Source organism: Silene latifolia, chromosome 3 (genome assembly GCF_048544455.1).
Source record: "Silene latifolia isolate original U9 population chromosome 3, ASM4854445v1, whole genome shotgun sequence".
NCBI lineage: Eukaryota > Viridiplantae > Streptophyta > Magnoliopsida > Caryophyllales > Caryophyllaceae > Silene > Silene latifolia.
Window position 1 is genome coordinate 64,189,387 of NC_133528.1, and position 72,089 is coordinate 64,261,475.

Genomic DNA, 72,089 nt, shown 5'->3' on the forward strand with positions numbered 1-72,089 from the left:
TATGATAGTTTAGGATGTATTTGTGATAGTATCGTGTGGTTTTTATAGGATAAGACAGTTTCATGAGACGGAATTGGGTCGGATTCGGGTAGCTTATGAATATTGCTAAAAGGTAGGTTTACCCTACTCGGTTTCAATACTTAGTGTACATATTTGTGTGTTTTTCATCGTAATTGCATGTGTGAGTCGATTTGTACATCATGTTGATATTTGAGGAATTGTTCTTCATAACATGTTGGGATTGAGTTCATGATGAGTCACATATTTGGTGTTGTATTTCATATTACATGTGTGGTTATTGTTGTGTTGTATTGGAGGTCGTTGGTAGTGGTACTTAGTTGTTGAGGAGACGTAAGACGGTTGGGAGACCGTCTTGCGCTTGAGTCGCCTCTTGGAGCTTCCCACTCCAAAAGGGATGTGCACATTAATGTCTTAAGTACAGAGAGACTCGCTGGCTGAGGCACGGCGTCTGGCAGGGGATCTGGTTGGCTTCCAGACCCGGTACATCTTGGTGTGTCTCAGTACCTTTGTGTGAGGAGTGGTGTCGTGGGCGTGTTCTTGGCACTGGTGGTTATGAGTACGTCTGGGCGTGTCCTGGTACCGACATGGTAAATATGATTTTATAATTGTATCTCATTCATATCATTGGCATGTTGCATATTTAATAATCGTGTTGTGTCTTCTATTTATTTTTTTGAAACTGATGTGTTGTGTGTATGTGTAATTGTCACCTATTTCCGGGGTGGCCCGTGTCGATCCATATGATATTTCTGATCATATGGGGAGCAAGTTAAGTACAGTTTATTTTGATGTCATGCGGGAGACGGGACCAGCAATGGACTTGCAGTCGAGTAGCATAGATAGATGGCTTAGATGGTAGACAAGTTGTAAAATGTCTAGTTTATATTTATTATTCATTTATTTGTAAATCACTAAACTTATTATTTATTTAAGTTGTTTTCTTAATTGCTACTCCGATTTCTCCATCTCGGAAAACCGAGATGGTAACATCCTCCCATTACCTTGGCCGGGTAAGAAGGGGGTGTTACACCATGACCTTGACCAAACCAAACCTCATACATACTCTTTGTATTTACCATTTGATCCATCCCCCCCCCCCCAATGACACCCTAGTGTTTTTGTCATATTGATTTCATCCTTATTTACTTTACTTGCTCTTGTTTTCATTAGTTTACATTTTATTTCAATTGTTTTAGTTGTAGTTGTTAAATCAATTTGTGACACTCTTGACACTATTACAAGCACCTAACTAAACATTGCAATTTACTTGAATTTAGATTTAACCGTCTTTTGGGTTCGGCCTCTACTTACTACTTGCTATGTTGTTTGTCGAGTTACAAATATTGTTTGATAGAATTTAACGACCTATCAGCCGCCCAGTTAAAATTATTCGAAATCAAATTGGTCCCGCGCGCGATCCGCATACAATAAGGTCGACACCTTTCAGATTACAAAAAAGATTCTATGAAACTATTTTTTTTCCCGTAAAAGTATTGTTTGATTATCAATCTAACCAAAAAAATATTTTGTAAAATTTCGAAATATACATATTTTTTTGTGAAATTTGAGTAGTATATATAATATATGATCAATAAATTACAAGTCAAGTTTATCAACAATCAGGGCTTATACTTAGGATCATACAAACCAAAGCCTTAGCAAATAAACTCGAGACTTAATCAACAGGGACTATGCATCCCCATTTCTTAAGCCAATCTCTATCACTATGTCTCACCAACATTTCCTATTTTAAACCTTATTCTTCACTTAACCTCTTCCTTAATTTGTTCGGCAACTATTCAAGGCCTTGACAGGACAATATTTATCCTATCATTGTTTCTCTTAAACCAAATGTAGTAGTAACAGGCAGTCCATATAAGGGAATGAACATGCTGCTTCAGAGCTGTTCCTGCAGTGCTTGTAACGACAACAATAAAAGGATTATAAACTCATCTCCTCAAATTCTGAATCTATGCTCTATCACGAGCATGGATGACTTGCTTGTTCTTCCTTCAAAATCTTTCCAATATAGTGCACACAATTACCTTCACAATATATTCATGTCTCACAAAGACAAATTGGATTCTTGCCTTGTCCCTAGCCTTCCAGACTTCATATGTCAAGCTTACATAAACATATGAACTTTCTTTGAAGCTTCGATCGTCCATGAGAAAAACCATGACACCACATTATGCCCCTACAAAGTCACACAAAGATGTTGTTGAAGACTTCGTACACACTTGTTACTCTATGGACATTCATAAACATATGTGTGTGGGTTTTATCAGCCCCATCACATAAATAGCAAGAGAGTTGTTGTAAATCTCATCCTTTGCATTCAATCTAGTGTGAGGAGCTTTTTGTGCTGAATTAGCCAAAAACTGAAGGCACATTTAGAAATATTTAGTGTGTTCCAGCACACAAATCTCCAATTTACTTTTGATTTGGTGATCCCTAGTAAGTCATAACCAGCAGCAATAGTGTAATAAGAAGTGCTGCCCTGCCACAAATTATCAACATAAGCTTGTTTGAAGAGATTCATAATTTGAGCTATCTTCTTCCCTGACCAACTGCAATCAATAGAAATTGTATAGTAAGTCTATGAAGTACCTTTCATATAGACATGATTAATCCATCGCACCCACAAATGATCCTTTTTTGCAGCTATCCACCAGATATATTCCCCTAATAGAGCTTTGTTCCAGAGCTTGACATCTTTTATACCCCCATGTCGCCTTCCTCCTTTCGATAGTAACAAGAATCTCAACCAACATTAGGTGCTTTCAGGTACTTGTCATTGCTCCCACCCCTCAAATAATTCCTACAAATTTATGTTATCTTGTTTATGATGCTTTTTGGGATGGGAAAAATTGTAGACTAGTAAGAGTACAAAGAAGTCAATATTGAATTAACCAATTACAGCCAGACAGCATAAGAAAGATGTCCCACACCCCACTTTCTAGTTCTGGTCACTATTTTGTTAGTAAGCTTAAGTCCCTAATTTTTAGTGAGTTTCTTGGAGTAAATAGGTACTCCCAAATATTTGAAAGGCAATGATCCTTTCTTTTCCGATCAATGAATAGCTTAAATTATCTCTATTTTTCGAATGGGTAATGCTTTAAAAAAAATAACGTATAATAATACATAAAAAAATGTAAAATGATATATAAAATGAAAATTTTAATTTTCCTAAAAACGATTTATATTATGAAACGGAAAGAGTAAAAATAGGAGTAAAGGGTAAGAGAAGGACCTCAACTATCACTTTTTTTCCAGTTAAGGACCCCAACTATCAAATTTTCCAGTTAAGGGCCTCCAACCTACATGTGATACGTTTTCTGTTAACTTTTGCAAAAATTTATGTGATTTTTATTCTTTCAAAAAAAAATTATGGGATTTTTATTTTTATTATCATTTCAATAAACCCATGACAATTTCCTCAATTCTCTTTGTTGCATGAAGTTAATTTTATTGTAGGACTGTAGGAGCAAGCACCCATCTCTATTTCTGCACAACTATTTACCGTCATCATAGTATCATACCACCATTACAAGATTTACAATTAAAGGAAAGCTTACAGAACTCTTATTCTTTATGTTGTAATTATAATTAAATCCAACCCTTTTTTTCCCAACTCAACGAATATTATGGGGTGAGCAAAAATATCTATACGGTTATAATATACGAATACAATTCAACATACGGTCTAAATTACCCAAATTCCGTATACAAAATACGTATATTTTTAAAATCGTATTGGATCAGGTCAGAGAAAATGAAACAGGGTGAAGAAGAGAATGAGATGGAACCATTGAGGAAAAGATGACGGGAAAGCAAGCAAGTAAATTTTGATTTTATAAGCCAAAAATACGGGAAAAGAAGTTCAATCAATATATTTCATTTTTTTTTTTAAATATCCATGTTAACACTTAACGGAAAAAGTAACGGTGTTAGAGTGGAGTCCCTTAACGGTAAAGTTTCATAGTTAAGGTCCTTATTTAGAAAAAAAATGATAGTATAGGTCCTTATCTTTGGGTTAACTCGTACAAATAGACGAGAATGACAAGTTGGAATTGAACATTGTTGAGGTGATTGAATCGAGAAAGTTCTGGCTTGTTTCCCAAGACAAGGAATCAGTTTCCTTTTTATGTTAAAAGTCCACCCAAGAAACACCGTATTGAACTCCCAAATACTACTAGTTGATTGATGTTATTAAGGTGCTTCAAAGTATAACAGCATTAACAAACCCTACCCCTTTTATTTCTTCAAAGTTTTTCTCATTAAATTTACATGTCCACCCGTTCTGCCGCCCACGCTTACAAATCTTCCGACATGGTAATTTCTTCCTTCTCTCTTTTTTTTTTTTCCTTTCTTTTAGTAACCTTTTTTTTTATTTTCGTTTATGATTTCTGCATAAAATACTTGTCTTTCGAATATCTGCTTTGATAGGAATGAAAATTGAAGAATGGTTGAAAGGGTATATATTATAATAATATAAATTCCGTTGTTTGATTTGCAACTAGGGTTTTTTCCTTGAAAATTTGGCAACATAGAAAATATTTGGAGGGAAAATTTCATTGTTTTCTGACAGATTTCCTCTATGTAGCAAGAGAGTTTTTCCTTGAAACTTATCGGTGGTGGGATTTTTGTCGAGTTTTTAGGGGAGAAGATGAATCTCATTTTGCCGCCGTTTCCAAATCGATTTGTTATCGCTAAGGAAGCACTCCTGAATCGCTTTGTCTAAAAGTAACACTAATTAAAACATATATAAATATAAAGTAGCTTTTGAAATTGAGGGAGTATCATTTTTCTCTTCCAATGTCATGTTGTACTACTCTAGGATTTAGATAGATGAGTTGATAAATGTAGTTTACTTCTTGGTAGATATATATAGTTCAATACAGTCAGGTTCAAAGTTATAAGAAATCTGAGACTACTCCCTCCGTTCCAATCGTTTTTTTACCTACTATTAAAATTCCTCCGTTCCAATCGGATTTGGACAGAGAGAATATAATCAATCCAGTTATTGTGTAATCCTTTTCAGTTTGTCATTCTGTTGCAGCTGTGTACTCTTTTGACTATTAGTGCCACAATGTTGAAAAATCTGTTAAATACTACTCCGTATTACTACTATTGTGGCAAGGAGATACCATCCTCTTTATACATTCTGGGGTTGAGGACGAGGGAGTTTGATGTATTCTTGCATATCTAAGCAAATGTAAATGGCCGACTTCAAGCTTTTTACCTGTATGGATGTAATTGATTTGAAGCTCGATGAGCTGATATGTTTATCGGTAAAACTAAATGTTAGCCCTAAACTCGTAGAGATTACTTCTCATGCTTGGAACCTCAGTATAATTGTGTCTTCCCTCTCAACAGGCGGCTCCATTGGTAGCAGGACTTTGTGTAGCTGCAACTGCTTTGGCTGGTAGATATGGAATTCAAGCTTGGCAGGCATTCAAGGCACGTCCTCCTACAACAAGGATGCGCAGATTTTATGATGGTGGGTTCCAGCCTACCATGACAAGACGTGAAGCAGCTCTAATTCTTGGTGTCAGGTAATTTGCGTATTATTGCTAGTTCGATTTTTAGGGTGTAACACTCAATGATTCAATAATTTTGGAGCTAATCCTGTGTCATTCTGCAACGTTTACGCTTGTGTCCTTTACCTACATTGGGTAGGTGATTAGGAATCTTAGGATATTGAACCGGGTGGCTCGGAGTAACATGACCTCACTGGATATATATGATGCAACTAATATGTGTGCTTGAAAAGTTGTACACTCGGTACTTGAATAATCGTGGTATGGGGTTTGTACAAAATTGTAATGATGTTCAGGATTGGACATTTATTCTGGGGTTTTGTTAAGGCGTGTGATATGGCGATTTTTTCATGCAAATCAGTAATCCTGTTAGTGAGGAGCACTTAAATCACCTAACCATTTAGGCGTGGGTCTGCAATATTTGAATTTTGAACAATATGATTGTTGTATTTACTCGAACTATAATCAAGGCCTCAATAAGACAATGGCGGGAATTTGCAGCCAAGAATGTATAAATTTTGCAACGGCCTCCTGAGACCAAAGGATAACCGGGGTAGTAAACACATCATTGTTTCAGGCTATCAGCGCATTTTTTTGTTTGTTCTGTAACTGATGTGTTCAATAAGCACTGTAGTGTTTGTGATACTCAACATTTCTAATGTGTCAATTTGCGAGTCAAATTATGTATATGATGTGTCTTTGTGAGAACACTGCTCCTAGGTAACAATTTTATTTGTTTTGATTCTTTATAATATTGTCCATGTTGCCATCTGCAAAAACACAGAATTACTGGCATAAATATCAGTTTTTTAATCGTATCTGGTATGCATGATATAAAAATGTGGTACCATAATATTGCAGATGTAATATTTATGTGTTGTGGTCAACACAACCGTAATTGAAAAACGTCCTGAAATGGCTTGCATGTTTGTTTTGTCTTGTGAGGCTAATTTTTTTCATCATTTACCAACACACTTAGTTCCTAGTCCTTTACTCTCGTCATTACAAGGGTTTTGACCATCAAATTCAACTGAAATTGACAGGGAAAGTGCAGCCATCGAAAAGGTAAAGGAAGCGCATAGAAAGGTAATGATAGCAAACCATCCTGACGCAGGAGGTAGCCATTACTTGGCTTCAAAAATCAATGAAGCTAAAGATATCATGGCAGGCAAGCCTAAGGATACTGGGTCTGTGTTTTAATTCTCGTGCTCCATTTCTTTCAGCGTGGTTCAAATTTTAAAAGACGGCTAACTTATGTCATTCCAACTGAGATATACTCGATTCAAGACCCATCATTGAGAGAGTAGAGCATTATTCTACTGGTGATTTGTAGTTGTATGAGGATTTTATACTTGTTGAGCAGCTGATGTACAACCATTCATTTAAGATTTTATAGCTGATTTACATGTTACAGAAGTACGTACTTCTGATACCATGGTTGGTTCCTGCACTTTGTGTATTTTACTTTTTGGTTGGTATAGTTATTTGTGGCGATGATCGGTCTCATTGAAGCAATAAATGAGAAACCTTAACATGGGTATATTCTCCTCTTTGGTTGTTTTCTGCAGTTATAGTGTACAAGACCTAGTTTATTTGCGCCTTGCTTTTTGGCCAAAGTTCTTTGAAGAAAAAGGAAAAGATTAGTGGTTACTCGTAGTAGTGAAGGGTGAAAATTACCCCTCTCATAAATAGGTCTATTTTTGGCTTCCACCCTTCTAGTTTTCCACTTTCATCTCTCATTCTCTCCATTTTCTAGTTCATTTGAGACCTATTACTTGCCTGATAATTGCCCTCATTTCAAGCAATCCAATTTATAGACTATACATCTAAGGTAGTACCTTTTATTGTTTATTTTCTGAGTTTTATTTTAAAGTTTTTGAGTTCTGCTTTAGTATAAAGTTTTTGAGCACATTTACTAAAATATTACACTAAAAAAATATAATATTGCTCAAAAACTATATTTATAAATGGTAATATGCTCAGAAAAAATGTGTATATGCTCAAAAACTACAACGTCTGAGGTACTACCTCAGATGCGTAATCCTTTTTCTCAAGCAATCCCCTAGTAATACTCGTGAAAAAGGTTCTTAACCTATTTTATCTTGTACGGAGTGCTTTGGTGAGTAATATGGGCATGAAACACTTCGTTCTTGCTTAGGTAGCACACACTCCTAATCGGCCTACTCGTGTTGGACACCCGTGTCAGACATGACACTCGTCGGACACGCGTTAAAACATGTCGGACAACTATAAAGCTGTGTCTAACTTCCTTCTTTTATTTAGGAACGTCTTGGACACGTGCCCATGGTATTTGGATACACCTTCAAACGAAATCAAGTTAAATTAAGGTGAATGGTGTGGGTTATATTATGGTGGAATTTGATAGGGAAATAAGTTGAATTGAGGGCAAATGCTATTCATTAGACGGGTAATGAGATGTGGAAAGAGATTAATTATAAGTTGAGTTTTGGTTTTGAAAACGAGTTATAATCAATATCATGTTTTATATTCACTTGTTTATATTTAACATCAAATATTTTCTTCAAAAATAAAATTGCACACATGACTGTAAATATACTCCCTCCTATCCAATCCAATATACCCATGGAATAGTGGGTCCATGGGTACATTGGATTGAATAGGAGGAGTCTATATTAATATATTTAAATAACGTGTCCGTGTTCTAATTTCATGTGTTGTTGTGTCACGTATCCGTTTTGGTGCTACTTAGTTCTCAAGTCACCGGAAGTTTTCAATGTTTCGATAGCTCCCTCTTTCTGACGAAGAATCATAATAAATTTTACAGGATTACAGGAGGATGATTTCTCTAAACGACATTGCAGGAAATGCGGTTTTCAATTGAATGATTTTCATCGCCGTGCAAAGAAACTGTAACAGAACAATTGAACCCAAAAAAAAAAAAAAAAAAAAAAAAACCAACTTCATAACTTGAAAAAACTCTTGGATATTCGTGTCAATCTAACATTACGAACCAGACATGTTTAATGTTTAATCAATGAGAAATGATACTCTCATTCTCTGCAAAAATAAGTCACTTGGAACCTACACTTGGCACATCTCTAAAGTGGATCCAAGTCACCAACTGTAGCTTTTAACTCTTATTTACAACTTACTGTAAACTCTGTTGTAACTGTAAATTCCTGTAGTTAAAACAAGGATAAATTACAAATAACCACCACGTATTTACGGTATTTTACAAATTACCACCTTGTATTTTCGTTTTTACAAATAACCCCCAACCTTTAGCGTATACTCCCCAATCACCACCGTATTTTTGTCCCGAATATCGTTTTTCTTATTTTCCGTCTCATTAAGTGACGACTTAAGTGAAATACCCAGATTACCCTTCATTACTCATTACAACCCATATTCCCCACATATATTTCATTTTGTTTCCACTGTTCAGTAATAATCTTAAATACCCAAATTCTATATCTTTTCCCCAATTCAATTGATTGTTTGGGGGATTCATTATCTCTTCCTATATCACTCAATCCCTAACCCTAATTCCCTTGAAAAATTGTTCGGTTGGCGATGTCAAGTGTAACTAGGCCAAGTATTCTACCGTCGAAATTTCTATTGCTAGCAGAATGCATCTGTATGTGCGCCTCGATATCACTGTATTCCCTTGCACTTTTGCAGCTATAGCTAATTCAATCCAAGAACGCAATTCTAGCCATGCTCATCGTCGTGTACCTACCTCAAAAGAAATAACCCGAGAGCCCTGAGAGCTGTTACATAGCATCGGAAAAGAGAGTTTCTGTTACCCTCGCTCTCGTTCCAGACGTTCTATTAGTGCCCTTGTACTCGTCCCCTTGTGTCTTTGACTCTAATGTCTAGGTAGGCAAGGTAGAGCGATGTAGCAATTAGCATCATACGGAATAATTAGGATGTGAGCATTATTATTTGGCAGCCTCTTAAGGTATAGCGATGTAGCAATTAGCATTATTATTAGGGACTGAGGGATTGAGGGGTTTAGGGAGAGAGAATGAATATCCCAAATAATTGATTGAATTGGGGAAGAGATAAAAGAATTTGGGGATTTAGGGTTATTGGATTGTGAAAACAAAATAAAATGTATTTGGGAGAATATGGGTTGTAATGAGTAATGAAGGGCAATCTGGGTATTTCACTTAATTCGTCACTTAACGAGACGGAAAATAAGAAAAACGATATTCGGGACAAAAATACGGTGGTGATTGGAGAGTATACACTAAAGGTTGGGGGTTATTTGTAAAAACGAAAATACAAGGTGGTAATTTGTAAAATACCGTAAATACGTGGTGGTTATTTGTAATTTATCCTTAAAACAAAAGAGAGTTTTGATGAAACGAGATGAACCATCATTCTAGAGTATCGGTTAAGGATGTATCGTCTTCGTGCGCATTTGGTGAAGATTCTTCTGTATCCTCCATATGGATCGTATCATTAGTATTATGTAGTGGACCGAGTGGGTTCCCAAAAAGCGTGGAAAATATCTCTCTGTGGCATTCATCACAGAAGTAGAAATAAGAGAAATGCCCTTGACTTGGAAGCTGAAGCAAGTTTGCACCTGGTAAAATCCGGCTGACATATTCCGCCATTGATGGGGGTACGACATGGTCATTCAGCCCCTATTTGTCAATCAAGCATTTTGAGAACATATACAGCTGACTTCCCTCTTTCAAATAAACTGAATCAAGTATCTAAAATAATTGCACAAGATAATATTTTGGATTATTCCCACTTTGGTGTCCAAATTTGATGTAATTCTTACTTGGAAAAATTACAAATAACCACCTTATATTTACGTATTTTTACAAATAACCACCACGTATTTCTATTTTTACAAATAACCCCCAAACTTTCATGTATTTCTATTTACGTATTTTTACAAATAACCACCACGTATTTCTATTTTTACAAATAACCCCCAAACTTTCATGTATACTCCCCCCAATCACCACCGTATATTTGACCCGAGACTCGTTTTTTGATATTTTACGACTCCCCAATCACCACTGTATATTTTTACAAATAACCCCCAAACTTTCATGTAAAAATACGTAAATATAAGGTGGTTATTTGAACCCCCAAAGGTTGTTGGAGTCCTTAAATAAGAAAACCATAATTGTACAACTCTAGACCAGCGTATTGAATAGCATCATGCATGGCTTCAATTGTTGCGCCATGAGTGCAATACATACCACCTTAAGATATGACAAAGCTATGGGCCCTATGGCAATGCGGAGTCACGTAGACTTGTATGAACCATTCCGGTTATTGGGGTCATGATTTTCATTAATCCATGATTCTTGAGCAATAATAACGTGAGATGACCATAACCAAATGAGTCCTAAATTTTTGGATAGGGTCAGAGTCAAACTCAATCAAGCCCGTTTAGTCAAAAACCAAATAGAATTCTGGAAAATGTGTGTGTCAGGGTCTAAAGGACTTCGAATTAATAAATACTCATATTTAAGGCATGTATAGAACCTAAGCTAATCCAAAGCTTGTGTGATCTGACCAGTTTTTCGACCCAGAATATCAAACCATATAGACCCCACTCATATTGACCCAGTACCAACCTTACCAGTCCGACGCTTTTCGCAGGTCTAGGCCAGAATTACTATCATGCCAGGGTACACATTCTATAACGGGACTTGCGAGTGAAAACTACAAAGAGACTTACAAAGAGTTGTGGTATGAAGAAATTCTAATTAAGCATGAGGGCAATGACATAACATACCTGCCATATGTAAATTGGTCCAGTAAATCCAGTTAATTTGCACTCAGCTATACTGTAAATGGACTTGAGCCAAGAAAGGATGCCTTTTCCTGGGCATCTCCTCCGAGCCTGCAAATCCGCCAGACTGAATCCCCATTCTGATACTTGTAACACGGCTTCCTTGATGACAGATTTCATCTGCCCTTGTCTAACTGACTCTTCCACATCCCTTTGCCAAAATTCTTCAAAACTGGTAGTTTCGACCAGGACTTTATCCTGCAAGGAAAGACCGTAAAAAGAAAAGACAAATAAATAACCCCGTGCATCATGCAAAGTTTTAACGGCTATCACAAGGATTCCCAGCCAAAGGATTATCTAACAAGAAAATGAGAATCAGGATTCTCTAGTTCCCTCCATGAATAAAGAAACCCAATAAGTTGACTGTCCTACCATTGGCCATTTCCTATGTGTCCTAGACTCCTAGCTGACTAGCTCTACATGATTTTCTCTCAGGAGAAAGTTCTCCAGATTTTAAACAACTCATTTAGATATGGCAGGAATTCTCTTAACATGCCCAGTCAATCGTGTTCTCGGAATCCAAATTCATGCAATTCCAGATTTCAACATTCTGATTGAATCCCAATGTAGTATTAAGCATCTTCATTACATGGTTGACTCCTCTAGTAAATGCAGGCATTTGCGAGCATTTACGGTCAATAATTGGAATCATTATATATTTCTGATCCACCAAAAATGTGACTGAACAAGTAGAACAAGAAAACACAAGCACAAAGATATTTATGAAACTACAGCTGAATCAAGGTGAACATATGCAGATCATGGAAATATGATCACGACGTAAATCTTTTTATTTTTTCTGAAATATACATATTATCCAGTCATTAACATCAGAGTTGGCACCATAAGTTCAATATACTGCTTCTACCACCACTGATCCGCGGTTGCAACAGGTTAAATGCAGACAAGTTACTGATTTTTCCTCCTCAGAGAATCTGCTGAGAACTTTAAACTAAGCCTTCTAACCAAGAAATCAAGAAATATCAATGCGCTATTTAGAAAACAACCACAAAACCAAAACAATTTGATGTACTACGTTTTTCATGCATTTAATTTTTGTTTGCAAGGGGGTTTGGAGGGTAAGGGGCTGTGGTAAAGGGAGCAAAGCAAAATCTATTATTTGAATAGTATGTTGGGTTGGAGGGAAATGGATGGACGGACGGAGCAGCCTACAAGCCAAATCAAAATCCTTCCAACATAGGCAAGGCTTGGAAGGAAAATACCCCTACTTAACCCCCTAACGGCTCCACCTCTTTCCCTCCTCTTCCCCCCTACTATTGTATCCAAACAAACCCATAGGACAGACCAACTTAAAAGCAAGCACGGGGATGAAACTGCTGTCTATCTAGTAGAAGTTTGTGGTAACCACAAATGCTTTTGTTCATGACTAGCAAAGATGTAGAGAGTTCTTTTGTTATAATGCTAGAAAGTAGCAAATCCAGGATTACTTAACAAACACATAAACACCAGAGCGTTTGATGAGGACATTTGGAGTTTCGCTTAAAATACAATATTGTGAAATGATGAAGGATGATTGAATCTGAGACGCCATTGATGGAGCTCGAAGGATTAAAGATGATGAATGATTTGAACTGATTAGAGAGAGAAACTAGAGAGAAGCAAGAGTAAATAGAATGTTCTAGATCTTATTAAGTTAGAATGAAATATGTACAAATATCCTTATTTATAGTCTATTTACATGTGTGTACTAAGAATATGTACATTGACTAAAGATGTTGACTTGAGCTATTCTTCATAAATATCTACAAGCTGGTTCAAGATTTTTCATTAAGCAATGCAATGCTTAGCCAAAAACCTATTTTGAAGCAATTTAGAAAGCTTAGGGACCATGATAGTAAAAATGTCAACAGCATTCCCTAAAGATCATTTAAACAGCTTTTTTTTTCGACTAATCGTTTAAACAGCATATAGCCCTTCACAGCAGTAGAAAAAAATCATGGTAGATTATCATGCCAACAAGAATTCTGAGGGAAATCAACAGAGTGTAAGAAAGGACGCATATTTTAGGAATCTAGAGTCCTTCCCCTTGCCATACCACAACTCCACAAGGCTGCTATTGTTCCTAAACCGTGTGAATTTCTCCTGTATATGTTTGGTCCATCCTCTATTATTGGTTTCGTTACTTGTAAGGCAGAGGTAAATGCCTACTTAATTTACTTACTTTCTCACTGAGTGACACGGAGAACCATTCCTTGATATTTCCATGCTTTCCAGAAAAGAAGCTTCGGCGGTAAAAATAGGAAAGAAAACGAGGGAATCTCCTCGCGACAGTGTACATCAGTTTCCTCCTTGGCTCCCATCTTTCCCATGTCTTACTCGCTTCTTCCTTAGTCATGCCCGAATCATAAGGATTGACCATAGGAGCAACAAATGCAGCACCTGCAATAAAGTGAAAATAAGACAAACATTAGCCTAACTTAGAAGACCTTAAGTAATCCCTCGATCCCATTTATATTGTTCCCATTTGATTTTGGTTGTCAAACAATGTCGACTTTGACCAATATTTTCTCAAAAATTACAGTTGCTACAAATTTTAAAAATAGCAATATGAAAATTTTTGTTTTGATCAAATCAAACATGACAAATGCCACATTGTATCTTCATTTTTGGAAATTAATTTGTCCAAGTTGACATAGCTTGATCACTAATCAAATGGGGATGATACATTTAGAATGGATGTAGCTACCAACGTCCGTATGCTTACCTGCAATTCTATCTGGAATGTATTTGAGTGTAGCCCATGCATGCATGGCAGCACTTGAGTATCCAAGCACCCAGAACTTGTCATCAACACCCAAACCATATGCCAGGTTAAGCACATCCAGAGCTGATGTATTGAGATCCCTAGATGGGTGAGGATCACTCTCTCCAAAACCGGGGAGATCATATGTCACCAACCGGACACCAAATTCTTTCAGTAGGGAGGCTTTAATTCCAGGTATACCTTCAAAGATTAAAATAAAACCAATTACATGTGGATACAAAAATAAGAACAAGTTCAACCAATTGAGCAGTATTCTCAATCGATTCGGACCTTACCTGCAAGTCTAGAAGAAAGAAAAGCATGTGGAGCAATCAGCGTGTATCTAGCTCTGTCGCGCACCACACCTTGCTCATGGTATGCTATATGCCTACCATCTGGAAGTAGTATTGTGCTAGCACTAGGTGGATGTATAACCATCTTTTTTACGACTGGTGGAGGCAGAGTATCGTGTCCGCTATTTACATTCAGTACTGCAGAAAATATCGGAAATATGTCAGAGACACCCACAGTTAACCAGAAACCTCTTACAAGCTGTGAACACTAGTAGCAGCATCACAGATATTAAAACACTTAAAGGGTAAGGCCACAGCCTTAGACGTTGGAGCAGAGAATAAAAAATTATCTAGCAGGCACGAGTCATTAAAATTAGACCAGCATCATTGGAAGTTATACCGCAAAAGAAAATTGAAATGACTTCCTTGCAGTCCTCTGAAAGTCTGAAAGGCAAATTATATGTACCCGGGGATGGATCATGGCGTTTTTCATTCCAAATCTTTCCTATGTTAGAGTGATTTTGTTTTGGCTTGGAGGGACAAAAAAACCTCTTCATTTCCCTCAAACCCAGCTGACAATACAAACAAGGGAAAAAGTCACCCTCCCTTTCCTTCCAAATCATTCCTCGTGCCAAAAGCGTTTATTTTACAAAATACCCGGAATCCCAGCTCGTTTTTTGGGACAATTGCAGCCAAGTCTAACTATCATAGCCAACAATTACAGCATTGCATAATTTGCTAGTACCAAAGACAACACGGAACAGATACAAGGAACAACTAACGAATATCAGGCACAAGTACATGGTCACAAACAGATATTGCCAGCAAGAACAAGAAGCCAACAACCAATAATACTTTTATGAAACAAAGAAATGTATGTATATGAGTATGAAAATTAACATCCTACAGAAACAAAAAATTACCAGCAAGTGCAAGCAGAAAAACAAAGAAAATGACAGGCCAAGCATGAATAGGGTCGCGATCCTCGGGCAAATACTCATTCAAAAACCTTAATTTACTCGAAACCTTAGACAAAGGAGGTCCAAATTTCTGAACAACATAAGAATCATCAGCAACCAAACTCTGTTGAATAATGTCTTTACATCCTTTAGAAAGGTCTAACAACAATTCACCCCATGCTTGTGCAAACCCTTTGATTTGTTCCTTCAAATCTTCATGATTTTCCCTTGTTTCGCCTTCAAATTGCGCCTCGTAATTGAAATGGGTTTGCTTAGAATCAACAGTAGAATGTAAATGAGCATCAAAATCAACCGAAGAATCTATAAATGGATCTATTGAATTTGGATAAGATGATGAAGATATAAATGGATCACCACTTGTACTACTACCACTGTATCTAATTCCATCATCAATTAAACTTGCTAATTCTTCCCTCCATGAACCAGACCTTGAAACATCCGCCATTTTTGCATTAAAGAGTTCAAAGATTCCAACTTTATGTATTTCTGTAGAAATTACCAACTGGGTTTTGTTAAGTTTAGCTTGGAGATGAAGATTATAGTACAAAAATTAAAACTTGTGTGGGGGGGGGGGGGGGGGGTGTTTTGTGGATGGATGGTGGAGGAATCAAGAGTTGCTTGAAGTTGAAGCGTCACAAACATCAATGTCTTTATCAAATCCCATGAGAGAAAGTTTTTAAGTAGAAAAACAATGAATAGTAGTGGACTAAGATAAAGGATTAGCATCTTGTAGTTTTTTTTTTGAGCATATTATCATTTATAAATATAGTTTTTGAATAATATTATATTTTTTTAGTGTAACGTTTTAGTAAATGTGCTCAAAAACTTTATACTAAAGCATAACTCAAAAACTTTAAAATAAAATTCAGAAAATAAACAATAAGAGGTATTACCTCAAATGTATAATCTATGAACTGTGGTGGACGGGGTACTGGAGTGAGTAAAATAATTTAAATACTTAACACAAACGATTTAAATACGTAGTTGCTCTTTCATGGACACACTTTACTCTTTTATGGACTTTTTTCCATTATTTTTCCATATTTTGCCCTTCTCTAAAAAAAACCAAACTCTCTCTAATTCTCTTCCTCACCAAATTAATCAAATCCGTCAAATTGATCAATTATAAATGCTAATTTTTATGTCGATCAAGTAATAATTCTAATTTAATTACTTTATTAACTTTACTATATCAAATTAGGGGGACTAAATTAATTTCGACAATGCAATTAGGTTTGAAGAAATAATCGAAATCTATGGTCGGAGTTTTCATATGGCTGTGACTGCGATGGTAGGCAAGAGGGTGGCCTGTGATGGGAACGACGACCATGGTGTAGGGTGGTTTACGGAAATTTGGTTACTTCAATTAAACAAACGTAGTTCAATCATTAAAAATGACAAAACTTACGTGCTTATCTCATTTCTGAGTTTTGTTGTGCGGTGTCACCTTTGGCCACCTAATTCAATGGTTAATTATTTGCAGCATGGTAGTTGTCTGCGATTTCTTCTCTCTAAACAATCTGAGGTGGCGGTGGGGGAATTTTGGTGGTTTGACGGAGTTGGGTTATCATCTGAGAGGGTTAGGAAAACTGGGAGATGAGGGTAGAAAAATGACAAGGGTATAATGGTCATTTATGTCCATGATTGAGTAAATCATGTCCATGAATGAGCATCACCCTTTAAATAATACTCCCTCCTATTCGGAATAACTGTCCCATTTGGACAATTGCACGAAAATTAAGGAATGAAGTTAAAATAATGAAAAGTATTGTATAGGGGTAAGAATATAATAGTTAAATAAAGAAAAGTATTGAATAGGATGGTTTAGAGGTGGTTGGGGTGGTAAATAAAGAAAAGAGTCAAGGGTAAGAAAGTAAAAAAACATGTCCAAATATGGCAAATGGGACAGTTATGTGAATAAACGGAAATGGCAAATGAGACAGTTATTCTGAATAGGAGAGAGTATTAAAATAAGGTGCGATTGTAAGCGATCTTAATTTAAAACCGTTTAAAATAAAACCTATGCGATAAGTAAAATGGAAAAAGAAGAGAATGAGATCAGCTTGAGGAATGCATCATTACAACAACAACAAAAGTTGGATAAAAATAAGGGAGGATGGACTCGAAATAATGGTACCAAAAATGGTCCAAAGAAGAAGAGGACATAAATAAAACTGTAAACCCACTTTTTCTGAGTGTAAAAGAATAAATTTCTAATCAGCATATGGTCCCCAATACCGACCATCTCTGCCCTCTACACCACCTCTCATTCTTGTCATGCTAGTACATCAGTGTTGTGACAAGTTTTTTTTCACCCAAGTTTTTTAAATCTTATTACTCTCTCCCTCCTTCCCGACTAATAGTTATCTATTTCTTTTGACACAAAGATTGAGGAAGTACTCTCTCTCATTTAAACCAAAGGTAACACTCATTTTTTGGCACATGGTCGTATAAAATCTTTGATATTATTCTTAATTTATAGCAAAATATAGTTATATGAGATCTTGTTTGATTTATCGTCATGAATGCAATAAAAATATCAAATTTTTATAATTTTTAATAATGCGTTAACTAAAGATTCATCGACAAGTGTGATAAAACAACTGTTACCTTTGGTTTAAATTGGAGGGAGTATGTGAGAATACTTTTGGACCACACAAATCATTCATCTCTCAGTTGCACATGAAAAGACCCACAAAAAATATGTTAAATATGAAAATAAATAATTATTAACCGATACACCCAAAAGTAGGGGTGGGCAAAATCCGTTTCAGCCCGGCTGTCCAAAAGGAAAATAGATAACTATTGACCGGGACGGAGGGAGTATTAAATTGAGCTAAACAATCTTGAAAAATTTCTGCGTCTTTCCGGAGGACCGTCCTGAAGTAAAAATAGATCTTGTTAGGGAGGGTATACGCAGCGGAAATAGAGCAGGATCAATAGATTCAATCAAAGATCAAAGAACGAGAAGAAAACGGTAAAATTGACACACAATATTTTAGGTGAAAAAAATCACCGGCGAAGAAGAGCGCTTTCACTATAATAATTAAGGTTAAGTGTACAAGAGAATCCCCTTACAAATACTTGATTAAGATCCAATTAATAAAACTCTCTATAAAGAAGAGCAAACAAGAGGAGGGTAGAGAACAAAGTTCTTGTAGATAGCAAGGATGACGGCAATTATAATTTGTTGACTTGTATTTGTGACAATAGCTCTTCAATGGCCCTGGATGGTCTTGCAAACCACGCAAAAGTGTGGCCAAATATGAAAGTAGGCTTGTGAATAACAAGTCTAGGCTTTACTAAATAAGCACATGGACATAACCCGTCAAATATTGACATCATAAAATTAGAAATAGAAGTTGAGAGTCAAAATTATCAACAAATCTCTGCCTTGATTCGAAATCAAATCAACTCTTCTTCGCCTGAGCCTCAAAGGGCAATCAACAACTTATAACACGACCAAGCTCAAGCAAAGCTCGAACTAGGCAACTAGGAAAGGTTCTGTTAACATGTTTGTATGCTTATCAACTGTGTGAATTTTCTTCACCATTATATGTCCTGCAGCTACAGTGCCTCGTATAAAATGACGCTTAACATCAATGTGCTGAGTCTTATTGTGATATCGATCACCTTTTGTCAAATGTATAACACTCTGACTATCACAAAAAACAGTCAGAATATCCTGTTTTAACCCAAGCTCATTCACCAAACCTCGAAGCCAAGTAGCTTCTTTAACTCCCTCACTAGCAGCTATGTATTCACTTCGGTAGTAGGCAAAGAAACAATAGACTGAAGTGTAGCTTACCAGCTAATAGCTGAACCATAAAAGGTGAAAATATAACCAGAAATAGATTTCTTCAGTCTAAATCGCCACAATAATCAGAATCTACATAACCAGTTACTTCATCACTCAAAAGACAACTCTTGTCAAATACCAGGCCAAAGTCAACGGTACATTTCAGGTAACGAATTATCCACTTTATAGCACTCCAATGATCTTTTCCCGGATTATGCATTAAACGACTAACACCACTAACTGCATGAGCTAAATCAGCCCTAGTACAAACTATAGCGTACATTACGCTTCCAACTGCATTAGCATAGGGAACATTATCCATATATCTCTTATCTTCATCGCACTTCAGACTTTGATGAGACGATAACTTAAAGTGAACAGTAATAGGAGAACTAATGGGCTTACAATCATATGTGAAAAAGGTCAAGTACCTTAGCTATGAATTTCTTTTCTGACAACCATAGCTTACGATCCATACTAATCTCCATACCAAGAATTTTCTTGGCAACACCAATATTTTTCATATCAAATTCGCTACTTATCTGAGCTTTCAACTCATTAAATAAAGCCACATTACGAGCCGCAACTGTAACACCCCCATACTTCAAGTGCCTTACCAGGACCACTCAGGTATGAAGACATTACCATCTCGGTTACCCGAGGCAATGATAATCAAATAACAATGAAGAAACAACGTTTATTATAAATACTTAGCGAAGAGTTACAATTCTCAAAACCAAACCAAAAGTACGATACATGTTCTCAAACCGATGTTCTAACCGAAATGTAAATAACTAATAAGCTACGGCGGAAGACTCATATCATCATGTCGTGGCAATCCCGGCTATCCCAAAGACTCATCTCAATACCTGCTCAATATCTGCTCACCATCCCCGAATGGATCACCGCAGGTTACAAAACAACACCGGGGTCAGTACTAATCACACAATTCAATATATACTAACAATAAGATAAAAGATGACTTAAGCGTCACACACACACAATCACGCCAAATCCAATCATCTCAATCATCGATCGTCCTTTGGACAGCCCCGCCGATGGGGGACCGCAGCCGTACCACCAAATCCCCGCTCCACATAGTGAGCGATAACCCTGTCCATTAATGTGCACATCCCTTCTGTGGCGGGTTCCACAGAAGGCGAAACTAGGGCGTGAAGCCACTCCCGCAAGTGACCCCACTCAGCCGAGGCCACGCCTCGTGAACCATCCACAACGATCACAACCACAATCACAATACAATTACTATATCAAACATCCAAACACAATACATCAACCAATATCCCATTATGGGACTAATACTGAGTAGGAAATCCTACCTGGTAAGCACACAATCAGACGGTCTCTACTGCTGAATCAAAAAGCTTCCTCTATGAACCCTCCTCCTATCATACAACACATAAAGGCTACCAAATCACATACTACACATAAACCCCCAAATCTCTAAATTAGGGTTTAGCCAAATCAAAGGAAAGACAATAAAAAGGGTACATAGATCTTACCCTCGACGCAAGGAACTCAATGGTATAATCAACGCTAAGAACTGACCTTCCAAACTCCGGGTATTGCTAATAATGCGATTAGGATGAAGAACTTGCTTGCTTTCTCTCTTAAACAGTAATTTAGGTTTTGCAAAAGTGATTTAGAATAATGACGATAAAGCTTATATACCTTAATCGCATAATTAACAAAACCCGAGAAAACTCCCCATAAAACCGGCTACTCGATCGAGTACCCGAGGTACTCGATCGAGTACCCCCTTACTCGATCGAGTGCCCCAGCTACTCGATCGAGTACCCAACAGGTCAGAAACTTTTCTAAAACGCAACTTACCCTTACTTGACAGAGTAAGGCCTACTCGATAGAGTATCCCAAGACTTATAAATACGGAGTATTACAGTCTTCCCTCCTTAAAAGGAATTTCGTCCCCGAAGTTCAAACCACTACTAAACAAAGGTACTCCCATAACATTCCCGACTCAACAACCATACAAAATTCAACATAAAACATGTTACTAACCCAACTCATCCCGACAAACATCCCGACACAACATATAAAAGGGGTATAAAACTCTTAAAAACTGTTCGCGATCATCTCCTACCCCCTTAAAAGAAACAAGGTTACGTCCCCGTAACCATACATACCTGATCAAAAAGGAAAGGGTAACGCTCTTTCATAGCCTCCTCTGGCTCCCATGTAGCTTCCTCGGTCTCGTGGTTAGACCAAAGGATCTTGAGCAGAACTGTCTCACCACTCCTAGTCTTTCTAACCTTTCGGTCTAGAATCTGTTTAGGCACCTCAAGATATGATAAGGACTCATCTAGCTCTAAGGTCTCGGCCTCTAACACATGTGACGGGTCACTCACATACTTCCGCAGCTGCGATACATGAAACACATTATGCACTCTCTCTAATGCAGCTGGTAAAGCCAGACGATATGCAACTTTCCCAACCCGCTCTAAGATCTCATACGGCCCTATAAACTTCTGACTTAGCTTGCCTTTGTTCCCAAATCTCATAACTCCACGCACAGGAGACACTTTCAGAAGAACCTTATCCCCAACCTGAAACTCTATATCCCGGCGATGTAGATCTGCATAACTCTTTTGTCGATCCTGAGCTGCTCTCATCCTTTCCCTGATCATCTTAATCTGTTCCACCATCTCATGCACCATATCTGGTCCTAAAACCACCGCCTCAAAGACTATCGTCCCCAGATTGGGCTCCTACATCTTCTCCCATACAAAGCCTCAAACGGTGCCATACCAATACTAGTGTGATAGCTGTTATTGTAAGAAAATTCTATCAAGTCCAACCTCTGCTCCCAGCTACCACCAAAATCCATCACACAAGCTCGCAACATATCCTCAAGAGTCTTGATTGTTCTCTCGATCTGCCGTCTGTCGCAGGATGAAATGTTGTACTCATCTTCAAAGTTGTTCCTAACGATTCCTGCAACTCCTTCCAAAACCTTGATATAAACCTCGCATCTCTGTCAGACACTATGTCCTTAGGGACTCCATGTAACTTAAGCACGTTCTTTCGATAGGCCATAGCCAATTGTGCCTTAATCCATGTATCTTTCATTGGAACAAAGTGAGCTGACTTGGTCAGTCGATCCACTATTACCCAAATCATGTTGTTACCTTGTTGACTCTTCGGCAAACCCACAATGAAATCCATGGAAATGGATTCCCACTTCCACTCAGGTACTTCTAAAGACTGAATCTTACCTTGTGGTCGTCGCTGTTCCCCTTTAACTCTCTGGCATGTCAAACAACGGGACACAAACTCAGCTGTCTCTTTCTTCATCCCAGGCCACCAAAACGTTTTCTTCAAATCCTTGTATAGCTTGTCTCCACCCGGATGTACTGAATATGGTGTGCAATGTGCCTCTGTCATGATAGTCTTTTTCAACTCCTCGTCATTAGGAATACACCACCTACCATCAAACCTCAAACTACCATCTGTATGAATAGAAAACCGGGACACTGTCCCTTTTTCTACTCCAGCTCTCCACTCCACTATCTTAGGGTCCAACGCCTGCTTACCTCGAATATCATCATAAAACTCAAGTCTGTATCTTGTCATATCACCCATGGCATCTCCTTTTCGCATCATATGTATCCCAAAGCTCGCTACCTCATCTCTCAACCTCATCAAAGATAGAGCGTACACGAGAGAATGTACACTCTTCCTACTCAAAGCATCAGCTACAACATTGGCCTTCCCTTCATGGTAGATGATTTCCATGTCATAATCGCCAATCAGCTCCATCCACCTCCTCTGTCTCATGTTCAACTCCTTCTGAGTGAAGATGTACTTGAGACTCTTGTGATCAGAAAATACCTTAAAGATTGCTCCATAAAGGTAATGTCTCCAAATCTTGAGAGCAAACACCACAGCCCCCAACTCCAGATCATGAGTAGGGTAGTTCTCCTCATAAGGCTTCAATTGCCTAGAAGCGTAGGCAATCACTTTACCATTCTGCATCAACACACATCCCAGCCCATTCTTCGAGGCATCTGTATAAACCTCAAAGTTCTCGGTCCCTTCAGGCAATGCTAAGACAGGAGCTGTGGTCAAACGCTCCTTTAATGTTTGGAACGCCGTCTCACAACTCTCATCCCAACGAAACCTGTTCTCTTTCCTCATCAACGCTATCATAGGTCTAGCTATCTTGGAGAAATCCTTCACGAACCGTCTGTAGTATCCAGCTAAACCCAAGAAACTCCTAACCTCGGCAACATTCTTTGGTGCTTCCCACTTTGTCACTGCTTCTATCTTTGGGATCCACAGCTACCCCATCTTTAGAGATCACATGCCCCAGAAAAGCAACTTTCTCTAACCAGAACTCACACTTGGATAGCTTAGCATACAACTCATGATCCCTCAGAGTTTGCAACACGATCCTCAGATGCTCCTCATGCTCCTCCTTAGTCTTAGAGTAGACTAAGATGTCATCGATAAATACCACTACAAACTGGTCCAAGAACGTCTCAAGATTCTATTCATCAAATCCATAAACACTGCCGGTGCATTAGACAACCCAAACGGCATCACCACATACTCATAATGGCCATACCTCGACGTGAAAGCTGTCTTTGGTATGTCCACCTCTCTAATCTTCACTTGATGGTACCCTGACCTCAAATCAATCTTAGAAAAGACTGATGCACCACTCAACTGATCAAACAGGTCATCTATCCTTGGCAAAGGATACTTGTTCTTTATCGTCACTCGGTTCAGCTCCCTGTAATCTATGCATAACCTCAAACTCCCATCTTTCTTCTTCACGAAAAGAACGGGTGCTCCCCACGGCGATACACTTGGTCTAATGTATTCCTTCTCTATCAAATCATCCAACTGCTTCCTAAGCTCCTCCATCTCCTTAGGACCCATACGGTACGGTGCCTTAGAGATTGGCCCCGTCCCTGGTTTCAACTCAACGGTGAAATCTATCTCCCTCTTTGGTGGCAACCCCGGAATCTCGTCAGGAAAAACATCAGCATACTCCCCCACCACTGGTATCGCATCAACTGTCGGACTCTCTATCCGGTCATCTCTCACATGGCACAAGATCAAAGGACATCCCTTCCTCAGATAAGACTTCAAGGTGACAGCTGCAATCAACTTAACTTTGGGTTTGACTAGAAACCCACGATAAGACACACTAACACCCTTAGGACCTCTTAAAGACACTTTCTTTTGATGACAGTCTATCTTAGCTTTATACTTTCCTAACCAATCCATCCCGACTATCATCTCAAAACCGTCAAAAGGAAACTCTAGCAAGTCTACAGGTAGATCAACTTGCACAACTATCATAGATACATCTCTAAACAATCTCCCACATGATACAGACTCACCCGAAGGTATAAAAACTCGCTCACTAACAGGCTCATATACCCTCAAACCCAACTGTTTAACATGACTCGAAGACACAAACGACTGAGAAGCCCCCGAATCAAACAAAACAAAGGTAGGAATACCATTTACAAGAAAAGTACCGGTGATAACGTGCGCATCTTCCTCAGCTGCTTTCTTCTCCATCATGAATAACTTGCCACTGGTCTTCTGCCCACCTCCCTGGACAAGATATTGGCTGATGTGGTCGGCTTAGCACCCGACCCTTGATTGTTGTTGTTGTTCGCTGGTGGTTTCTGATAAGAATTACCGCCGTTACGGTTGCCTCCACTCGGTAACTCGACTTCCCGGTTTGGCCATGATCCAGCCGGTCATGTTGCTTGCGAAGCTCGTGCAGTCTCGGAAAGATCCGGTGCACTTGTGCACTCATGTCTCTTGTGGCCTACACCACCACAGCTATAGCAGTTCACTCCCCAACTATTACTCACACTTCCACGGCCGCGCCCAAAGGAAGCCCCAAAGATCGAACCCCGACCCGAAGAAAACCCCTTAGATCGATTGTGGTTGCCTTTCTTGTGATTAGATTGGCCACCACCCTCGCTCTCGGACTTCCTCTTCTCACCACCTAACCTCTCCTGAGCCATCTCCACCAACCTCTCGGCTCTCCCGGCCCCTCTCATAAGCTTCCTTAACATCGGTAAGGATCCCCACGGGTAACTTATCCATAATCTTAGGGGTCAACCCCTCTCAAACCTCAATGCCAGATTCTCCTCACTCAAACCCATGTCCTCAAAAAAAAGATACCTAGACTTCTCATTGAACCGCCTGTAGTACTCGGCCACGACATCTCGGCGGTCATCTTAAAACTGTCAAACTCTTCCCTCAACTTACTCCTCACATGTTCCGGTACAAACTCCTTCCTCACAGCCCTACGAAACTCCTCCCAAGGTATAGCAGGTAACCCTTGGTTTGTATATATCTCCTTAGCACTCACTTTCACTGTATCCCACCACTTGCCAGTGCCTCCCTCGGATAGAACGCGCACTGTTCCACTCTCATCTCATCGGGACGGTGAACCAAATCTAATATGTTCTCCATCTCTCTCAGCCAACTATCAAGAAGGTTAGGCTCCCCAACTCCCTTGTACTCTTTCGGGTTAAACCTCGCAATATAGAGGCTGATTTTAGAATGATCAACCTCCTTCTCCTTCTCCTTATCCTTATCTTTCCCCACAGTCTTTAAAGCCTCAGTGAGAGCATCCTGATGCTCCAACATCTTAACGATGTCATCTATGTTCATAAGCTCAGCTCTCGCATACAAAGCAGTCTTCTTGGGCGGCATCTTGAAACTATATATAAGAAAGGGTAGACATAAACACACGTACTAAACCTCAAAACATGAAAACACGCTGCCCAGAACCTACTCGATCGAGTTCCCACACACACTCGATCGAGTAACGGGCTACTCGATCGAGTGCCCAACATACTCGATCGAGTACCCAAACATCAGACCCCAAACAGACCTTCTGATCTCTTACATACTCGACCGAGTAGCTAGGCTACTCGATCGAGTGACCCCCTACTCGATCGAGTACCCCTAGTTACTCGATCGAGTACCCAAAAACACGATTCTGGACTCAAAATCATCAAAAACCCACCCGATCAAGTCAGTCCCACTCGATCGAGTCATGCTAACTCAGAAACGCTACTCGCATACTATATCATATGCTAACATGCTAAACTTTATAAAACCACATATTATATCATAACTAAACATGCTACGCATCTTTTCATACGATCTACGAGATCATTTCATCATGTTATTAAACGCCACATTGTAAAACATCCAACATGTTATCATTCCATCAACAAGTTTCCATATATCATCACTTTTCTTTCACATTCTCAACTTTCTACTTCAACACCCAACAATCACACACACTTCATCACATTCACTCACAAGTTAACCAAACAACACATACAACTTGATAGACACTACCCCATGTGACCGGTTCAAAATTGTAGGGCAAGTTCGCGACTTTAGGACGTCTCCCAAGCTTTTGCATTAGCTCCTACAACCTTTACCCCGGGTTCATTTTAATTGACTCCCTATGTTCATTAGGTTCATTGGTTACAGGTTTCAGGATCGTTTCTCTGATACCATTTGTAACACCCCCATACTCCAAGTGCCTTACCAGGACCACTCACGTATGAAGACATTACCATCTCGGTTACCCGAGGCAATGATAATCAAATAACAATGAAGAAACAACGTTTATTATAAATACTTAGCGAAGAGTTACAATTCTCAAAACCAAACCAAAAGTACGATACATGTTCTCAAACCGACTGTTCTAATCGAAATGTAAATAACTAATAAGCTACAACGGAAGACTCCTATCATCATGTCGTGGCAATCCCAGCTATCCCAGTACTCATCTCAATACCGCTCAATATCCGCTCACCATCCCGAATGGATCACCGCAGTTTACAAAACAACACCGGGTCGTACTAATCACACAATTCAATATATACTAACAATAAGATAAACATACTGACTTAATCATCACACACACACAATCACGCCAAATTCAATCATCTCAATCACTGACTGTCCACTAGACCAGCCCTGCCAGTGGGGGACCGCAGCCGTACCCACCAAATCCCCGCTCCACATAGTGAGCGATAACCCTGTCCATTAATGTGCACATCCCTTTCCGTGGCGGGTTCCACGGAGGGCGAAACTAGGGCGTGAAGCCACTCCCGCAAGTGACCCCACTCAGCCGAGGCCACGCCTCGCGAACCATCAACAACGATCACAACCACAATCACAATACAATTACTATATCAAACATCCAAACACAATAATCAACCAATATCCCATTATGGGACTAATACTGAGTAGGAAATCCTACCTGGTAAGAACACAATCAGACGGTCTCTACTGCTGAATCAAAAAGCTTCCTCTATGAACCCTCCTCCTATCATACAACACATAAAGGCTACCAAATCACATACTACACATAAACCCCCAAATCTCTAAATTAGGGTTTAACCAAATCAAAGGAAAGACAATAAAAAGGGTACATAGATCTTACCCTCGACGCAAGGAACTCAACGGTATAATCAACGCTAAGAACTGACCTTCCAAACTCCGGGTATTGCTAATAATGCGATTAGGATGAAGAACTTGCTTGCTTTCTCTCTTAAACAGTAATTTAGGTTTTGCAAAAGTGATTTAGAATAATGACGACAAAGCTTATATACCTTAATCGCATAATTAACAAAACCCGAGAAAACTCCCCGTAAAACCGGCTACTCGATCGAGTACCCGAGGTACTCGATCGAGTACCCCCTTACTCGATCGAGTGCCCCAGCTACTCGATCGAGTACCCAACAGGTCAGAAACTTTTCTAAAACGCAACTTACCCTTACTCGACAGAGTAAGGCCTACTCGATAGAGTATCCCAAGACTTATAAATACGGAGTATTACAGCAACTAACATATCATCAACGTACAACAACAGATAAATAAAAGAAACACTTCAAATCTCTTGAAGTAAATACAGCTATCGTACTGGCTTCGTAAATAACCATTCCAAACCATGAACGGATTAAATCTTTTATACCATTGTCTCAAAGCCTATTTAAGGCCATAAAGAGACTTTCTCAGACGACAAACATGGTCCTCTTTTCCTGAAACCACAAATCCCTCTCATTGTTTTATATAAGATTCTTCTGCTAAATCTTCGTGTAGAAAAGAAGTTTTAACATCAAATTGCTCAAGCTCAAGATCATAACGACCAACCATAGCAAGTAAAACACATATAGAAGTATGACGTACACCGAGAGATAAAATTTCATTGAAGTCAATACCTTCCCGTTGACTGAAACCTCTGACAACATAACGTGCTTTATACCTTGCAAGTTGCATTTTCAACCCCAGGGATGCCATCTTTTCTCTAGAATATCCACTTACAGTTAATGACTCGTTTATCTTCAGGTAACTGGACAAGATCCCATGTTTTATTTTTGTGAAGGCTTTCAACCTCCTCTTGCATAGAAGCTAAACACTTGAATGAATCTGTACTAGAAATAGCTTCAGAATAAGTTTTGGGCTCCGCACTATTTTCAACTTCCTCATTGACATTGAAAGCATAAGCGATAAAATCACACTCCTCGATATACCTGCGGGTCGGTTTTCTTTGTCGCGGTGGATTATCAACCGTGATAGTAGACGATGATATAGAACAAGACGGCAAACTGGAACTTTGAATTTTAATCTCCAGTCTTTCACTCATATCACCATGATAACCTGTACCAGTAGATGAACCAACAGTATAATCTTTTTTAGAAAATAATAAAACATCTTCATGAAAAGTTATACCCCGGCTAACAAAGATTTTTTGAGTGCCAGATTTAGGACCCCATAGACGATATCCTTTAATTCCAGAAGGTTTGCCAATAAAGACACATTTTTCAGCACGCGGTCTAATTTTCCAGTTTCCATCATTAACATATGCATAAGCCGCTCAACAAAAATTCTTAAATTAGAATAGTCAACTGGCTTACCTGGCCAAATTTCTTCTGGAATTTCCCCATCAAGGGAAGCATGTAGAGAGCGATTCACAAGATAACAAGCGATGGATGCCGCTTCTGCCCAAAAACCTTAGGGAGACCAGAATGAGAGCGCATGCAACACACCCTTTCTAACAAAGTCATGTTCATGCTTTCTGAAACCCCATTCTACTGAGGCTTACTGGGAATAACATGATGTCTAGCAATTCCTTCCTTTTCACAGAACTCATTAACGCCAGTCTCACAAAATTCAAGGCCATTATCGGTTTGAAGACGTTTCACCTTCTTACCAACCTGGTTTTCTATTAGAATTTCCCACTTCCTAAAAGTAGAAAAGACTTCATTTTTTGTGACGCAAAAAATAGACCCAAACCTTCCTCGAATAATCATCAATAGTAGTTATCATATATCAATTTTTACCATGAGACTCAACTGAACACGAGCCCTATAAATCAGAGAGTATAAAATCTAACGTACATTTAGTATGATGAGTCGTAATGCTAAAGCTCACACGCTTTTGCTTATCAAATATACAATGCTCACAGAAGTTAACCTTGTGTGTAGTTTGACTTCCAAGAAGTCCCCGCTTACATGAAACATTCATCCCTTTCTCACCCATTGACCCAAATGCATGTGCCACAATTTGGTGTTATAAGTGGGTGGCGTAAACGACATCAGCTGTTCCTGCAACAGTAGCACCTTGGAAAACATACAAACTGCCAGTACGGTTAGCTTTGAGTAGAACCAAGGCACCTTTAGAAACCTTCAAGTGTAATACCACTCAAATTTTAAAATAATGTTTTATTTTCAAACTCGAATTTCGGGAACGAAGTCCCTTTTAAGAGGGAGAGATTATAACATCCCAAATATTTTAATCTATTATATTCTAATACAAATTTTTGGAAAAAAAAAATTCGAAGTTTGATCATGCTTATAATAGGATTTAATGCCTATTTGTCTTTTATAAACCTACAAATATGCCGCCTAACCCATCATCTCTTTTTTTTTTCTTTGGCTAAACCCCCTCTAGCAATTTGTTTGTTTTCATGTCATCAACCCAATTTACTTTGTAATATACTCTATTGATAATCCTCGTTGCACCAATTTCGACCATAACCATCTATCTTTTCCATTAGAACTGTTTATGCAATTTTTGGGCTGCTCGAGATTGTTTTTGCTATAATTTAAGGTAACACGATTCTATCGATCCTATTATTTTTACTATTGTTCGGGGTAATATCTATATGTGCTAATTGATTTGTCAGGGTTTATACACTGTGATTTATTTGTGGTATATTGTAATACCACGATTTTCTGTGCCTAGGGAACTCGGTCGAGTGGGGGATACTCGACCAAGTGTGTCTGTTTGAGTTTTGAGTCAGAGTTCTGTTTTGGGTGAACTTGATCGAGCAGGTGATACTCGGTCGATTAGGGCGTACTCGGTCGAGTATGTCCGTTACTCGACCGATTACCGGTTCAGTTATGGTCATTTCCGCGGTTTGATTAAGATAATTCGAGAAGCATATATACGTCGTGTTATCAGACTATATCATTTTATAATCACTCTTAATCATCTTTTCACAAACTCCAATCAATGTAGCACTGCTTCTCCTATTATTCTAATCATTCTCAAGGCTAGAGTCATCTGATTCGGGGGTTTTACATCTCTTTCCGCGTAGATTCAATCATTAAGTTTTATGTCTTTATTAGTTTCCATGTTGGTTATAGTTACGCAAACTCTAATTGGGTAATTTGGCGTAGTAATCATATTATGTGTTGTATATTGATTGATTGTTGTTATAATAGACGAGGACTTCATACAGGAGGCGTTTTGGCTTGATTTGCTGTGCTTTTGCTTGGATCTGATAAGGTAGGGTTTCCCTACTCAATTGTCTGCATAATTTAATTGATTGTTTGTGATTGACGGTTGGCATGTCATTGCTGATTGGAGTTGTTGGAGGTTGGTCGGTTTGTGATGTTGGTTGGATGATTGTTGTGGAACTATCTCGTGAGATGGTTCCATACCCAGGTTCGTCCCCTTGTGACTCCCGTCACAAGAGGGATGTGCACATTAAGAAGTTGGGATCGCTCGTTGCGATGAGCGGGGATTTGGTGGGCAAGGTTGCGGTCCACCACTGGCGGTGTGGGTTACCTGTTGCGATGGGTAACCTGGCAAGACTATTGGTGGCTGTTGGAGTTGGAGATCGTCTGATTGTGTTGTTATATTTGTTTCCGCTGCGTATATTGATTTGGTTATACAGTTGACTGACCCCGTTTTATGTTTTCAAAACTTTGGTTATCCATTGGGGGATGGTGAGCAGTTGACTAGCAGGTGATGGTTGTTATGATAGCTCGCGAGACATGGACGGGCGGAGTCATCACTGTTGTGTCGATTAGTTATAGCTAAGTTTAGCTTTATGTCTTTTGGTTGTTTGGTTTTGGAATTTAAAGGCTTGTAATATTTTCTGTACAATTGTTTTAATCAAGTTGTTTCATTATGGTTCTTATGTTGCATACTAACTCGGGTAACCGAGATGGTAGCACCTTTATATACTAAGGTGGTCCTTGGTAGGACACTTTGGTATATGGGGGTGTTACAAAGTGGTATCAGAGTGACGATTTTGGAACCTAAAACCAATGAACACATGAACATAAGGCGTCTAATAAAATGAACCCGGGTAGAAATTATTTGGAGCTACCGCAAAGGTTTGGGAGACGTCTTAAGACCGCACTATGGCCCTTACAAGTTCGAACCGATCACTGCGGAGTGTGTCAAGGGATCGTTACCTGTCTACGTGCCTTTAAGTATATGTTGGATGAAGTATATGGTTGGGTTGGATGGAAGTGGTTGGAGTATATGTTATGTGATGTGGGTTATGTCTATATGATCATGATGATGTTAATGTTTGGCTTGTTGGTAGTAGCATGTGATTAAGATCATGCGTGTATATATATATATATATATATATATATATATATGAATGTTGTGTTTGATTTACATGTTTGACGAGTATCGAGTTGTTTTAAATTGCCTTGTTATTGTTTAAGTCGTTTGGAAGGAAAATTGAGTAGTTATGTTGTCCGATTATAGATGAGTCGTCTTTAAACTGTTATAACTTGAGATTCATACATGATATTGATGTGATTCTACTTGGAGTTGATAGCTTGTTCTCTTACAATTCTAACGATAGGTTGCACGCCCAAAACAACCAAGAAACGAGTGAGATACGACTATTTTATTTAAAATCGGGCCGGTCTTTGGGAAGCTGCGTAGAGATGCTCGATCGAGACCCATACTCGATCAAGTACACCTCTCTGTACTCGACCGAGTGCCCCGTACTCGATCAAGTAACCCTAATATTTGATTTTGCGTGCTTCTGAACTTGTAATACCTGTAATTTTATATAAGTTTAATTAGCATTATATGTGTGTATATATATATATATATATATATATATATATATATATATATATATATATATATATATATATATATATATATACACTCTAATTAGAAAACTTACCTTATTTACACATATCAAACAATCAAAAAAAAAAAAAGAGAAAGGGGAGAGCAGCATAGACAGACAACGGACGACAACGAAGGAAGGGGGATTTTAATCTAATTTTGTGACAATTAGCTAGCTTGTTTTCATCTCGAGTAATAAGTAAGTTATCCTATCATCTTTACCTCGATTAGTAGCCTAATTATTGTAGTATATAATTCGATTTATGTAACCCTAGGAAGTAATTTGGGGGTTTTTGATTGTAATTGTTAAGACGGTTTTATATGGCTTGACTGACCATGGATGGGGGTTTGTTAGTTGCTGGAACCGTGTATTACTGTGTAGGTGAGTCGTGCAATTATTATACCGTCTTATACCTTGCCTTGAGACCGTCTTATACATGGTGTATGGGTGATAAGGGGAGCTGTGTGTAAGCGGTGTATAAGCTAAAAATTGATGTTCAAAGGGAGCCACCTAATCTATTTGTCCTCTGCTAATCCATGTTTTGTAATCATGGCCTTGTCAGCCATCTTTCCTCAATTTATATCATATTTAATTATCACCATAATCATTCATATCTATCTCAACCCAATACCTTATTGTAATTTGTAATTCTATGTACGCGAACTTTCAAACTAATCTTTTAATCTTTCGTTAGCACTGTGTCGGTGTCGCAATGTTTGTTCTGCTATGGGAGTCGTTTTTCCATTGTGCTGGGCTGACTTTTAGCTTAGCTTCGTTAACTGGAAATATTTTTATACCATATTAATTTGATTAGGCTTGTTAGTAATGGTAAATAACTTAAATTAGGTGACGGTTTCATTGAGGAAGCATTCTAATCGCTTTGTAGTTGCTGAGCAAAAGTTTGTTAACGGTAGGCTAGCTACTCAACATTTACTTGCGAGGTTTAGTATGTGCATATTTATTTGCATTGTTTTAATTGGTATTGTTTCAATTATCGTGTCTTTCATTTCATCTTCTATGGCTTACCATTAAATTATAAGGGAACTTGGCACTGTGGTTGGTTATATTTTGCGAATTCATATTATTGTATTGACACTGTAGCGAGTTGAGTTGAGTTTGGATAGGCCAGGCACAGGGAAGTGGAAGGGCCGTGGACCTTGGTTTGGATAGAACAGGCAGGACATGGTATTCGGAGTTAGCCCTAGACCTGGCGTGGCTAGTCCACTTGGTGTGGTTGAGCTTGGGCTGAGAGCCTTGGCAACAGACCACTTCTTACATATATTTGAGGCAGTGCAATAGTGACTCGCCATTTACTCATCTTTATTTTATATTGTTCACATATTGTCCCTTTTATTTATTATAGATCAGGAGTTGACTTGTTTTGGGTGTTGTGTTTTATATGTCTGTTTCCGTCATGGAAACAAATTAATACAGATATATTATTAGTGTTGCTGGACGATTGCATGGGAATGGACGAGTGCGCTGGAATTGTGTCATCACCTAGTTTTCAACTTAAACATTTATTACTAGTAGACTCATTATTGGTTTGTAATTTAATTAATTAAACTAGCTCTTTATTCATTGACATGTTTAGGCCACGTTTATTGTGAGTCCAATGCGGACAAGTAATTTTTACAATTCGCTAAATTTATTTTAAAGTACTGTTGGTTCGTAATTCTGTACTTGTGGACATGGCCCACCTGCAAGCCCACTTCGATCTGTGGACATACAACGGTCTTTTGAAAGCCACACTCGGCGGCGTAAAGGTGCTTTCGACCGAATTGTTTTAGATCGGTCGGTTTCGTCTCGGTAAGGGTCTCGAAACGATTAGAGATGTTCGGAGTCGCCACCAAGCATTTGTGGGATGCCTGGAACCCGTTCGAATTCCACTTTATACCTCGGTCAAATCGAAGCACAAAGCAGCGTTTTGACATAGGTACTAAAGATAAGGAAATCGTCCCTCTTTAGCATCCTATCTCTAGAATGACTCGTACGCCCTGGATAAGGTCGTCCACTATCCAAAGTTTTTGAGTAAGAGGTGAAGGTACGTATTGGGAAGCCCTTTAATCGACATCCAATCCCGCCCGCGTTTAGCGCCTCTTACCGATCGATCTTGGTTGGTTGAATGCAAAAGTTGATAAAACGGTTTAAATGCATGAATGCGCATCCAATGATTTAAACCTAACATGTGAGAGCTTTCTAAGTCGGTTGATTTTATCCAAGTATCAAGTATAAGATGTCGAGTTGGATTAATGGTTGATTTGCATGCAAGACGGAAATTAAACATCCATTTACCGTATTAGGTTTAGGGTGCATAACATGATCCATTTGTCTTAGTAAGGCATTTTGCAAATATGGTTTTGAATAATCGAATAGTCGTCTGATCCGTCCTATATCCGGGTTAGCGGAGTCGATCGCCCTAGACTAATCTTTGGAAGGGAACATGCCCCTGTACTGCAGGACGGCTATAAGAGGCGCGAGCGGCCGGCGGTGTAAGGGGCCTCCTTTGGTTTTGAAAATGAGAAAAGGGAGCCTGTTTGAGGCGCGGGTTAGCCAACGGTTGTATCCGTGTTCGATTGTTTAGAAAACGTTATAAAACGTGTTGAAAATGGGTATTTGAACCCGGTTTGATTTTGAAAGGATCGTTTAGACAGCATTTGTTGATTTGAAGAACTAGACTCGAATAATCATCATTATTTGATAATATTCGGTGTCGGGTTCGATTTGACAAACTTGACATGAATGGTTTTGAAAATGATTATGGACTAATTGTTTTAAGTCCATTTTGAATGTAATTAGTCGATACTCGTCATCGTACCCGGGTTAAAATCCGGCATGGTATGTAGAACCAAGGATGATTTTGTGTTGGTGACTAATATGTTTGTTTGAAAATGTAAAGAAATGAAATAAAAGGCTTTAAAATACCTTCTAAATGTCATTAACCAAATATTATCACCGGAACACGGATTTAACCGTCATGGTATGAAGAACCAAGGGTGAAAAATGCTTTATGGTTAAAACATGTGAAATGAAACAAAAAGGTTTCGAAAATACTTGAAATGGTGAAAACCGATTACAAATATGAAAAATGGATTAAGGGAAATGACGAGAACAAACACGGTTGATCTCTCGGTCCGAGTACCCCATTTAGGCGCGAGCGTTGGCGACCTAAGGGGCTTCGCCTCGGACCAAAAATCGTTTTGGCTCGTTTATTCCATGTTTTGGTTCATGTTATGCATGTTTTAGCATGTTAAAGTCATGAAACAAATGAAAACATAATAAAAGAGGATTTTTACACCCTCATACTTACATGTTTGGTTATGGCGAGTGACCGACGTAAGTGTAACAACTTGTTTGATCGGAAAAAACTCGGTTTAAAACGGTTTTGGTAAGTGAAAGAGTGTTTTAAAAGTTTAGTGATGGTGTAGTGGTCAAAGTGGTCGGACAAGTGATTTAATGCACGATGACGGTACCAAACAATGTGTAAGGCTCGTGTTTACGATCGGTAGGTCGTAAATACGCGTCGGATTGTGACTTTAGAAGTCGAGTCGAGAATTTTAAGGGAGAAAAGAGGGGGCGGACACTCGCGTGACTCTCAAATGGGTGGCATTTGAGGGGTATTTATAGGAGAATGAGTGGTTGTGTGAGTTTTGAGCGACGTGGCCACCTGGGCTGCTCAAAGAGGCGCGAGCCACGTCGCGGCACTTCGAGTTGTGTTGTCACTATCACAACAAACGCAATCATGATTTGTTCTATCCTAGGTTTTGTAGTCACATGTTTGGTACTTGACCAATATGAATCCGGGAAAACTTAGTATAGAATGTTTGAGATATTTTTGGTTTTTGTGTTTGACTCGGTTTGACTCGTTGTTGGAGTCGGGATTTGAATTTTTGAGTCGGTTTTTGCTCCGGTGTCGGTTTTGACTCTAGTTAGTGTCATCGCGACCCCGTCGCCGTGCATTAAACACTCCAGGTATTTTTGAAATGTTTTGAAAAGTTTTGTTTTCGAAATCGTTTTAAGTTTTCCGACGTGAAGTTGTACACAAATTGTCGATCAAACGCTGCGATCCCAAAACATGTTGTAGTCCGATAATCATCGAGTGTTTGTTGGAGTCTCAGCAGATACTGGGTATCTAAAGAGCCCTCCACTTTGACTGAGGCTTAGACAGGGCGAAAGTCAAAGTAGAGTCCCCAGGTCAATCGAAGATTACAACCTGAAGACCCAAGCGACGTCGAGGCGGCTCGAAAGGATTCGGGCCAAGGACCTGCCGTCGGGAAGGGCGACGCCAAGGCGACTCGAGGGTACGAGTCAAAGAGACTGTCGTTGGGAACGAGTTTAAAGTCCGTCGATCGTCCGTACGGGTCGTTTAAAGTCCGTTAGACTACGTACGAGGCTCTTGACCATAAGAAGGAGTCATACCTGAGGCATCTTCGGATATGTCCTTGCATTGTTGCGGATAAATGCTCGCCAGCTGCGATGCGTATGTGAGGAGGGCTCGCCAGCCGCGATGCGTTGTAAGGCTCGCCAGCCGAGACAAGGAAATGTACCCGAGGCATCTTCGGGATATGTCCTTGAAAGGGTGCGGACAAAGGCTCGCCAGCCAAACGGTGCGTACATGAGGAGGGCTCGCCAGCCGCGATGCGTTGTAAGGCTCGCCAGCCGAGACAAGGAAATGTACCCGAGGCATCTTCGGGATGTGTCCTTGGAAGGGTGCGGACAAAGGCTCGCCAGCCAAACGGTGCGTACGTGAGGAGGGCTCGCCAGCCGCGATGCGTTGTAAGGCTCGCCAGCCGCGATGCGTTGTAAGGCTCGCCAGCCGCGGTGCGTTGTGAGACTCGCCAGCCAAGGTGCGTATATGAGGAGGGCTCGCCAGCCGCGGTGCGTTGTAAGGCTCGCCAGCCGAGACAAGGAAATGTACCCGAGGCATCTTCGGGATGTGTCCTTGGAGGGGTGCGGGCAAAGGCTCGCCAGCCGTGGTGTGTATATGAGGAGGGCTCGCCAGCCGCGATGCGTTGTAAGGCTCGCCAGCCGCGGTGCGTTGTAAGGCTCGCCAGCCAAGGTGCGTATGTGAGGAGGGCTCGCCAGCCGAGACAAGGAAATGTACCCGAGGCATCTTCGGGATGTGTCCTTGGAGGGGTGCGGGCAAAGGCTCGCCAGCCGTGGTGCGTATATGAAAAGGGCTCGCTAGCCGCGGTGCATTGTAAGGCTCGCCAGCCACGGTGCGTTGTAAGGCTCGCCAGCCGAGACAAGGAAATGTACCCGAGGCATCTTCAGGATGTGTTCTTGGATGGGTGCGGACAAAGGCTCGCCAGCCGTGGTGGTATGGTCGGTTAATGGACCATGGGAGTAGCCGTGTCGAATGGGCTTGTTTTGAAAGTAGGGAACTCGTGATGTCGCTGGGGGAAATAGTGAGTATGGATTCTCACTATCACTGTTTTTGGAATGAACGGGTTCCGCGAGGAAGCCCCCTGCTGGTATTTGAAAGAATAGTGAATTTGGCATCTTCACCATTCGTTGGCTTGAATTTGCAGTGGCGGTTTTGATCGCCGTTTGTTCTAATTTTGAAGGAAAATAGCAAATTTGAGTTTGCTATTGCGTTTGAAGTGACGGTTTATGTGCCGCCGTTGACATTTGATGGAAATAGTGAATTTGGAATCTTCACTATTGATTGAAGTGACGGTTTATGTGCCGCCGTTGACATTTGGAAGAAATAGCGAATTTGGAATCTTCACTATTGATTGAAGTGACGGTTTATGTGCCGCCGTTGACATTTGATGGAAATAGTGAATTTGGAATCTTCACTATTGATTGAAGTGACGGTTTATGTGCCGCCGTTGCTTGAAATTTGGAGAAATAGCGGTTTTTGAATTTTCGCTGTTATTTTTGAAGTTGGCGGAATATAGCGATTTTGAATTTTCGCTATTATTCTTGAAGTTGGCGGTTTTGATCGCCGTTTGCTTGAGATTTTTGAAAATAGCGAATTTGAATTTTCACTATTTGGTTTTGTTTGTTTTTGAGGAAATGACGACATTCAATACCGTCAACGAAAACTTTGAAGTTTGTTGTGGGAAATTGGGCCAAAGCCCAAATTTCGCTGAAAAGCAAAAGGGAGGCCTGGTTTAGGCGCGAGCCACCTGGCGATGCAAGCCGGCTTCCCTATTTCTTGTTAAAAAGACGCGAGGTTGAGCTGCGGATGATTATTCATCTTCAACCTTCAAGTTTGCTTTCACTCGTGCCATTGTCAACAAATGTCATCTCAAGGTAAGTATTTCCTTTTGAATCTTCTCAAATTTGTTGATCGTTAGCTTAGTTGAATTAGGACGGATTTTGCCCCAAAAAATCGAATTGGGCGTTTTTGATTGAGCCAATTTCGAGTGAAATTGATGATTGCATTAGGTTAGAAACCTGTTTAGGAGTATAGAGGTGCTTTTAGTTTGCATTTTGGTCCCCGTTCCCGCTCCCTATGCTCGAAAAACGTGATTGAGGCGAGAAACCGTCTCATTTCACAATGCCAAGTTTATTTGCTTGGGTAGTGGGTCCCACTAGGTTGTATTGTAGTTGGGAAGAACCCGTGTTTGCCATCTAAGGACCTTCGTTGGATGTTTGTGGGCAAAATTGGATTTTTGCCTTTTGCGACGGTCTTACGTCTGACAAAATAAGCGTCTGTTTGGGCTTGAATTAAGTCAGTCTGCCTTGAAATGGACCTCATTGGTATTTTAGGTCACCTTGAGGTGTGATAAAATCACGTTTGCCTTTTTGCGGTCGTTTTTGAATTTTTGACCGGTTCGGGCTCAAATTGGCGTATGAATTGCCTTTTTGAACCGTAGAAAAAATCCCCATTGTGTCGGGAATGTATTTTGGGTTGTTGGCAGACCTTGCATGGGTCTTGAAATGCCGTTTTTGTGGTTTTGACTCGTCTTTTGCTCGAAAAGAGGGGCGAGTCGTTTTTGTGTTTTTTTTTTGTGAATGGTTTGGGGCGGGATTGCCCTTTGTTTTTTTGTACTGCGGGTTGTTTTTGTTTTTGGGTTTATCCATTTCATGCCGTCGTAATGCCGAAATTTCGGCTGACGTTTTTTGTTGTTGCTTTTTTGATCGCAGGGTATCGTCTGGGACGATGGGGTCCGTTGTCGAGGCTTTGGAGGAGGAAGTCGATCCCGGAGGGGCTGTAGCGGCCGAGGAGGCTGCCGTATTCGAGGCGGTGGTGGAGGATGCTTCCGTAGAGGAGGAGAGGCGGCTGATATGGCCGATTTGTCCTTTTCGTTGTGGCTCATGGGCAGGATGGCTGATGATTGGGGGTCAGCACCGGAGTGGCGCATCGCATCATGGTTCTTGGCCTCCCTATCATCCAAAATCTGCTAGGCATTGCCTTCTTTTTTGTCGTGGAGCCGGAGCGGAGGGTTATCGTCATGGTAACCTCCTCTGCTTCCGTTGTTGCTCCCGTGTTTCCCGTGTTGCTCCCTTTCCTTTCTGTTTGAGAGGATAGAGGTGCTTATTTCGGTAGGTGGCAGATAGCCCCCAGTTCGTTGCCTTAGGCCGATTAATCGTATGATAGACGTTTGTTTTAGGCCAGTGTCTGTATGATAGACGTTTGTTTTAGGCCAGTGTCTGTATGATAGACGTTTGTTTTAGGCAAGTGTCTGTATGATAGACGTTGTCAATGTATTTTGCGTAAGGCGGTTTGTATATATGTGTTTTTGGATTGTGGTTTGTTTTGTGATTTTCGGCTTTTTTGTGTTGCGTTTCGGAGGAGCGCTTGTCGGCTGTTGATTCTCCTTTTGCTTTGCATCAGTTCCTGCATCGTTAGTGTAGAAAACAGGCAACAGGTAGCATATACGCATAAACGTAAACACGTAAAAGCATTTGATTGAAAACACGTAAAGCACTTGAAAGTCAAAATTAACCAAGATGACTTGAAGTTAAAATTGAAATTTTGAAAATTCCGTGACAAATCGTCACGTTTGGAATACGAAAGGGATTGATTTGAAAATTTGAGCAATTAACTCGTGTCATGAATTAAATTGCATCGAAATTATTGAAAATTGATTCGCGACTCGAAAAATTCAAACTCAAACCGTCAGGAAAGAATTTTAGGAAAGGATTTTTGCGAGTACATTTGGCTTTTGAGGTCAAGACTCGAATTTGTGAGTGCTTGAATTTTTGAGGAAAATTGATGTCGTGTTATCAATTTTCGAATTTTTGAATTGCGAAAAAGCGAAAATTTTTCGGAATTTCGACTGACATGGAAACGATCCGTCGCGGATCGGGGCGACTAGCCCTTCCCCCTTTTAAAAAAAGAAAGAAAAATCAGTATGTTTAAAGCTGCGTCATGGAAACCGTGTCGGATTTTGTAAAACGCGAAAACTAGGAAATGTGAGTATGAAGAAACACAAAATTTCCCGGATCATCCCGAAGAGGCGCGAGGTTCTTGGCGGGAGGTTTGAGGTGTCAGAAGAAAACACATGTTGAAAGAGACAAGTCAACAACGGGAATCCTGGGGAAGCCTCAAAGAGGCGCGAGCTACTCGGCGATGGAAGCCGGCTCTCCTCTTTTTCTGAAAAAAACGCGCTGATCATTTTGTATAAATAGGGACGTTTGCGCTTCATTGTTTCATCATCCGAAACACAAAAACATCTCTACAAAACCTCTTCTTCTTCCACAAAAATATTTCATGGATGCTTTTGAGAGCGCGTTGCGACAATGGTCCCGGGATTTGTCGCCTCCCGAAAAGTATCAACTCGATTGCATGGGAGTTGGTCAATTGTTGGTGCTTCGTCAAGTCAAGGTGCAACCTTCGCTTCTTGAAGCATGTTCTCGGTTTTGGGATTCGAAACATCATGTTTTCGTTTTCCCGAAAGGCGAGCTTTGTCCTCTTGCCGAAGAAGTTGGAGTCATTGGTGGGTGGCCGGGTTGTGCTCCGGTGCTTCCTCCGACTCGGTTGTGCTACAAGGAGAAATTCCGTTCCATGTTGGGCTTGTCAACAAGCCAAGTCAACTTTCTTCTTGCTCCACATGGTGTGGATATGTTGGCTCTTATCAACATCTTCTCGAATCGGTTAGATGCTAATGTCTCGGAGGTTGCTAGGAGAAGGGCTCTTGCATTTTGCCTTGTCCATGTGTACCTCTTTGTTGATGTCTTGAAGAAGGAGGGGCCAAGATGCCATGGTAGCATGACCCTTATACATGTGATTGAGCAAATGGAGCATGGTAGAGATCCATCATGGTTGTTGCTCGGAGAGATTATCCAAGCTTTGGACAAGGAAGGCTCTTGTGGAGAAGCTCCCTCTTTCGGATCGCCAAGGATCCTCCAAGTGTGGCTATTGGAGAGGCTAAGGTATGTAGAGCCTCCGGTTAATCCTTCTTCTTATTCCTTCCGTCACCTTACTGATACCCGTCGTGAGGTATCAAAAATAAATTTATAATCTCCAACTACAACTATAGCTAGCGGCAGTCGGGTCGAACCACAGAGAGGCAGATGTAAATTCTAGTTGTCTAATTCTATTCTAAGGTAACGGTAAAGTGGGTGGTTTGATTTGAATTGGTCTACAGCTAAGTGTAAATAATAAACTAGAAAGACGGATTTAAACAGATAACGAAGGGGTACTAGGATGGTCAGTTCATTACAGCTTCGGCGGCAGCATACTAAACAGGTCTAAATCGAACACAAGTGAGGCGGGAAACAAGAGGTCCTCTCGGTCCACTCTTAACAAATAGCATCTTTCGATCTCGCTATAGGTCCCTAATGTCACTAATACTAACTTTCGTCCTGAAAAGTGACTAACAGTCTAAACTATACCTATCTCTCGATCTCAGCACAGTCTAGTCGATTTAATTGGTGATCAAATAACTTTCCCTATCTTTCGATCTAATGGGTCAGACATAAATTAAGCATCTAACTGGTCACATACATTCGATTCGTTAAATACATCATTAAAATCAATTAAAACGAAGGGTAACCTCACGAGGTCAGTCGATCGACCAAGAATGTCAGTCGATCGACTGACACGCGAATCAGGCCGTGTTCAATACTTTGCCGCCTACGCTATAACTCGCCTACATCCTAGCACAAATAATCTAGCTACTCATGCTAATGGCGAAAGCAATAACATTAACGATAAGAATTACTGAATTCATGCTTTAAACGATAAAGTAAACAATTAACATAAACGATAAAATTGGTTGCGGGAATCTAACTATCAATTCTACACTAATGATGAAATAAAGCAATAAACTGAAATTAGGGCAGATGAATACCGAATTTGCAGAGGAAAGATTAGTTAATAAGAACCAAAGATCCAATGCTCAACAATAATCCCAAACCCCAATTAATTATAAAGAACTGTATGTAAAACTCAATGTAAAACTACTGAATAAAGCTTGATCCCTAATCTGATGTTTCTAGCTTACGTTATATAGCAACTAACGTAGCTTTATTTCCTAAACCTAACATAACTTTGGGCTTTAAGATTCACGGTCTTTTAATTCTAAATGCCGGAATAGCAATTTGGTCGATCGATGCTAGGATCGGTCGATCGATCGGTCTTGAGAAAATTGAGCTTCGGAACCAGAGTTGGTCGATCGACGGAAGGTATCGGTCGATCGACTGCTTGAGCTGCTACTTGCCTTCTTAAATCCCGTGGTCTTGTCTTTTGGGCCTTGAATTGCGCACCAAGCTCGTTCCTCGGGTGAATACTTCACGTCATATGCAATGCAGGATACTCGGGGACGGATTTAGCTCGATTTTACTGGATTCTTCACATTTCGCAATAATATACAAAAATACGGAAGTAGACGGAAATAGGGAGAAATGTAGCATAAACTACATGAATGAGCTCTGAAATGCGTGTAAAAGGGGATGTAAAACATCATATAAAAGACACGCATCAAACTTCCCCAAACCAAACCCTTGCTTGTCCCCAAGCAAGAACTAGACTCGATCTAATGACCTAATGGAACGAGTTCAATCTCAGAGCGAAATGCAACATGTAAAGCCTAAACCAATTTAATGCACAACCAACAATCAATTAGCAAATGAATCATGCAAACGAGTTATGGGGTCGTTAAAACTGTTGAACCGTCAACTGTAGAGACTCATCAAATTGGACTCTCACGGGTCGCTCAAATCACTCAATAAGTACAGGTGAATATATGTAAGATAAAAAGAAGTAAATGTAATGACGCTCACCTAACTACGACCTATAAGAACATGCCTGCAGTCTAATATGAAAGCAATCTCTACAACCGTACATACGCATTCCAACCAACAAGAGACCATGACACATGCCGAGGTATATATGGATATGTGAGGTAATGGGTAAGAAAAGGCAAAACATTTATGGAAAAGTGGAGGTACAGGTGATCAAGCTAGTACCAAAATGGAACCAAATGGCAACATCCTTCTTCTTGCTCATAATCAACAGAAACGGTGCTGTAGCAAGCACAAAACTCACAATTTCCAGTATAAAAGTAATCAACCAACTCCCCATACAATATAAATAATACATGGGAGCAAAAATCGCCATATAAAAAGGACTTTGAATTATGCGAATTGATTTCTTTCTCTTTCTCGAACCTCGGTCGATCGACCTATAAGGGCAGTCGATCGACTGCTTAAACAGTACAGAACTCTTTTTTTTTTCTTTTTCTTTTTCGAATCATTTTTCTTCTTTTGTTTCAACTTCTTTCCTCCTTTATTTCATTTCCCAACCATCATCTCAACAAAGCTTATGCCACCAAAAATGAGTAACAACCCCAAGAACACAGACTACTAGCTTGACAAAGGACAGGCTAAATGTAGGATGTAGTAAATAGGACAAAAAGGATATTTATGGCAGTGTGGAGCTTATGGGCAAAATGAATAAAGGGAAACCTCTACCACATGTGTCAACTAACCACAGACCGAATGCGTACAAGTATTAAGCAGATTAAGTTCATATTTATGCAAGTTGATGTAACATGCCTCATAAGGAGTACTACTCACATTCCTAAATGAACTGGTCATGAATGTCACCAGTTATAGGCTCTAAATCTCAGAAATATGATGTAATTTGCCAATTTCCAAAGTCAAGTCTCAAGTCCAGCAAATAGTTTAACGAAAACTAGTAGATATGCATTTACGATTCTACTAATAACACGTTGATCAAGCAAGGCTTAGGCAAAAACAGGTGCAAAATGCAATATCATCCTTGAAATACTACCGTTCCGACTCAACCTATATGCTAAAGTAAACGTGCATTTTATGGAAATTTTAGAAATTTTTCAATTTTTTTTTTGATGTTTTTGCATTATATAAAATGAAATGAACAATGCAAGACAGAATGTAAACGTGAATGCAAGCAAATGATATGCGACGCAAAACCCTTCCCCAAACCAAATCGCGCAATGTCCCCATTGTGCAAAATCATGTAATGAAGAAAAGAGAAATGGGAATTTGCGGGAAAAAGAAGAAAAGTGACATGAAGTGAAAATCGGGAACTTACAAGACTTTAAGCGCAGCAAAGGAAACCTCCCCAAACCAGCGTGAGCTAGGAGGTTTTTTTAGCTAGCAGTGCTACCAATAAGGTACCTGAAAGACAAGTAAAACCACGCATAAAACCGAGAAAACAGTTTTGAAGCGGTAAAATTGTGCACAATTGAGAAAATCAGAAGAAATAAATAATTTGACGGAAAGTAAAGTGGAGTAGAAAGCTCCCTTAAGTCCGCATATCGACCAAACACAGCAGGGGAGAGGTCGTGAACAGGTACAGCAGCGTCTTTGGTCGATCGACCAAAGGGGCGATCGATCGACAGATGAATGAACGAAGCTCTGGAAAGTGCAAATCAGTCGATCGACCAATGAAGCCAGTCGATCGACTGAAAATACTGCTGTACTCCCTATTTCTTCGTATTTGCTCAATTACTTGAGCTAATGAGGTCTAAAAACCTGCAAATGCACAATAATACGCGCCCAAAAATTTCGCAAAACCCAAAAAATAGTCTTAAACGTATAAAATCCTAAGCAAGCAAAATGAAAATGCGAAGTTTTCGCGCACACAAAAGCAATAAAAAGTGTCTTAACAAAAGCAAATAAAATGAAGTTTATAGAGAGCTCGATCAACTAATAGTTGATCAAGAAGGACCACGGTATGGCCCACTTCGTCGGCTTCTGGCTACTAGAGGTAGCCTCAATGGTGCTTATCTAAGCAGCTGCACCCTTCTTAGCTTCCACGTCCGTATGGCTCAACGGATCAACACTCTCATCATCTCCCCAGTCAAGGATCTCTTCGGGCTTGTCAGAATCCAAATCAGACTTTCTGGCTTTGACCGGCTCGTCATCAACTACCTCATCAATTCCATAGCTCAGGCAACCAAGACCTCCTCTTTGAATGATCGACTTCTTTACCGCGGGAGCAACTTGCAGCACTTCCTTCCCCAAACCAGCTCCTACAACATCGAAAACAACAGGTTCTTCCTCCTTTTTGCTCCCAATCTGGGGCGGAGGGGTTAGCACAGGAGTAGTAATAGAGACAGGTAAGTCAGGAAGCACAAAGTACGATTTCTTTTCAGAAACCGTAAAGTCACAGGCCACATAGGGTCCTTTTTCTTAGCCGGTTGGGCGAAGACAATAGAATGTTTGCCTACTTTGAAAGTCAAGGTACCTAGACCGACATCTATGACTGCACCAGCAGTGTGCAGAAATGGCCTACCCAAAATAATGGGAATATGAGCATCCTCAGGCATGTCAAGGACCACAAAGTCTACGGGGAAGAAAAACTTCCCTATTTGGACAGGGATGTCCTCTAGGACTCCTATGGGTTGGACAGCGGAGCGATCGGCCATCTGGACGGTCATATCTGTCACTGCGAACCTGGTCAATTTGAGCTTCCTAGCTAGACTCAAGGGCATGACGCTTATACTAGCTCCTAAGTCACATAATGCCTTCTCAATAGAGAAGGTACCTATATTGCAAGGAACAGAAAAGCTACCCGGGTCCTCTAACTTATGGGGTGCAGTGTGAGACAGATAAGAGCATGACTCTTTGGTTAAAGCGACCGTGTGCACATGTTCAAGCGACTTTTTCTTTGACAGGAGTTGTTTCATGAATTTAGTGTAGGCAGGCACCTGATTGACCAATTCAAGGAAAGGTACTTGCACATTCAAACTACGGATAACCTTTTCAAATTTATTGAAAGATACCTGTTCTTTTGTCGGCACTAGTCTCTCCGGGTATGGGGCTGTAAGAAGTACCTTATCTCTCTCCTCTAAATCGCGCGTGCCGGTATCCGTGGACTTAGGCTGAAAGTCCATCACCTTCTCCTTGTTGAAGCTTGATCCCTCTTCACACCGTCTCAAATGTGAGCCATTAACCGTCATCGGATCGAACTTCGGGGCCGGGACTGACCCATCAGCACTCGGATCTTGTCCTAATGTCTTCGGGACTGTCGAACCCCGGAACAAATGGTCTCTCAAATTGTCGGGCATTGAAGGACGAAATTCCTCGACATCAGCAGTGACCTCAGTCGATCGACCACCTTGCTCAGTCGATCGACTGGGGTGAACAGTTCCAGAAGCTCCTGTAACCCGCATATCAGTCGATCGACCGGGTATATCAGTCGATCAACTGATATACCTGGTAGACGCCTGTTTCTTTGATTTATTCGTTGAAGCTTTCTTTTGACTTGTTTCCGGCTCATCTTTTTCAACAGCGTCCTCGACCATGGTAGGACCCTCAAGGGTGGACCCACTCCTCAAAGTGATGGCATTTAAGGTCTCCTTTTGGTCAGTTTGGGTCGGTAAGTGTCCCGGAGTTCGAGTGTTACTTTTGCTAGCCAATTGAGCAATTTGGCTCTCTAGTAGCTTTATCCCGGCCTCTCTTGCTTGGGACTCCTTTAGCAACAAGTTTTTGAGCTCGGAAAATTCAGAATTCTGCGATTGTTGCTGTTGCGGCACATAGGGAGGTTTCTGATTTTATTGTTGCTTTTGATGAGGGGGCACATAGGGTTGCTGCTGCGGCGGAGCTTGAGTTGGGTTCAGGACATTTTGGCTCCTCCAACCCAAGTTTGGATGGGTATTCGGCTCATAGTAGGTGTTGGTCTGCCTATAGTGTTGAAAGGCAGCACAAGACTCAAAGGGACTAGGGTCGTTCTTCGAAACGTGTCCCTCCGCTCCACACCTTTCACAGACGAAAGGCCCGTCTGACACAACATTTACTTGGTACATCCCACCTTTAGAAGCTCCTCCTAGTTCATACTTGTCAAATCTCGCAGTAAGAGCTTCAAGCGCAAAGAATCGAGGAAGATTCAGCAGCTCTCCTACGGTTCCCTCCGGAATTACCATACTCGGCCTTGTGGGTAGCTAGATTGTCAATGATCTTCCACCCCTTGGTTGCTCCAAGTTCTCAAACAAATCGGCCATTGGTCTGCAGCATCCAAAATGGCCCTCGATCGTCGTACAACCCATTATAGAAATGATTGCACAAGCTCCATTTTTCGAACCCATGGTGCGGTATGGTTCGCACCAGCTTCTTAAATCGGACCCATGCCTCGTGGAAGTTCTCATCCGGCCCTTGTTTGAAACTTGTGATTTGGGCTCTAATAGCGATCGTCTTTGAAGCAGAAAAGTACTTCTTGTAGAATGCCAGTGCCAAGGAATTCCAGTCGGTGATCCCATGAACGGCTCGGTCCAGATCTCTATACCACTTCCTTGCAGCATCACGAAGGGAGAAGATGAACATGGTCTCCTTGATATGGTCTTGGGTCACACCGGCTGGTGGGGGTATGGAACAATGATGAGTCAATAAAGGTCTCCATATGCTTAGCTGCATCTTCATTTGCAGCTCCCCCGAACTGGTTTCTCTCAACCATATTAATGTATGAAGGCTTTGGTTCGAACTTCCTGGCATCTCCTGGTAATTCGAACCCCTTATATATATTTTCAGCTGTCGGCTCAGAATGACTAGCTATACTCGCTTCCTCGGCCATGACTGGAATTTTTGGAGAAGTGACTGTCTCGACTGAAGAAGTGGAAACGGGTGAAGAATGTGGGTCTTCTTCGAACAGGTCATTCTCGTAATAGCTTGACAGAGTACTCAGCTCTTCCTCTGTCGGTAATACCCTTTGTGTTCGTCTCAACTCGCGCAAAGATTTCTCTATCTCAGGATCAAATGGTACTAGTTCACCACCCTGTGACCTGCGCATAAGAAGAAACTACAAAAAGAATATAAGAAAAGTTTAAGGAACAGAAGTCCCTTAAACTAAGAAAGACTAAAAATAAAACAACTAAAATTAGAACTATTGCCTCCCCGGCAACGGCGCCAAAATTTGATACCCGTCGTGAGGTGTCAAAAATAAATTTATAATCTCCAACTACAACTATAGCTAGCGGCAGTCGGGTTGAACCACAGAGAGGCAGATGTAAATTCTAGTTGTCTAATTCTAGTCTAAGGTAACGGTAAAGTGGGTGGTTTGATTTGAATTGGTCTACAGCTAAGAGTAAATAATAAACTAGAAAGACGGATTTAAACAGATAACGAAGGGGTACTAGGATGGTCAGTTCATTACAGCTTCGGCGGCAGCATACTAAACAGGTCTAAATCGAACACAAGTGAGGCGGGAAACAAGAGGTCCTCTCGGTCCACTCTTAACAAATAGCATCTTTCGATCTCGCTATAGGTCCCTAATGTCACTAATACTAACTTTCGTCCTGAAAAGTGACTAACAGTCTAAACTATACCTATCTCTCGATCTCAGCACAGTCTAGTCGATTTAATTGGTGATCAAATAACTTTCCCTATCTTTCGATCTAATGGGTCAGACATAAATTAAGCATCTAACTGGTCGCATGAATTCGATTCGTTAAATACATCATTAAAATCAATTAAAACGAAGGGTAACCTCACGAGGTCAGTCGATCGACCAAGAATGTCAGTCGATCGACTGACACGCGAATCAGGCCGTGTTCAATACTTTGCCGCCTACGCTATAACTCGCCTACATCCTAGCACAAATAATCTAGCTACTTATGCTAATGGCGAAAACAATAACATTAACGATAAGAATTACTGAATTCATGCTTGAAACGATAAAGTAAACAATTAACATAAACGATAAAATTGGTTGCGGGAATCTAACTATCAATTCTACACTAATGATGAAATAAAGCAATAAACTGAAATTAGGGCAGATGAATACCGAATTTGTAGAGGAAAGATTAGTTAATAAGAACCAAAGATCCAATGCTCAACAATAATCCCAAACCCTAATTAATTATAAAGAACTGTATGTAAAACTCAATGTAAAACTACTGAATAAAGCTTGATCCCTAATCTGATGTTTCTAGCTTACGTTATATAGCAACTAACGTAGCTTTATTTCCTAAACCTAACATAACTTTGGGCTTCAAGATTCACGGTCTTTTAATTCTCGTCTGGAATAGCAATTTGGTCGATCGACTGCTAGGACTGGTCGATCGATTGGTCTTCAGTAAACAGTAGCTTCTGGAACCCGCAGGTTGGTCGATCGACGGAAGGTATCGGTCGATCGACTGCTTGAGCTGCTACTTGCCTTCTTAAATCCCGTGGACTTGTCTTTTGGGCCTTGAATTGCGCACCAAGCTCGTTCCTCGGGTGAATACTTCACGTCATATGCAATGCAGGATACTCGGGGACGGATTTAGCTCGATTTCCGCTGGATTCTTCACATTTCTGCAATAATATACAAAAATACGGAAGTAGACGGAAATAGGGAGAAATTTAGCATAAACTACATGAATGAGCTCTGAAATGCGTGTAAAATGGGATGTAAAACATCATATAAAAGACACGCATCACTTACCATGAGGAAGAAATTTTACCCGAATAGTTTTGCTTCCACCGAGGCCTATTGGGCCGCAAGATTGGCGGAGGAGGGTGGTCCTCATATCCGTTGGGTGGTGCCGTGGTGGCACTTGAGGTCCTTCACGGGGTTGCCCGCTTCGGGTGCTAGTCCTCGTTCTTTAATGGTGGTGGGTTTGAAGGTTGTTTTCTTCATATATCCCGAAAGGCTCATGAGGCAAATGGGGCGTCAACAAAAGGTGCCCGCTCAAGATACTCTTGTCCAAGAGAATGTTTTCCGGAACTCCGAGCTTGTGGAATTCTTCGAAAGGTGGTGGGCCACTCGGCCGCTTTGGGAGGTGCCAAACCCCGTTGCCACGACATGGGTGACTCCCGCTTATGTCAAGTGGTCACGAGCTCCGTCCTTGGAAGAGAGATCCAAATTTCGTAAGGACGAGGTTGTCGACTTGAAGTATCGAGAGGTTGGCAAGGCCAACCGTGCCTTCTTTGAGGAGTATGTTGATGGAGCTACTCCCGATGTGATGAGACCACCGAAGAGGAGGAGTTCCGGCCCCAAGAGTATGGTGGGCCGTGCATTGGCTCGTCTTGGGTCGAACATGGGGTCTTGTGCTAGACCGGAGGCCGTCGCCGTCTTAGATCCGTTGAGGATCCATTCTGAGGAGGAAATCCATGCTAGGCGGGCCAACAAGAAGAACAAGGGGAAGATGTACCCCGAAGGAAAAGGCAAGGGTAGAATGGAAGAGTGAAGACCTCCATTACCCGTTTTATTATTATGTTGTATTATTGTTGTAGGTTTGTATTATGTTGTATTAGCTAGTTATTGTGTGTTTTGTGCTAGTTTTACTATGTGAGGTGTGTTAGTGTACACCTTAGCTTTGACAAGTTGTAGACTTGTCGAGCTTTATTCGTTTTTGAAATTGTAATCCCTCCCATTATTAGTTAAATAAGAGGATTGCTCGTGTCGAAAATTGTGAACGCTTGTTTCTTCCATCTATTTGGTAAAGGCAATTCGATTTGAATTGTCCTAAACATTTGCACTTGGGAAAGTGGTATTTTGCGGAAAGGGAGAAAGGCTCATTTTTTGTATTTTTGTGGGGAAAGGGAATGGTTTTCCCTTTTCTCCTTTTTTGATAGGGATTTTTTGTATGTGGGATTTTTGTATGGGGATGGTTGTACTTGATTGTGGGAATGGTTGTATCCTTCTTGTGTAAGAAAGGACTGCCTACGTATTCACCGGAAGAGGTGAAATCAAACTATGCTCGTAGTTCGAGATGTTTTGTGAATTTGAATTGGGTTTTGTGGTTGTATCCCTCAAGCATAAGAGGGTCTGCCTACGTATTCACCTGAAGAGGTGAAATCAAACCATGCTCGTAGTTCAGGGGGTTTGATTTTTGTAGTGCAAATGGACGTTGCCTTTGACGGATCAAAGGACATTCAAAACGGGCAAGGTGCCGCAGCTTAGACTCGATAAAACATGCAATTTCAAATCAGAACGTATTGAGGAACTTGACTTGAAAAGGGTTGAGGTCGGTGCTAGTTGCAAAACTAGGCTAGGTTGTTGGTTGATAGGGTTCAAGGGTAGTATTTCTTGAGTTGGTCTAGGTTGGTCGGGTTTAAAAAGTCCTCCCCATCTAGGTAACTCAGTCTCACTGCGCCCCCCGAAAGTATTTTCTTGACCAGGTATGGCCCGGCCCAGTTGGGTTTGAATTTTCCCCTCGGATCGACGGGTAATGGTGCTCGAACTGACTTGAGGACCAAGTCGCCCTCCTGGATATTTCTGGGTTTGACCTTCTTGTTGAATGCCCGTTGTATACGTCGTTGGTATAGCTGGACGTTGTGCAAGGCGTTGAGTCGTCGTTCGTCTAGAAGAGTGAGCTGTTCGTACCTTCGAGGGGTCCATTCCGCCTCAGGGACTTGACTCTCCAATAGGATGCGTAGAGATGGGACCTCTAACTCTACCGGTTGAACCGCCCCCATACCGTATGCTAGGTAGAAGGGCGTGGCGCCTGTCGGTGTTTAAATGGAGGTTCGGTATCCCCAGAGTGCGAATGAGAGTTTGCTCGGCCAATCGCGGTAGTTGTCTTGCATTTTCTTGATAATGGTAACAAGAGTTTTGTTCGCTGCCTCCACCGCTCCGTTGGTTTGGGGACGGTAGGGGGATGATCGATTTCGTTTGATCTTGTATTTGTCCAGCAAGGCTTGAGTTTCCGCCCGGAAGTGAGAGCCTTGATCGCTGATGATCTCATGGGGTACCCCATATCGGCAGATGATGTTGTTTTGAATGAACTTGGCCACTTGTTTGGCGGTCAAGACTGCATATGACTGCGCTTCCACCCATTTGGTGAAGTAGTCGATGGCGACGAGGACAAAGCAATGCCCCTTGGTGCCTATCGGGTTGACTTTCCCGATGATGTCGATGCCCCAGGTTGAGAAAGGCCAGGGTGATGTCATGGTGTATAAAAGGGATGGCGGTACATGTTGTATGTTGGCGAAGATTTGGCAATTGTGGCAATGTTTGACGTAGTTACGACAATCGGCTTCATGGTTGTCCAGTAGTAACCTAGCCGCGTGATTTTCCGTGTAAGCATCATTGCACTCATGTGAGGGCCACATTCTCCGTCGTGAACCTCTCCCATGACTTTCTTGGCTTTGTGATGGTCAATGCAAAGGAGGAGAATTCCTTGGGGTGTTCTTTTGTAGAGTTGACTTTGGTTTATCACGAATTGTGAGGCAACTAAACGGATGGCTCTTTGTCCTCTTTGATCAGAGTTGGGAGGGAATTCGTTCTTGGTTTTGTAATTGACGATGGCTTGGTACCAAGGCTCATCATGGCTTTCCTCGTCGTCGATAATGGCACAAACGTGAGCTGGCTCACTCCTTCTCTCGACACAAAGGGGCATCGATGTCATGTCGTCAGGTATGTTGACTAGCGCGGCAAGTTTTGCCAGGGCATCAGCAAATTGATTTTCCTCTCGCGGCAAGTGGAAGTGGTCGACTTGGTCGAAGAATTCGGCCTCTTGATTGATCTTTGCTCGGTAGGGAGCTAAGCTGTCAGATCGGATTTTCCATGATCCGGATACCTGATTGATGATGAGCGAGGAATCGCCATAGACCCTCAATCTCTTGATGCCAAGTGTGATGGCTGCTTGTAGGCCGATGAGACATGCTTCATATTCAGCGGCATTGTTGGTGACGGCGAAGTCTAGCTTGACCGAGATCGGAACATGTTCTCCCTCTGGTGATATTAGAAGGATTCCTACCCCGAAGCCTCTCAGATTAGATGCACCATCAAAATATAGGTCCCATGCGTCGGAGTCGGCACAAAGGATGTCCTCGTCAGGAAGTGACCATGTGTCGGTCGTTGGATCCTCGTTGACGGGATTTTCTGCTAGGAAATCGGCAACTGCTCTTCCCTTGATAACCTTGAGGGGTACAAACTTGAGGTCAAATTCGGACAGCATGAGTGTCCATCTAGACAACCTTTCGTTTAGTACGGGTTTTTCGAAGATGTATTTAACCGGGTCCATCTTGGAGTAGATGTGGACCGAGTAGCTGAGCATGTAATGCCGCAGCTTCTTTGTTGACCATACTAGGGCAAGGCATGTCTTTTCCAGTTGGGTATACCTCGTCTCGTACTCAATGAACTTTTTGCTGATGGAGTAGATGGCTCGCTCTTCGTTGCCAACTGTTTGTGCTAGCATTGCTCCCATGGCTGTGTTGGTAACAGTCAGGTATAGGGATAGAGGAATCCCCGGTTGAGGTGGCATGAGGACAAGAGGTTTGGATATGATCTCCTTTATCCTGTCGAATGCCTTCTGACAGTCGTCGTCCCAATCAGTGTGATCGGAGGCGCGAAGCTTCTTGAATATCGGTTCACAAATCATAGTGAGCTTGGCAATGAACCGGCTGATGTATTGGACCTGACCGAGAAATCCCCGAATCTCCTTCTCGTTCCTAGGCCGAGGCATTTGTTGAAGGGCTTTGATTTTGGTTGGATCAATCTCAATGCCTCTTTTGCTGACGACATGTCCCAAGAGTTTTCCGGAGGTGACCCCGAACGCACACTTCTGAGGATTTAGTCTCATGTTATATTTCCGCAGACGAGCGAAGAATTTCCGGAGGGCACTGATGTGGCCATCCCGTTCTTTTGATTTGACGATCATGTAATCGACATATACCTCTACCTCTTTGTGCATCATATCATGTAGGAGAGTGGTAGCGGTTCTTTGATAGGTTGCTCCGACGTTGATGAGGCCGAAAGGCATGACCGTGTAGCAATATGTACCCCACTGTGTAGTGAACACAGTTTTGTGCATGTCTTCCTCAACCATTTTAATCTGGTTGTACCCGACATACCCGTCCATGAATGATAGGAGAGCATGTTCAGCAGTGTTGTCTACCAGAATGTCAACATGTGGCAAAGGGAAGTCGTCCTTTGGACTTGCCTTGTTCAGATCCCTGAAGTCGACGCAAACCCGAATTCTTCTGTCTTTCTTTGGTACCGGCATAATGTTGGCCACGCAGTCCGAGTATTCAGACACTTTGATGAACCCAGCCTTGAACTGTTTGTCCACTTCTTCCTTGATTTTTAAAGCCCACTCAGGACGGATCCGGTATAGCTTCTACTTTACAGGTTTAGCCCCGGGTTTAATGGGTATCCGATGCTCTGCAATTTCTCTGTCAATCCCAGGCATGTCTCTGTACGACCAGGCGAATACGTCCTTGTATTCGTGGAGGAGGTCGATGAACTGTTGTCTTTCCCCGAGGGGTCCAAGGTTGTCCCTATCCTAAGTTCTTGAGGTGTATTGTCGGTTCCTACGTTAATAGGCTCGGTTTCCTCAATGATGGGGGTTCTGGTTTCCCGTTTGTCAAGTTCTTTGGCTAAGTGAGGTGGGTAGTCACTCAAGTCAAATTCCTCATAATCATTCAGAATCGCATTGCAGTTAAATTGAGACGAGTCATAAGCAAACTTATCGTTCATTAAGTTGACACGAGCGAAAAGCTCGGAGAGGACAGACATCTCGTGGTCAGTCAGAGGCGACACAACAGAGGAAGTGGCCCCTGGAACAGGCTCCAGGTTGTCACCTTTCATTGGAGTGGGGGTGACCCTAGTAGACTCAGCCTCTGAATCAGCCACGACTTTATGATAAAATAGTGGGAAGGGGACCTTGACTGGGACATTAGGAGTGTTAGGAGCTATGACAGACTCTGACTCCGACTCCGACTCAGACTCAGATCCTTCTTCACTTCCCTCCTTGAACATATGGCCTTCTCCAGTTGTTATCTTGAGAATGCGGCCTTGGCGATCGGTCCACTAGATGTTTTTCCTCCAGCCCTGGGTGGCTTTCTCCGGGTCAGTATCGGAGACCAAGGTGGTTGGATCAAACTGATTGTCTTTCAGGGCGATGTTGATGATGTCCTCATAGTCGAGGCGTTTGATGTTATCTTCCCCAAAGAGTAGTGTGACAGCTTGTCCGTCGAGGCATGGTGACGGTTTGGACTCGGTTGATGCAGCTTCGATGTTGTCGGGGATAAAGTAGCAGTCCTGGAAGACTTCCACTCCCGGGTATCTAGCCTTTGCCACAGAGTCATTGATCGGCTCCGGAAAGCCGTGGTAAAGTTCAGACTCTCCCTCGGGGAAAAAGTATCCGTTAAGAGTCAGATGGTAGGGACGGAGGATGACTCCGTGCTTCTTGCATTTTCGGATTAGGAGGTTCATCTCTTGGATGTCTTCATTGGTAGGTTCGTACCCCAGCCCAAAGGGAATGTTGGGGACCTTAGCCTGTTTCAAGGGAGGCAAGGGGTCCTTTAGTGGATTGAGCAGAAAACCCGGGAAATAACCCTGACGCATCATGATACGGTTGATTGTAGGGTTGGCGAACGGGTCACATTCAGAGGTTGTTAGTTCATCAGTTATGGCGTTCACGGCTTGGAAACCCCACATTTCGTTGTCGTCCTCCTCAATGGCTTGGGAGGCTACCCCTCTTCTCATGACTGCTTTGATTGGGGAAGCGGGGATCGTGATTGTTTTCCCATTGAAGGGGACCCTGATCTTTTGGTGGAGCGTTGAGGTGACCGCCTTGGCGGCGTGAATCCAGGGACGTCCTAGGAGCATGTTGAAGGATGCGTCGATGTCGACCACTTGAAAACTGGTTTGTCTTTCTAATGGCCCGATTGCGACGGTCAAAGTGACTAGCCCAGCGACAAGTGCCGTCGTAGGCGCGTACTCCTTGATTCGTTGGGATTAAATCAGATTCCTTAATACCCAGCCTGTGGGCAGTTTTGAGAGGAATGACATTCACGGCGGAACCGTCATCCACGAGGACCATTGGTATATTTTTCTGGAGGCATTGTACGGTGATGTACAGGGCCAGGTTATGGTTGGCTCGGAACAGGGGGATATCCTCGTCGGAGAAGACGACCGGGTTACTCAGATTAGGGGCGTCTCTTGTCATGTGTGCCACTATTTCTTCTGGGGAAGAGGTGGAGGGCACGGTTAATTTTCCCAAGGCCGGCAGCAAGGCCTGTCGATGCTCAAAAGACGTTGCGATCAGTTGCCAGATTGAGATCTCGGCTCTTGCTTTCTGAAGTTGTTTCAGTATTGAGTTCTCAGGAGCCTTTGGTTGAGTGTCCGCTTCCGGGACGATTTGGTCATTCGTTGTTGGAACGACCGCTGGGTTGCTCGGATTCTGATAGGGACGTCCGGACCGGGTGAGATGTCCGATTTCCTTCGTCCGCTTCTCCTTTCCCGGGATGACATAGACATCCTCAACATCATCCCGCCATATGCCGTTAATTTTAGGGTCTCGAGGATACCTTGGAGGGGTATTCCTCGGCGGGTAGTTCTTGTGGGGAATATTTTTGTGAGGGCGATTTTTGTGGGGGTAGTTATTTTGAGGGTAGTTATTTTGAGGGTAATTCTCGTGAAGGTGGTTATTTTGAAGGTGATTTTCGTGGGGTCTATGCCAGAATGGCCGCTTGAGCAATCCATCCTGGGGTGGGTAGTTTTGAATGCTTGGGGAATTCTCCCTCGGACGTGGTGCCGAGGGGTTGAAGATGAGTCGACGGTAGGCGTCGTCGAGTCGGGTGATTCTCTCAGAAAGGCTGGCAATGGCCTCCTCAACTTGCTGAAACATAGTGAGCATGGTGGCAGCACTGAACACGAATACTTCGTCTGAAGGATCCTTTTCCAGAACATTCACCACGTCGTCAATCGGCAAGATGAGATGAGAGTAGTCTAGGGTCGGCTCATCGTCAGAGATGGCGTGAATTCCCAGAGGATTCGTCTTGTTGTTTGGTTTAGTTGGTGGAGGTATAGGCAAATCTCCCTTCTCAATCATGTCTTGAATGAGGTGCTTGAGTTTGAAGCAATTTTCAGTATCATGCTCTTTCCCTCGATGATACTGGCAGTAGGCGTTGGGGTTCCAAAATCGGGATTTCTTGGCGTCGGTCGGGTCCGGGGTGGGCCCGATCGGTTGTAGCTTCCCTTGGTCCATGAGCCTTTTCAAGGCACTTGCATAAGTCGACCCCATGTTGGTGAACACTCTCTGAGGACGTTCAGTTTTCTTGGCAGATGGTTCGACGAGGTTAACCTCATCAATCTTGTTTGTCTGACCGTAAAGGCGAGATCCGGTTGAGGTGGATCTTTGATAACCCCTGCCTGTGGTCCTTGCTAAGACACCCTTTCGGAGGTCGTCTTCAATACGTGTCCCCAGAATCTGCAGATCTTGAAAAGTTTTGATATTTTGATACCTCAGCAGGTTGGCATAAACCGGGCGGAGGTTGTTGACAAATTTTTCCACCAGAGTTGATTCATTCGGCTTACTAACCAACTGAGTACTCACCCTCCTCCAACGGGTTAGGAACTCAGTGAATCCTTCCTTGTCGTTTTGGGTTAACACCTCAAGAGTACGGGTGTTGGCCTGGATCTCGACATTGTCGGCATACTATTTGGCAAACTCAACTGTGATCTCATCCCAAGTGGTAAGGTTTTTCGGATCCAAGGAGTAGTACCATTGGCGAGGAATTGGCTCCAAAGAGGATGGGAAGATCCTGGTAAAAAGTTCCTGTTTGACCCCCTTAATGGCCATGTAGTCTTTGAAAGCACGGATGTGGTTGAGTGGGTCCTCCACTCCCTTGAACTTAGGCACGTCAGTCAGGGTGAAGTTGTCTGGTAACTGGTCCCCAACAGGTTTGAACCTTCGGTTATTTTCAAGGTGGATGTTGTTACCCCGGGCTAGGAGCTGTTCTTCCAGAAGTTTCAGCCTCTTCTCAGTCTCAGTCAGAGGTGGGGTATTATGTTCCCCAATTTCCTTGTTCTCGAGGGCGTCGATACGGGTCTCGACGCGATCCAGGGTGACCTTAAGAGCGGTAAGCAGGCTGGCTAGCGATCGATCGGTTGTGACATCTCTGTTGTTATCATTGTTGTTGTTGGACGAAGCTGAAGACGGGGCCATGGCTCTGAGGCAGAAAAACGGCTCACATTACAACTCAATCCGACACGGTTCCAAGACTGAACGCAGACAACATAGAGGACGAGACCAAGATTGACTCAACAAAACGGGGTGACTGTGTGTAGTCCCTCGGTGCTGACTCGATTTATGACGTGACGGTGTTTGACCGAACCTTTGACACGAGTCCAACATGACGGCGTGACGCCATTGGACTGGTCTCGTGGTGAGACGACTCATAAGTAAAGACCCATAAGTACGTTTGCTTTGACTCGATAGACACGAGGCGGAATTGGAATGGTGGATTGAAGTTCTTGAAAATAGAAATTTTCAAAAAGATTCATTTGTCGCTTTAATAGGCGGCTTCCGAAGATAAAAATCTCCGCAAGTCGATCAGTTGAAAGGGGTTGTCTTAAGTTTATTTGCAAAAGACGGTTTTGAGTTTGAATCGGCTCGGAAAACAGTGCATTGCTTCCCGAGACGGTTTTGAAATTCAAAATTGTATGTTTTGAAAATCGGGTTTGTAATGTTTGAAAATGTCTGGGGGACGGTGTATGGTCCTCGGGATCCCGAAAGTGTCTCGAGAAAAGGGGCGTGTGCCTTTCTCGGGTTTTGAAAGAAAAGCCATTGTCGGCGCGAAACAGGTTAAAATCCGTGTCTAGACGCGGCGATTATAACGGCGTAAAAAGGTGATTTGAAACGGTTATACAAAACCGGGTTTGAAAATCGTCATTATGACGGCCTAGACAGGCGTGTTAAAATGGTTATACAAAACCGGGTTTGAAAATCGTCATTACGACGGCCTAGAAAGGCGTGCATCGGTCGGCGAAAGACCGAGGTTTGAAATGGCCATTATAACGGTGCGAAAAGGGTGTTTTTGAAAGTTTGAAAATGACACGGAAGGACTTATGATCAGATAGCACATAAGCACTCACAGTTCATTATATTATGCATTATGCTGACACGGGTTTTTGCTTAGAAGGGTGGGTTACACACCAAGCAATCAAACCCCGATTTGCGAGAGGGATACCAATCCAAACAAAATGTGTAAGGAGGGTGCCCTAGACTCGTGCTCGAAAGTGATGAAAGCTCTTTGACGAAACAGAAATGTGTAATGTCAATGGTATGCTTGACTCAATCGGGATTCGAAACGCGGGGATGAGAAAACTCACGCCGACGAGACGAGCCAATTGGTCGAAAAGGGTTAGGTTGTGGGCCCGGACAAGGAAACCGACCGTGACCGTGATATCAATTAATGCATTCCAACCAAGACCTCGTTCGAGTCTCACCATCTAGGGATCACAAAGACATAAGTGTCCTAGTTCTCCCCAGCGGAGTCGCCAATCTGTGGACATGGCCCACCTGCAAGCCCACTTCGATCTGTGGACATACATCGGTCTTTTGAAAGCCACGCTCGGCGGCGTAAAGGTGATTTCGACCGGATCGTTTTAGATCTGTTGGTTTCGTCTCGGTAAGGGTCTCGAAACGATTAGAGATGTTCGGAGTCGCCACCAAGCATTTGTGGGATGCCTGGAACCCGTTCGAATTCCACTTTATACCTCGGTCAAATCGAATCACAAAGCAGCGTTTTGACATAGGTACTAAAGATAAGGAAATCGTCCCTCTTTAGCATCCTATCTCTAGAATGACTCTCGTACGCCCTGGATAAGGTCGTCCACTATCCAAAGTTTCTGAGTAAGAGGTGAAGGTACGTATTGGGAAGCCCTTTAATCAGACACCCAATCCCGCCCGCGTTTAGCGGCCTCTACTGATCGATCTTGGTTGGTTGAATGCAAAAGTTGATAAAACGGTTTAAATGCATGAATGCGCATCCAATGATTTAAACCTAACATGTGAGAGCTTTCTAAGTCGGTTGATTTAATCCAAGTATCAAGTATAAGATGCCGAGTTGGATTAATGGTTGATTTGCATGCAAGACGGAAATTAAACATCCATTTACCGTATTAGGTTTAGGGTGCATAACATGATCCATTTGTCTTAGTAAGGCATTTTGCAAATATGGTTTTGAATAATCGAATAGTCGTCTGATCCGTCCTATATCCGGGTTAACCGGGGTCGGGATCGTCCTAGACTAATGCTGGAAGGGAACAGGCCCTGTACCAGACGGCTATAAGAGGCGCGAGCCAGCCGGCCGTGTAAGGGGCCTCCCTTTGGTTTTGAAAATGAGAAAAGGGGAGCCTGTTTGAGGCGCGGGTTAGCCAACGGTTGTATGCCGTGTTCTGACTGTTTAGAAAATGTTATAAAACGTGTTGAAAATGGGTATTTGAACTCGGTTTGATTTTGAAAGGATCGTTTAGACCGCATTTGTTGATTTGAAGAACTAGACTCGAATAATCATCATTATTTGATAATATTCGGTGTCGGGTTCGATTTGACAAACTTGACATGAATGGTTTTGAAAATGATTATGGACTAATTGTTTTAAGTCCATTTTGAATGTAATTAGTCGATACTCGTCATCGTACCCGGGTTAAAATACGGCATGGTATGTAGAACCAAGGATGATTTTGTGTTGGTGACTAATATGTTTGTTTGAAAATGTAAAGAAATGAAATAAAAGGCTTTAAAATACCTTCTAAATGTCATTAACCAAATATTATCACCGGAACAAGGATTTAACCGTCATGGTATGAAGAACCAAGGGTGAAAAATGCTTTATGGTTAAAACATGTGAAATGAAACAAAAAGGTTTCGAAAATACTTGAAATGGTAAAAACCGATTACAAATATGAAAAATGGATTAAGGGAAATGACGAGAACAAACACGGTTGATCTCTCGGGTCCGAGTACCCCATTTAGGCGCGAGCGATTGGCGACCTAAGGGGCTTCGCCTCAGACCAAAAATCAGTTTTGGCTCGTTTATTCCATGTTTTGGTTCATGTTATGCATGTTTTAGCATGTTAAAGTCATGAAACAAATGAAAACATAATAAAAGAGGATTTTTACACCCTCATACTTACATGTTTGGTTATGGCGAGTGACCGACGTAAGTGTAACAACTTGTTTGATCGGAAAAAATTCGGTTTAAAACCGTTTTGGTAAGTGAAAGAGTGTTTTAAAAGTTTAGTGATGGTGTAGTGGTCAAAGTGGTCGGACAAGTGATTTAATGCACGATGACGGTACCAAACAATGTGTAAGGCTCGTGTTTACGATCGGTAGGTCGTAAATACGCGTCGGATTGTGACTTTAGAAGTCGAGTCGAGAATTTTAGGGAGAAAAGAGGGTGCGGACACTCGGCGTGACTCTCAAATGGGTGGCATTTGAGGGGTATTTATAGGAGAATGAGTGGTTGTGTGAGTTTTGAGCGATTTGGCCACCTGGGCTGCTCAAAGAGGCGCGAGCCACGTCGCGGCACTTCGAGTTGTGTTGTCACTATCACAACAAACGCAATCATGATTTGTTCTATCCTAGGTTTTGTAGTCACATGTTTGGTACTTGACCAACATGAATCCGGGAAAACTTAGTATAGAAGGTTTGAGATATTTTTGGTTTTTGTGTTTGACTCGGTTTGACTCGTTGTTGGAGTCGGGATTTGAATTTTTGAGTCGGTTTTTGCTCCGGTGTCGGTTTTGACTCTAGTTAGTGTCATCGCGACCCCGTCGCCGTGCATTAAACACTCCAGGTATTTTTAAAATGTTTTGAAAAGTTTTGTTTTCGAAATCGTTTTAAGTTTTCCGACGTGAAGTTGTACACAAATTGTCGATCAAACGCTGCGATCCCAAAACATGTTGTAGTCCGATAATCATCGGGTGTTTGTTGGAGTCTCAGCAGATACTGGGTATCTACAGTACTATTTACCTCAGGTAACTGATGAGATGGTAACACCATCATTTATCTTAGATGGATTGTTAAGTCTCCCGGATAAGTAGGGGTGTTACATATCTTCACCTACTAGGTCAAGTAGACTGTACTCGACCTATTGAACCCTGTTTTGGCCTTATCCTTATCGTTTTACCTCTCTGCATATCATATTTATTTCAAAGAAGTTATTTTGTTTCCATATGTATTGTTTTACATATGTGTTGGTCCTGATGCGTAAGTTACCAAATCCTATGACGTGGAGAGTACTACCTTATGATGGGTAGTGGAAAGACATATGGTAATACGTGGTTGTGATGGATAGTGGAAAGAGGAAGGGAAGATTTATGAGTTTATTGAGCAAGGAGCGCTTTTGGTAGGGCATGGTGAGTGATATAGTCGTGGGTTTGAGTAGGGTAGTGTTAGTCGTACATGGTCAGAGGGGTAATGTAAGTCTGAGGAATGTGGGCATGAAAATATTCAAAGGAGGGATTTGAAAGGTGGTAATTTGGGATGTGTAAGGATTTATGGAGGGAGATGGTGATTACTATGTTGATTAAGGATATATGTAATGGAAAGTCGTTATGGAAAAGAATGGTGTTTAGTGAGCTTAGATCGAGTTATGCCGCAATGTAGATTTGTCTATGGTGGGTGTGTATGGGGATGTGGATTACTAGGAGGCATACCTAGTGGTGTAAGTTCTTTGGGAGGGTAACAGTATGAGATGAATTATGGCTTCTTGAGATATTAAGGAAAGGTGTAATTGATTAAAGAGTAATCCTTGAGTTGGGTGGACATATTAGCGGCAAGGGTGAGTGAGTGACATGTGTAGGGAGATTATTGATACGAATTAGATTTTCACTTTTGTAGGTAATGAGAAGATAAATGAATTACTAAAGAGTTAGGTAGTAGGAGTAATGAGCTGAATTGTTAACTGGCATTGTCGAGTGTACTGGGAAAACAATGATGGAAGTAAGTTGAGTGAAGGTTGACCGGAGTTATGGGACATGGAAGTAGAGAATCGTGGTGGTATGGAGTATTATAATGAGGATGTGAGTTAAATGATACATAAATAAGATATGGGAGACGATATGATAGCCATGAGTTTTTGGGGAAGCGTTTGATAGCATAATTGCAGGGTGTGAGACTTTGGTGGTAGGTTAGGGGAATGAGTGATCAAGGACAGAACTTGTATGAATATTGAAGTAATTTTGTTGATAGGACTAATGGAACTTGCTATTAGGATTTGGTATTCATGATTGCGAGGGAGCATAAGGTGTTGAGATAGGGAGCATTGGTCGGAAGTTGAGTATTAGTTATGTGGTCACATTGGTCAAGTGGCGGTAATTATGCGTAGTGGGAAGGGCATATGAGTTTAACCTCGTGTGAGAGTTATCTATTGTCAAGTGGTAACTTACGTGATCGGGATTAGCTAATTAAATTTGATTATGGGTCTATGATGTGTGTAAATGATTGTGTGAGGTTTTGACCTCATAAGTCGTTGTATGGTATGATACTCATAAAGTTGTGATCTGGTTATTCCGTGTAATATGTGTTGTTTTGTGATCCAGTAAGACGATATCGAAAAAGGGTAATGTGTAACACCCCCATACACCAAGGTGCCTTACCAAGACCACCTTAAGCATAGAAGTGCTACCATCTCGGTTACCCGAGGCAATGTATATCAAATTGACCATAAAGAAACATACTTAATTAAATAAGTTTAATTGATTACATGTTCAAAACCCAAAACTGTAAAATGAAATACAACCGTTCCAAAACCAAGCTACAACTAAAGTAACAAAAAGTATTGTGATAACACAGCGGAAGACTATTATCAGACTCGTGGCGACTTTATCCCCAGCTAATCCCGCGCGCATCCATAATATACCTGCTAGACAACTGCTCACCACCCCCGAATGGATCACCACAGTTTTTAAATCATTTAAACGGGGTCAGTTACTGATTACACAAAACAAGATACACAAGATAACAATACACAGATCACCCAACTCCGTCACATATCCACACACCTGATTACACACTAAAGTGTGTAGTCCTGCCAGAATACCCATCGCAACAGATATTCCACGCCGCCAGTGGGGGACCGCAGCCGTACCCACCAAATCCCCGCTCATCTATTTCGAGCGATAACTCATGTTCCTTAATGTGCACATCCCCTACTATGGCGGGTTCCACAAAGGGCGAATCAAGGATTTGAAGCCACTCCCGCAAGTGACTCCACTCAGCCGGGGACAAGCCTCGCGAACCACAGACAATTACACAACCAATTATACAACAACAACACCAACACAATACCAATACGATAAAGATCAACAATAAACATATCCATCACCAACATCTATGTAATCAATAACCGAGTAGGGAAACCCTACCTAGAAAGGCAACCACCAAGATCGTCACAATCAGCGAATCAGAAACGTTCCTCTACGAAATCACCTTCTATCAATCACACAATCATACAATTACTAACTAACAATCACAATACTCCCAAAACCCTTAATTTACCCAATTAGGGTTTTAACCAAAGCCAAAGAAACGATATAAAAACTATACTAGGATCTTACCCATAACGCGACGGTCTCAACGGTATAAAGAACTCTGAATTCCAACCACTCTAACCCCTTGGATTTGATAGCAATGCGAAAAGAGAAAGCAACGATGTTTGTTTTCTTGTAAAAATGTTTAGATCTTGGTAAAAAGTAAAAAGAAACTGACGGAGAAGCTTATATAACCTTTTCACGCGTTGCTATCAAACCCGGCAAATAACCCGTAAAAACTTACTTACTCGATCGAGTAACCCACCTACTCGATCGAGTACCCATCAGCCGTACACTATTTCGCACACAACACTCACTTACTCGACAGAGTAAGCCTTGCTCTATAGAGTACCCAACAGCTCATAAAACCGTAGTATTACAGTCTTCCCTCCTTAAAAAAGAATTTCGTCCCCGAAGTTCAAACCCAGCCTATAAAACATGAACTCCCAACACTAACTCTACCAACTATGCCTACCTCCACAACATGGCTTACAATTTCGTATCAACTACATTATAGCCTCTCGACACTAACTCCATACACTATCGAATACCATCCACAAACGCCGCTAGCTCCGTCTTATTAACATATTAATCACTAGCAAATCCAACGTCAAGACAATCCACTAAGCAAGATCAACCACCAAACGGAATGTTACATTCTACCACCCTTAAAATTAAATGAACTTCGTCGACGAAGTTTACTCACACTCATAAACATCATCATCCAACTGTCAACACTATCGAAGTATTCTCACACTCCTAAACATCACACCACTACAAGCACGGCCATGACCTCTTAACAATATCAACCACAATACAAATCCATCCTTTATTCTCCACCAAGACTCAAACTTCCAAATCTACTACAACATGTACAACCATCAAAATCTCTTTGTCGCATCCTACTCCTCTTAAGATAAATGTTACGTCCTCGTAACTCATTAATACTAGATCCTTAGCTATATCTTCTCATTATCCTCATCACCACCGCATGTCAAAAATAACCGCCTATAACCTCAACACCTACAACCATTCCTATATCCAGGGCTCTCTTTCTCTAACAGTTCTCATACCTCAAATTATTCTGCACTCCATCTAACCAATACCATAAAATCCTCAGCAAAATCACCACACCAACTCTTTAACATTACCGCAAAATGACATACTCCTATATACATGCGGTTATCTCCATAATCATAATTCACGATCCACAATTGTTACACACACTCTCACTAGATCCTCAAGCTCTCCCTTTTATTACCACAACTCATCCACAACTTAACATGATACTAATTTCCAACACCCTATACTCACTGTCCCAATAAAAGATTATGAACCACCTGCAACTTCCAGATCAGTACAACACATGTTCCACAAATCACTTGTCATTACTATTTCAACCAATGCCTCCTCTAAAAGAAGATCACAAGTACTCTACCAACCTCTCACAACTGTGTCCCATCAACAGGATATCACTATAGCATGACAAAATGAAAACATACACAACTCTCTTCCATATCACACTCTACCCTCACTCCCAAGCTGAAACTGGTAAGAAACATCAATAAACAAAACAACCGTCTATCTATCCAAATCGAAACTCGCAGGAAACAGCAGTAAACAAAACAACAATCTATATACAACTGGTATGTACTTTCGAAAACTCGTATCGTAATCATCCCGCCTACTCCAACACAACCGATGATGGCATCGCAACAACGCCACCAACAGCCACACCACAGCGCGAAAATACCCGCATCACAACACGAAGTACCGTGCCCGGATCACCACCCGAGGCACAACAACCACATCAAAAGTCATCGCAACTTATACAATCCCATAAACACTAACTCAGTATAACTTCCCGGACAAGAAAACTTACTCAAAACCGCTTTACTAGATCACAACGCAACATATTACACGGAATAAACAGATAAGAACCTCATGAATATCATCTATACCATTTCACGGAATAAAAATATATCATGAATACGCATACAAGTATAACTAGCCATGCCAGATCAACCAAACTATCACTTTTGAATATCATTTCATTAGCTTACCGTACCCAACATATTTTACAGAACATTCAGATAACAACTTTATAACTATCACACCATACCACTTCTCGTGAGATTATAACCTCACACAAACATTTATACACATCATAGACCCGTAATCACATCCAACTAGTCAATCCTAATCACGTAAGTTACCACTTGATAGAGGTTATCTCTCGCCCGAGCTTAACTCACATGCCCTTCATAACACATTCTCCCATTCACATAACTATCACCTCCTGACAAATGTAACCATACCATTAATACCCAAGTACTAGCAACCGCCTCCTATAAACACATCATATACCTCCTCACAACCATACATAACAATCCGGCCTCTACAAAATCAACCTCTTTAAAATGGCTACCTTTCCCATTAATCATCACCCTTAACCACTAGTGACTACACCACAACACCACCACTGTTCGTAGAACAAATCTCTTACACTCACCTCTAAATATAACAGTTCCTTTCGTATCTTCGGTTAACATCCCAAATATCTAACATCATATCCATCGACAAAATTTACTTGAACATTCATTCCAATTTTATCCTTAATTGTATCGTCACCTAACTTCCCACCAAAATTTCATATCGTGCAAATATTCTACCAACTTTTACTCCCCTTAATTCCTCGAAACTCATGGTTAACATGTTGTCCTGAAACTCCTATATAACCATTAATTCACATTCTCATGATAGTATCATACATCTCGACGATTCCTTACTTCCATATCACATAACTCCGGTCAACATTCTCCTAGTTTACTCCCCTCATACTTTTCTTTTTACACTTGACAAAATCGATTAGCAATTCAATTCCTTATTCCTTCTACCTAACTCCTTAGTGCTCCGGTTACCTTCTCATTCCTACAAAACTAAAATCCCTTTATTTCATATCAGTACCATCTCACTCTTTCTTACCATGGATCTTCTCTCATCATGCTATCACTCACACGTGTCACCAATCAATCCACGAAATCAACATTTACTGTTCAATCAATTACGTCTCCCTTTAACATCTCTAGAAATCAAAATTCATTTCATACCGTTAATTGCCCAAGGAAATTACACACTAGGCTCACCTCTTGATAATCCAAATTCCCAAACTCAATCTCTATCTACAAATCCACATCGCGGCATAACTCAATCTAAGCTCTTTATACACCATTCTTCTCCATCCCTTTACAACGACCTTCTATTACATACATTCTTAACCAACACATTCCTAACCATCTCCCCCCATAAATCCTTACACATCTCAATTTGCCACGATTCGCATTCCTCATCTCAATCCTTTCATTCTCACGTTCCTCACACTTACATCACCCCCTTACCCATATTCACTTACTTTTACATTACTCAACACGCGACTATATCACTCACCACAAGTCACAAAACATGCTCCATGCCTCGATAAGCTCATCAATCTCCCTTTCCTTTTTCCACTATCCATCACAACCACATATAACTCATGCCCTCCCCACCAAACTCATACTCATCATAAGATGCTACTCTCATGAAATTAGGTAACTTACGCACCAGGGCCAACACATACGTAAAACAATACATAAAGAAGCAAAAAACACCTTTGGATTAAACATGATATGCAACGAAGTCAAAAGATAAACATATGACCCAAAACAAAGGTTACTAGATCGAGTACAGCCTACTCGATCGAGTAGGTGAAGGTCAGAAGCACGTATAACAAATCACCAGGGCTACTCGATCGAGTAAGGGGTACTCGACCGAGTAACAAGAGGTGCACTCGATCCAGTAAGGGCTACTCGATCGAGTACCCTACGCATTTCTTAGCACTGTCCAATTTTCATAAAACGGTCATATCTCACCCGTTTCTTAGTCATTTTAGGCGTGTGACCTATCGTTAGAATCGTAAGAGAACAAGCTATCACCTCCAATTAGAATCACATCAAAATCATATATACATCTCAAGCTATAACAGTTTAAAGACATCTTCTTTGTAATCGGTCAACATAATTGCTTGATTCTTTCTTCCAAACAACTTAAACAACAACAAAGTAAACAAAAACAACTCAATACTCATAAAACCAGTATCCCTAACCACATGTTACTATCTACAAAAGCCGAACAGTAATGTCCATCAAGACCATATAATATTCAACTTAACACTCATGTAAGACCCGCATGCTTTTATTCTATAACCTTACGTAAGAACAATAACATAATATACGACATAAAATCCCCTATTCACATGTTATTAACATAGAAACAGTAGAAAATCCACTTCAATCACATAAACATGTTCTCCACCTGAATTTCATATTCTTATGCAATTACTTATTTCATCTTTTCATCCAAATCATTCATCATACACTTTATCCAACATATGCATATGAAATAACAGTAAACAAGTGGCTTAACCACAAATCATATTACCATACACGATTACTTTCATCCTTTCCACCACATCCTCCCTTCAACCACATGCCATTCATCCAACAAATTCAGATATACATATTCATCCAACATATACAATTGAACATTAGTAAACACATAGTGATCCCATGACACCCCATAGTGACCGCTTTAAAGTTGTAGGGCGAGTTCGCGACTTTAGGACGTCTCCCAAGTCTTTGCATTAGCTCCTAACAACTCCTACCCAGGGTCATTTTAATTTGACTCTCTATATTCATTGGGCTCATTAGTTATAGGTTCCAAAATCGTCGCTCTGATACCACTTTATAACACCCCCACACATCAAGGTGCCTTACCAAGACCACCTTAGGCATAGAAGTGCTACCATATCGGTTACCCGAGGCAATTGTGATAACACAGCGGAAGACTACTATCAGACTCGTGGCGACTCCATCCCCAGCTAATCCCGCGCGCATCCATAGTATACTTGCTAAACAACTCCTCACCACCCCCGAATGGATCACCACAGTTTTTAAAACATTTAAACTTGATCAGTTACTGATTACACAAAACAAGATACACAAGATAACAATACACATATCACCCAACTCCGTCACATCTCCACACACCTGACTACACACTAAAGTGTGTAGTCCTGCCAGAATACCCATCGCAACAGATATTCCACGCCGCCAGTGGGGGACCACAAGTGACTCCACTCAACTGAGGACACACCTCGCGAACCACTGACAATTACACAACAAATTATACAACAACAACACCAACACAACACCAATACGATAAAGATCAACAATAAACATATCCATCACTAACATCTATGTAATCAATAACCGAGTAGGGAAACCCTACCTGAAAAGGTAACCACCAAGATCGTCACAATTTGCAAATCAGAAACGTTCCTCAACGAATTCACCTCCTATCAATCACACAATCATACAATTACTAACTAACAATCACAATATTCCCAAAACCCCTAATTTACCTAATTAGGGTTTTAACCAAAACGAAAGAAACGATATAAAAACTATACTAGGATCTTACCCACAACGCGACGGTCTTAACGGTATAAAGAACTCTGAATTCCAACGACTCTAACCCCTTGGATTTGATAGCAATGCGAAAAGAGAAAGCAACGATGTTTGTTTTCTTGTAAAAATGTTTAGATATTGGTAAAAAGTAAAAAGAAACTGACGGAGAAGCTTATATAACCTTTTCACGCGTTGTTATCAAACCTGGCAAATAACCAGTAAAAACTTACTCGATCGAGTAAGTCACTTACTCTATCGAGTGCCCCCTACTCGATCGAGTAACCCACCTACTCGATCAAGTACCCATCAGCAATACACTGTTTCACACGCAACACTCACTTACTCGACAGAGTAAGCCCTGCTCGATAGAGTACCCAACAACACATAAAACCGTAGTATTACATAATTGATGGTTGGATGAGTCGTGAGATGATTGCTATGTCGGGACTCTACTTTTTGGTAATGTGGTTGTTGTGTTCCGGGTTGGGATTCGGGCACGATACTCCGTGTTGCGATGCGGGTACTTTCGCGTTGCGGTGCGGCTGTTGGTGTCGGCGTTCCGATGCCGTCATTGGTTGGCGTGGAGTAGGCGTGATACTTATGAGACCAACTTCTAAAGGTATAGGCCAGTCTAGTATGGGCATATAGGTTGTTGTTCTGTTTATTGTTGTTTCCTGTGATTTTGGCTTGTGAGTGAGAATATAGTATAATATGGAATATGGTTGCGTATGTGGTTATTGTTGTCATACTCATCGTGATATCATGTAGGTGAAACATAGTTGTGGGAGGTTGTTGGAGTACTTTTGGTGTACGTTAGATGAGGCATTTGTTTACATAGTTGTGGCAAGTAATTGGTGGAGCATGTGTGTACTGAGTTGGAAGCCGTAGGTGGTATATAATCTTTATCGAGGAAGTAAGTATGGAGACTTGGGAGTTAATATCATGTTAAGTTAGGAACGAGTTTGGTGACAGTAAAAAGGGATATTTGAGGATCTAGTGTGTGTGTGTGTGTGTGTGTGTAACAATTGTGGATCGTGAGTTATGATTGTGGGGATATGTGCGTGTAAAAAGAAGAAAGTGGTCATGTGTGGACATGGGCCACCTACACGCCAAGCCAATCTGTGGATGTGCAGTAGTCGAAAAGCCACGCTCGGAGGCATAAGAAATGCTTTCGACCGGATCGCTTAAGATCGGTCAGTTTCATCTCGGCAAAGGTCTCAAAACGATGTTAAAGATGTTCGGAGTCGCCACCAAGCAATTATGAGATGCCTGGAAACCGTTCGAGTCCACTTTATACCTAGGTCAATCA

General features: G+C 41.3%; 3 protein-coding genes and 1 long non-coding RNA gene across 4 annotated transcripts; 2 read left to right on the top strand and 2 right to left on the bottom strand.

The window, feature by feature from the left end:
• The first annotated feature begins 4,095 nt into the window (after positions 1 to 4,095).
• On the top strand, positions 4,096 to 7,128 carry LOC141647688 (mitochondrial import inner membrane translocase subunit TIM14-1-like). Its single transcript, XM_074455979.1, has 3 exons — positions 4,096 to 4,356; positions 5,401 to 5,579; positions 6,608 to 7,128. Exons 1-3 carry the CDS (start codon positions 4,312 to 4,314, stop codon positions 6,762 to 6,764), a joined length of 381 nt encoding a protein of 126 aa, XP_074312080.1. The 5' UTR covers positions 4,096 to 4,311; the 3' UTR covers positions 6,765 to 7,128.
• Positions 7,129 to 9,736: 2,608 nt separating this feature from the next.
• Positions 9,737 to 16,091, bottom strand: LOC141647689 (uncharacterized). The gene is made up of 6 exons (XM_074455980.1): positions 15,351 to 16,091; positions 14,431 to 14,625; positions 14,096 to 14,335; positions 13,553 to 13,770; positions 11,314 to 11,568; positions 9,737 to 10,198 (listed from the first exon to the last, which is right to left on the bottom strand). The coding sequence occupies exons 1-6, from the start codon at positions 15,850 to 15,852 to the stop codon at positions 9,929 to 9,931; spliced, it is 1,680 nt and encodes a 559-aa protein (XP_074312081.1). The 5' UTR covers positions 15,853 to 16,091; the 3' UTR covers positions 9,737 to 9,928.
• Positions 16,092 to 18,891: 2,800 nt separating this feature from the next.
• LOC141649162 (uncharacterized) lies at positions 18,892 to 29,787 on the bottom strand. The gene is made up of 7 exons (XM_074457859.1): positions 29,642 to 29,787; positions 29,351 to 29,490; positions 29,163 to 29,246; positions 28,570 to 28,905; positions 19,638 to 19,792; positions 19,301 to 19,549; positions 18,892 to 19,218 (listed from the first exon to the last, which is right to left on the bottom strand). Exons 1-7 carry the CDS (start codon positions 29,785 to 29,787, stop codon positions 18,892 to 18,894), a joined length of 1,437 nt encoding a protein of 478 aa, XP_074313960.1.
• A 2,893-nt stretch (positions 29,788 to 32,680) lies between these two features.
• On the top strand, positions 32,681 to 34,313 carry LOC141647690 (uncharacterized). Its single transcript, XR_012545793.1, has 2 exons — positions 32,681 to 32,836; positions 34,073 to 34,313. It is a non-coding gene; the product is annotated as an uncharacterized LOC141647690 (long non-coding RNA).
• Positions 34,314 to 72,089: the final 37,776 nt, after the last annotated feature.

Bases quoted from the DNA above. Each gene is read 5' to 3' on its own strand.
- LOC141647688 (XM_074455979.1), top strand. From the start codon at position 4,312: ATGTCCACCCGTTCTGCCGCCCACGCTTACAAATCTTCCGACATG. The intron at 4,357-5,400 runs GTAATTTCTTCC...CCCTCTCAACAG, and splicing joins CTTACAAATCTTCCGACATG to GCGGCTCCATTGGTAGCAGG. The intron at 5,580-6,607 runs GTAATTTGCGTA...TGAAATTGACAG, and splicing joins GCTCTAATTCTTGGTGTCAG to GGAAAGTGCAGCCATCGAAA.
- LOC141649162 (XM_074457859.1), bottom strand. From the start codon at position 29,787: ATGGGTGAGAAAGGGATGAATGTTTCATGTAAGCGGGGACTTCTTGGA. The intron at 29,247-29,350 runs GTAAGCCTCAGT...GTTTTTGGGCAG, and splicing joins TAGACATCATGTTATTCCCA to AAGCGGCATCCATCGCTTGT. The intron at 19,793-28,569 runs GTAAGTGGATAT...GGGGTGTTACAG, and splicing joins AGATAAACGAGTCATTAACT to TTGCGGCTCGTAATGTGGCT.
- LOC141647689 (XM_074455980.1), bottom strand. From the start codon at position 15,852: ATGGCGGATGTTTCAAGGTCTGGTTCATGGAGGGAAGAATTAGCAAGT. The intron at 14,626-15,350 runs GTAATTTTTTGT...TATTTTCTGCAG, and splicing joins TTTTCTGCTTGCACTTGCTG to TACTGAATGTAAATAGCGGA. The intron at 14,336-14,430 runs GTAAGGTCCGAA...TAATCTTTGAAG, and splicing joins TCTTTCTTCTAGACTTGCAG to GTATACCTGGAATTAAAGCC.